Here is a 72,089-nt window from a genome sequence, read left to right on the forward strand (position 1 = left end):
AACCACTTTTTTTTTCCTTCTAGGCTTCTGGGCCTGTGATGGGAAGGGCTGCCATAAAGACCTCTGACATGTCCTGGAGACATTTTCCTCACTGTCTTGGTAATTAACATTGGGCTCCTTGATCCTTATGCAAATTTTTACAGCCGTCTTGAATTTCTCCCCAGAAAATGGGTTTTTCTTTCCTATTGCATTGTCAGGCTGCAAATTTTCTGAACTTTTATGCTCCGCTTCCCCTTATAAAACTGAATGCCTTCAACATTACCCAAGTCACCTCTTGAATGCTTTGCTGCTTAGAAATTTTTTCTGCCAGATACCCTAAATCATCTCTCTCAAGTTCAAAGTTTCACAAATCTCTCAGGCTGGCACAAAATGCCACCAGTCTCTTTGCTAAAACATAACAAAAGTCATCTTTGCTCCAGTTCCCAACAAGTTCCTCATTTCCATCTGAGACCACCTCAGCCTGGATTTTATTGTACATATTGCTATCAGCATTTTAGGCAAAGCCATTCAACAAGTCTCTAGGGAGTTCCAAACTATCCCACATTTTCCTCTCTTCTTCTGAGCCCTCCAAACTGTTCCAACCTCTGCCCGTTGCCCAGTTCCAAAGTAGCTTCCACATTTTTGGGTATCTTTTCAGCAGCACCCCACTCTACTGGTACCAATTTATTGTATTAGTCTGTATTCATGCTGCTGATAAAGACATGCCTGAGACTGGACAATTTACAAAAGAAAGAGGTTTAATGGACTCACAGTTCCATGTGGCTGGGTAGGCCTCACAATCATGGTGGAAGATGAGGAGGAACATGCCATGTCTTACATGGATGCAAGCAGGCAAAGAGAGAGTTTGTGCAGGGAAACGTCCATTTTTAAAACCATCAGATCTCGTGAGACTTATTCACTGTCACAAGAAAAGCATGGGAAAGGCCCATCTCCATTATTCAATTATTTCCTCCAGGTACCTGGTCACATGAGACTTGTTACCCAGCCCTCCTCCTGCCAAGACTTGCAGAAAATATGCTGGCTGGTGTCCCACTCCCCAGTGTAGGGAGAAATCAGGCCATATTTTTCTAAGGCCTGTTACAAAACTCTCTTCCTGGATTTCCTCAACTCTTAAAATTAGCTGTTTGATGATTATCTGCATGCTGTTTTTCATACAGCATTTTGCATTGCTCCAGTGGATATGTGGGTTGGTCAGCATGTGGGTAATTGTCTGATTTAAGGCTGATGGACATGGAGAGACCCAAAGATCAGTATGTGATACAGCCCAGATCCTACACACTCAGGGGCCAAATTTCACAAAGTGCTGACTCTTGTGAGAGCTTCCAGGAGAGCTGAAAAGGGAACCTCCCAGGAAAGCTGTCTGTGAGTTAATACTCTCTTAGCACATAATGTGAATTCTTTCAGAGACTGGAGAGATTGGGACTAGGATGAATTATACAGTAAGGAAGGGCATTTTTTCCTCTTTCTTATAGAAGCCATATTCAGAATGTCTATTCTCTAACCAGACTGAGGATATCAATGACCTGGCTTCCACAATGAATTTTTTAAAGCTGTACTCATATAAGAGTTAATACATGCCATACACTACAAAAATCATTTTACAAATATAAACTCATTCAATTCTGAGTACAATCCTATAAAACAGGTAGGATTATAAACTGCATTTTAAAGTTGCAGAATTTAAAGAACAAAAAGATTAAGGGACTTACCTAAAGTCATATAGCTTATAAGCGGTAGTGTAACGAATCTAGACAGCTGGAGACATCATACTTTTATACAGGGACCATAACCTTAATAAAGGTCTCATTTAAGGTTCTACTAGTCTGACTGGCCCCAAAAGGCCACCTACATGTCCTTGAAATGGGATCCTGGCACTAATAGTGAATATTCATAAGCACCTACCAAATTCAATGACTTGGAGATATTGTTTTACAATGACCATACAAGGCAAATCTGTTTTTATTCACATTTGACAGGTGAAGGGAACAATTCTCAGAAGGATTAATTTATTGTTCAATGTCACACCACCAGTAAGAAGCAGAGGTGACATTGGCACCTAAGTCCTCCGTCCTCAGAGCCCAAGATCTTAACTACTACCTATATTATTTTAGATGTAAATGTTGGAAAGAGACGGAGCTTGGGAGTTTCTAGGTGTTAGATAATTATAGCCCAGCCTCCTGCTCTATTTTGAAATAAGTGCTAAAACCAAGACCAAAATAAGACTAAGGGCAGCAACACTGAGGCCCCACCTTTGAGTCAGGTATCACCTTTCCCATTTATAGCTGTCAAGGTGGGTTGTGGGTAAGACAGACAGGCCTAGAAGCACTACTTCTCATTCTTGGCTCTCTCCAACATAGCATGAGGACCTAAAGAACATCATTAAAGCAATATTAGCCATTTATTTAAATTATGGCTTTGAGTTCTGGTTTTATTTACCTGTCTGCTTAAATATCATTTCTGGTAGATTATATTAGTGATTCTCAGAGATTGGCTGGAAGATAGCTGCTGTTTTCTTTCTTGGCATCATCCTAAATACAGCTTTGCAATGCACCTTAAATTTTCAAGAAAACCCTATGGTAAAAAAGTTATCTTCCTCTAAATAAGTTCAAAAATGTTAGACACTATGACATCAGTTTCTGGGTAAGAAATATGTCTTTAATTTTTATTTTTTAATAGTTGTGTATTATTTTTTCCTTTATTATACTTTAAGTTCTAGGGTACATGTGCGCAACGTGCAGGTTTCTTACATATGTATACATGTGCCATGTTGGTGTGCTGCAACCATTAATTCATCATTTACATTAGGTATTTCTCCTAATGCAATCCCTCCCCCACCGCCCACCCCACGACAGGCCCCAGTGTGTGATGTTCCCCACCCTGTGTCCAGTTGTTCTCATTGCTCAATTCCAACCTATGAGTGAGAATATGCGGTGTTTGGTTTTTGGTTCTTGCGATAGTTTACTGAGAATGATGGTTTCCAGCTTCATCCATGTCCCTACAAAGGACATGAGCTCATCATTTTTTACGGCTGCATAGTATTCCATGGTGTATATGTGCCAAGTTTTCTTAATCCAGTCTATCATTGATGGAGATTTGGGTTGGTTCCAAGTCTTTGGTATTGTGAATAGTGCCACAATAAACATACGTGTCCATGTGTCTCTATAGTAGCATGAGTTATAATCCTTTGGGTATATACCCAGTAATGGGATCACTGGGTCAAATGGTATTTCTAGTTCTAGATCCTTGAGGAATCACCACACTGTCTTGCACAATGGTTGAACTAGTATACACTCCCACCAACAGTGTAAAAGCATTCCTATTTCTCCACATCCTCTCCAGCACCTGTTGTTTCCTGACTTTTTAATGATTGCCATTCTAACTGGTGTGAGATGGTATCTCATTGTGGTTTTGATTTGTATTTCTCTGATGGCCAGTGATGATGAGCATTTTTTCACATGTCTGTTGGCTGCATAAATGTCTTCTTTTGAGAAGTGTCTGTTCATATCCTTTGCCCACTTTTTGATGGGGTTGTTTTTTCTTGTAAATTTGTTAGAGTTCATTGTAGATTCTGGATATTAGCCCTTTGTCAGATGAGTAGATTGCAAAAATTTTCTCCCATTCTATAGGCTGCCTGTTCACTCTGATGGTAGTTTCTTTTGCTGTGCAGAAGCTCTTTAGTTTAATTAGATCGCATTTGTCAATTTTGGCTTTTGTTGCCATTGCTTTTGGTGTTTTAATCATGAAGTCCTTGCCCACACCTATGGCCTGAATGGTATTGCTTAGGTTTAGGTTTTCTTCTAGGGTTTTTATGGTTTTAGGTCTAACGTTTAAGTCTTTAATCCATCTTGAGTTAATTTTTGTATAAGGTGTAAGGAAGGGATCCTGTTTCAGCTTTCTACATATGGCTAGCCAGTTATCCCAGCACCATTTATTAAATAGGGAATCCTTTCCCTATTTCTTATTTTTGTCAGGTTTGTCAAAGATCAGATGGTTGTAGATGTGTGGTGTTATTTCTCAGGCTTCTGTTCTGTTCCATTGGTCTACCTATCTGTTTTGGTACCAGCACCATGCTGTTTTGTTACTGTAGCCTTGTAGTATAGTTTGAAGTCAGGTAGTGTGATGCTGCCAGCTTTGTTCTTTTTGGTTATTATTGTCTTGGCAATGTGGGCTCTTTTTTGGTTCCATATGAACTTTAAAGTAGTTTTTTCAATTGTGTGAAGAAAGTGATTGGTAGCTTGATGGGGATGGCATTGAATCTATAAATTACCTTGGGCAGTATGACCATTTTCACGATATTGATTCTTCCTATCCATGAGCATGGAATGTTCTTCCATTTGTTTGTGTCCTCTTTTATTTTGTTGAGCAGTGGTTTGTAGTTCTCCTTGAAGAGGTCCTTCACATCCCTTGTAAGTTGGATTCCTAGGTATTTTATTCTCTTTGAAGCAATTGTGAATGGGAGTTCACTCATGATTTGGCTCTCTGTTTGTCTATTATTGGTGTATAGGAATGCTTATGATTTTTGCACATTGATTTTGTATCCTAAGACTTTGCTGAAGTTGCTTATCAGCTTAAGGAGATTTTGGGCTTAGACAATGGAGTTTTCTAAATATACAATCATGTCATCTGCAAACAGGGACAATTTGACTTCCTCTCTTCCTATATACCCTTTATTTATTTCTCTTGCCTGATTGCCCTGGCCAAAACTTCCAATACTATGTTGAATAGGATTGGTAGCTGGAAACCATCATTCTTAGCAAACTAACACAGGAACAGAAAACTCAAACACCGCATGTTCTCACTCATAAGTGGGAGTTGAACAACGAGAACACGTAGACACGGAGGGGAACATCACACATGGGGGCCTGTCAGGGATGCTAGGGGAAGGATAGTATTAGGAGAAATACCTAATGTAGATGATGGGTTGATGGGTGCAGCAAACCACCATGGCATGTGTATACCTATGTAACAAACCTGCACATTCCGCACATGTATCCCAGAACTTAAAGTATAATTAAAAAAAAGAAAGAAAATAACACCATAAAAAATTTTTAAGTGCACTGTAGAAGCATAAGGTGGTCTAACCTCATAATAATTCTCCCTTTTTGGAGATTCAGGATTCACCGTGGGTTCTGCCCACAGAACAGAGATCCAGTTAAAAGATAGGTGGTCCTTATCTAAACAAAACTGGTCTCCTTATACAATCCTGTGACAGATTTCTGTAATTTTATGTTTGATTTGGCATCCATCTTTAATCTCCCTCTAATACTGCCAGATTTTTTCCTCTCTGTACATTATGAGGTAAATTTTGCTATTTGATTTTCACCTGAGTTGTTTCCTTTACTATCCAAATTTATGGCTACTTAGCTGACAAGGGTCTAGGCTTGTAAAACAGGTTATCAAGAATCTTAAAGTCTAAGATAGGAAAAAAAGGTTTTTATGAATATCTAATAAGTACGTCTATTGGCATGCCTAATATGTCTATGTATGTGTTGTGTACACAATGTTTCACTACTGAAAATATATAAAAGAGCTCTAATTAATTAGCTTAAGAAAATAAAAGTGCTTGAATCAAATACTTTATCAGGAAAAAAGATAAGGCTAGTCAAATGCTTTTTCAAGTTTATGTAACTTAAGTAAAATCTTTAATAAATAAGCTAGCTTTAAAATTATTGGTAAAGTAATATTAGAAATATCTTAAGAATTGCCAGCCTGCATTTTTGTTTGCATTTATTAACCAAACAATTTCATGCTTATCCCTGCCAAATACCAGAATGTGTCAACATTTGGCATAAGGGTTACAAAACTATAAACCCAGCCCAAGACAGAATGATCTTTGCTTACATAATCCTTAATAGATAAGATATTGATATTCATTTAATAAAAATACCTACATCTTGAATTTAGTAAGATTACTGTAACTTCTAATCTTGTGGCTTTAGGCAGTCTAGTCCACATGCAGTAAGATTTGCTTTGGGGAAGGACTGCTATTGTCTTTGTTTCAAAGCTAAACTATAAACTAAGTTCCTCCCAAAGTTAGTTTGGCCTATGCCCAGGAATGAACAAGGACAGCTTAGAAGTTAGAAGCAAGATGGAGTCAGTTAGGTCAAATCTTTTTCACTGTCTAAGTTATAATTTTGTAATGATGGTTCCATAACTTTAAATAATGACAATTGCAGTTTTTATAAATAATCTAGGTAAGTGATTAAAATAAAATAATTAAGTAACTGTAATAGGATAAAATACTTGTAGGCAAACATAATTTAGAATCTAAAGTTAAATTAAATAATAGATATTTCATTAATTGGGTTTTCCAATAAAAGTATATTTGTAAGAAAACATTCTTTCTTTAAAAAAAGTATATTTTTTTTAAAAGGTGAACAATTTTTATCTAATTCAAAGCTTATTTAAAGGTCATTTATAACACAAGGTAAAAGGAACCAGGAAATAAGAGATGTAAAGAAAGTTATAAAAATAAAGAGGGTTTTTTTTTTTTTTTTAGTAAGAAAGCTTAAAGAAAAGGAATTTCATATCAGAAAGAATCTTGTATGGTAAATTTAGTCCTAGAATGAAATGACTGATTAAGAAAGAGGGATCTTCAGGACAAACTAGAAAGTCCAAGCATGTCATAAACAGTCTGTGTAAGTCACAATAAGAATATTTAAAAATTTTTATATGATCAAGTTGTCTATGATTAAAGGGAAATTATAATGGTCTTTCTAGAAATTGGGTTTGATGTAAAAAAAAAGGCACTTATACACCAAAGAATTGGTTAGAACAATAAAATTTTCTTAGGGGTTGATTAAATAAATTTTAAGAGATTTAATTTTTTTTATTTTATCCCAAGGTTCAACTTTTATTTCATCTTGCCAGTTTTGGTTTTCTCTCCCCTGTTCAAAGGCACAAAATAGCAACATGCCCCTTCAACACATTTTCAGCTCATATAAGTTTTTTTTCCTTCTTGGGTTCTGATTTTTGTGGCCTAATGCTAACAATGTTTTCTTAAAGGTCTAAAAAAATTTTTTCTTCTGACATATTCTGTGCACTGCAGAAGTCCTTTTAGTTTGCGTTTTGGTAACTGGCCTAAAAGATTTTATGTTTTATCAAAATAATTTATATGCCATTATTTTTAAGTTTGGTTTGCTTAGGAAAAACTGAGATTTAAAAAAATTAATGAAGGTTATTACATCCTTGTGTCTTCCTGTATGTGCTTTTAAAGTCTCTGTGACATTGAGTTACAGGGCTTTGACTCCTAGGTCTAAAAAAACAGCAAGTCTTGCTAAATCTTAAACATTGACAGCAATTAAAACCTCATCTTCAGGCATGGTAGATGATGCTAATGAAAACAAACTGCATTCCTGAGACATAGGACCAAAAACTAAAGCTATTCAGAAGAGGTGGGCATGTGAGATTGTAAGCACCAATTTTGAAAGATAAAATAAGTTTAGTTTCTCTATAAATTAATCATTAATATCAAAGGCACACTGATGCACAACTAGCATATGGGCCTCTGTGTCAGATTAACAAGGTTTTCTTGAAGAATTAACTGACTCCTTAATAAAGGTTATAAAGGCTTATCAAAGTTATATCTTGTGATCAGGATGAAAATTTTATAGATTGCTTATAAAATTTTGAAAAAAAATTTAATTTGCTTCACAATGTTTTTATTAGGGCTTATTGTTTGGAAAATTAAGTTTCCTCTCTCGAAGAATGAAGGTTTCCACCTTTTTTAAAAAATCCTTCAGTTATCACTATGGTTAAATGAATGACTTGTTTTACAATGACCTGTGATTCTGTTTCGTAATATCAAATGTTTTAAACCTTTGATATCTGACAAACTTTCCAAAATCAAATTATAAGTTGTCTCTCTCTGACCTAATTAATCCTTTAAGATATTATTAATAGGTTCCCTAAAGTCCAAAACTGATATATTTGGTATAAAAATTATACAGAAAGCATTGTCAAATATAAAACAGTGTTTGGTTTTCTTTGGGCTATATTTGTACAAATATGTTATTAGTATGTGTTCCAAAATTATGGGAAACTCCTATAATTGTGGTAAGACTTAATGTACATTATCAGTAATAATTATAATTTTTATGTCAAATTATTGTGTGCCACAGAGGTAACAAATTTCCTTGTCAATTGTGTCTTTGACTACAGCTGCCCTAAAACTTTTTGTCATCCATGAACAACTGTTGTCTTGTTTTAGTCCTCTTTAGAAGATGGTTTTATAATCAGCTATAAACTCTAACAGGTGCTCTTGAATGCAGGTTTCTGATAGCTTTGCAGCTTGTGACAGCAGAATAGAGGAAAAACTTTCAGGACTCATGGAGAGCTGAAATGTTCATGAATATCACACAGAACAGGAATTAACCACATGACTAAACTAACAAAAGTCTGAAGTAATTTTTTTTTAATTTTGCTTAAAACATTTGCTTTGTTCCAGAATCAGGAAAAGTTTTAAGCTACTTACAGCTTTTACCAATTGACTAAAGTATACTCCTATGAACAAAATTTGGAGCATATTTATTTATCTCTACCAGATTTTTACAGAATTTGGAAACTCTTTGTATGTATTCTTAACTTATGACAATACAGTTATTTGTATAAGTGCAATAAAAATCTGTTTTCAGCCAGGCGCAGTGGCTCACACCTGTAATCCCAGCACTTTGGGAGGGAAAGGCAGGTGGATCACAAGGTCAGGAGTTCAAGACCAGCCTGGCCAATATGGTGAAACCCCTTATCTACCAAAAAATACAAAAATTATCTTGGCATGCTAGCAGGCACCTGTAGTCCCAGCTACTTGGGAGGCTGAGGCAGGAGAATCACTTGAACCCAGGAGGCAGAGGTTGCACTGAGCCGAGATTGCACCACTGCAGTCCAGCCTGGGTGACAGAGTGAGACTCCATCTCAAAAAAAAAAAATCTGTTTTCATTTGTAACGAAACACAATTGGAGAAACGTTTTACCAAGGCTTTGACTGGAATGGTGTGCTTTCATTTAAGGAATCAAGCTTGATTTATGGAGACAATAAAAGCCCCTTGAAAAAAACTAGCCTCATACCTTTGTCTGCACAGTACCTGTACAGGGTTCCTGACCTATGGTAAGTAAAGAATGTCACTTTCTGACATGCTCAGGTGCCCCAGGTTTACTGTGGAACCTCAAGAGGAGAGAAATTTACCCAATGCAATTATTTTAGCTGCACTGTATGCAAATAATTAGGCCAAGTATAATAAAGCAAACCAGTTCTACCATGACTTGTCTTTAGTAAAAATGGGAAACTGGAGAGAGAAAAATAATGTTTCAAAAACTATAGTATACCTATTGTTAGATTCTAATCTTGCCTAATGTTTTTCAATTTTTATTGTTTTCTACAGTTTGAACTGAATTCTAATTTTTCTTGGCTGCAAGTCTTCAAAATAATGTTTTCAATTATTTTCCTTTTTTCCCATTTTTCCTAATTTGGAGTCACTGAAAACTAGGCTGTGCTTTCATAAATCCCTGCAAACTTAAGCTAGACAACTTAAACTTCAAAAGAAAATAACAGCAACTTATTTATATATATAAGCCACTTTCATATCTACCTACTGATGTATGGACTTCAGAGTAATGTGGCCTATATTGATTTTCCAGGATTGTTCTTTTGTTTGTTGTTGTTTTATTCCCTTCATCCCCCTATTTTCTCTTCATAGGACATGAGACTTTACGATCTTCTAAATATGAGCTTTCCTAATAACTTGGGACCTACCTGTCTAGGAATAAACCATCCTAGCCATGAGAGATCAAATGAGACCTGAGATGAGAGACTCATTTTTTTATAAAATGCTTTCTCCAAAATATTTTTAAAAAGAAAAGGGAGGAAATATGAAATGAAAATATCTTGGGGCCCCAAAATCACTAAGCTAAAGGAAAAAGCCAAGCTGGGAACTGCTGAAGGCAAACCTGCCTCCCATTCTATTCAAAGTCACCTCTCTGTTGACTGAGACAAATGCATATCTGATTGCCTCCTTTGGAAGGCCTAATCAGAACCTCAAAAGAATGCAACCATTTGTCTCTTATCTACCTATGACCTGGAAGGCCCCTCCCCACTTCAAGTTGTCCCGCCTTTCCGGACTGAACCAATGTACATCTTACACACATTGATGTTTCACGTTTCCCTAAAATGTATAAAATCCAGCTGTGCCCCTGCCACCTTGGCCACATGTTGTCAGGACCTCCTGAGGCTGTGTCACGGGCATCCATCCTCAACTTTGGCAAAATAAACTTTCTAAATTAACTGAGATTTGGCTGCTCACGGTGGCTCATGCCTGTAATCCCAGCACTTTGGGAGGCCAAGGCGGGTGGATCACATGAGGTCAGGAGTTTGAGACCAGCATGGCCAATATGGCAAAACCCCGTCTCTGCTAAAAATAAAAAAATTAGCCAGGCATGTTGGTGGATGCCTGTAATCCCAGCTACTCAGGAGTCTGAGGCAGGAGAATCCTTGAACCTGGAGATTGGAGGTTGTAGTGAACCAAGATTGTGCCTCTTCAATCCAGCCTGGGCAAAAGAGTGAAACTCTGCCTCAAAAAAAAAAAATAATTAACTGAGACCTATCTCAGATTTTCAGGGTTCACAGTATCCACAGGTCAAATTTTCCCTTAGATATCAGAATTTATGTGGTAAAGCCAGAGTTAGTTATACCATTAAAAAATAAGGAGTTTCAAAATTTAAATATCTAAAAGAGTTTGACCTTATTTTATCCTAAAGGATAATTAAAGGTACCTTTAACCAGGTTGAGGAATGGACTGACTTTTACTTGGTTTTAAAAGGAAGGTTGTAAAGCAAACATGACTGTAGAAATAAACAGAATAATGCCTGGCACATAGTAAGTACTTAATACTTAACAAAAATTGGTTGAATGACAAATGCAGTATATCAGCCTATTTCTGTGTTATATGTGGAACATTGTTAAGGTTCTTAAGTTCATTTGGCATAAGCAAATGTACATTATCTTATAATTTTATTTATAAACACATATAACAATGGAGTTTCTATAAACCATGCAGAAGAAAAATATTGCCATTATTCCCACAAGTTTGTTCCACTATAGCGTAAGTTTGTGCAAAAAAAAAAAAAATCACCAGAAAGTCCTTCAAGAAAAGCCATTATGGTCTATTCATTAAGGAAGACTTACATGGCAAGAAGTAATGAATTCCTCCTTTTAAATTGTTTTTTATAATACTTATAATACAAAATCACTGTAGAAAAGAATCCTCTCTCTAGCCCTATATTCCTGAACTGAGTGGACTATTTAAGTGGCCAAAAATGTCCACGTACACAATAATTTTAAGCTAAATTTAACAGTATACCATGTTTTTATTAACACTAATTTTTTTAAAAGAAAAAGGAAGGTTTTCAAAATCAGTCTTATTCTATGATGACTGCTTAGTTGTTTGCATAAAATAAAATCAGTTTTGTTTTGGAACATGAAGTACACAATATAAAATAAAGATTGGTTTTAAAGTAAGACAGCACTGCTGTCTAGCTGGGAAATAGAAGAAAATATTCAGCTCATTTTTGATAAATTATTAATCTTATTTTTAATTTGTTAATGTCTATGAAAGAGAAGGGAGAAATCAAAGCCTGACTTTCTCAGCCAGCAGCCTGATGAAAGAAGAAAATTGCCACATCTTGGAATACATTTTGTTGGCAATAGGTAGTTTATAATCCAAATATATAATTTTATCATTTTATGACTGTGTTTTTAATGAAATATGTGGAAAAGGTATCAAATAACTAAGATTCTTTTATTTAATTTCCAAATCACCAGAGTTCATGCTAGATGAGTCTGAATTCATTAATGAAGCTGCATTCAATTTCATTTGCCTCATATTTTACAACAGCTGTTTATTGAGAATCTATCAAACTTAAGACACAATATAGGCTTGGAATTCAACAGATGATAAGTAGAATACTTGTCCTCAAAAGCTCCTAACCTAACTGGAGAAAAGTGAAACATACCCCAAAAGAGAAATAATAGCTCCAGGCAAAGCAGAGGTGTGTCCTTCCACAGGAGCTTTAAGAGAAAAGCCCCTCCTAATTTTCATTATATCAGGGTAGGTGCTATGCCCCTTTCTCTTGTTATATATTTCATAATCCCTCTTAGAATTTTGTTTCAGCATCTTGCTTCTCTCTAAGTTTGAATATTTACTCCCAAGATCCAATTTTGCTACAGTACCTATAAGGGCACATTTAGCTCACAACCTACATGAAAATACTCATGTCCTCTGACTCCAGAATATGACAGAGCATGATAATAATTTTTTTTAAAAAGACAATGAACCAGGACAGTGTTTCTCAACCTTGACATTATTGACATTTAGGGCCTCTAGACAATTCTTTGCTGTGGGCAGGGAGTGGGAGTGTTGTCCAATGCATTCTAGGATGTTGAGCAGCCTCCCTGGCCTTCACCCATTCAATGCCAGTAGCACCCTATACCAATTTTGGCAAGCAAAAATGGATCCAGACACTGCCAAATGCCATATACTCCTATGAACAAAATTTGGAGCTTATTTATTTCTCTCTACCAGATATTTACAGAATTTGGAAACTCTTTGTATGTGTTCTTAACTTATGACAATACAGTTATTTGCATAAACACAATAAAAATCTGTTTTTATTTTTATTAAGGGGAAGGAGGAGGCAAAATTATTTCTGATCAAGAACCACTACCTTAGAATGATCAGTTATACCTCAGAAAATGAAAGTTACATATGTGTATACATATGCATATAGAAGATCCTAGCCAGTCTCAAGAATGAAGCAACAAACAGTGTTAACAGATTTCAGCCACACCAAACAAACTATCAGGATTCAAAACGCCAGCAATTACATATTTTATTAGAATGAATAATTTTTAAACTTTTATTTTAAGTTCAGGGATACAGGTATGGGTTTGTTACATAGGTAAAATTGTGTCATGGGGGTTTGTTGTACAGATTATTTCATCACCCAGGTATTAAGCCTGGTACCCATTAGTTATTTTCCTGATCCTCTCCCTCCTCCCAGCCTCCACCCTCTGAAAGGCCCCAGTATGTGTTGTTTCTAGGTGCCCAGGTGTTCTCATCGTTTAGCTTCTACTTATCTTTTTTTTTTTTTGAGACAGAGTCTCACTCTGTCACCCAGGCTGGAGCGCAGTGGCACAATCTCAGCTCGCTGCAAGCTCTGCCTCCCAGGTTCATGCCATTCTCCTGCCTCAGCCTCCCGAGTAGCTGGGACTACAGGCGCCCGCCACCACGCCCAGCTAATTTTTTGTATTTTAGTAGAGATGGGGTTTCACCGTGTTAGCCAGGATGGTCTCGATCTCCTGACCTCGTGATCCGCCCGCCTCGGCCTCCCAAAGTGCTGGGATTACAGGTGTGAGCCACCGCGCCCGGCCAGCTTCTACTTACAAGTGAGAACATGCGGTATTTGGTTTTCTGTTCCTGTGTTAGTTTGCCAAGGATAATGGCCTCCATCTCCATCCATGTCCCTGCAATAGTATATGCAAGCTTTTTTAGAGGCTCCTATAATGGAGTCTATCTCCATTCTTAATTAAATCCCACCCTGACCTACAGAGTGATCACTGAGTAAGAATCTCTACATGGAGCAAGATGACAGACTGGACGCTGAAACCTGACTCCCAAGCCCTCAAGGCTGCTCTTATTACTAAGAAATCTCCCTCATGCCACAACTGCCACCATGGAGAGTTCTCTGTCCCTTACCAACCTTAAGAACTGAGGTTTGAGTTCATTAGAAGAGATGTCAAGATTCTTGTACTTTACAGTTTCTTTTAGAGAGGGAATCAGTGCAGCACTGACAACCAATCTACAGAAAAATAAGGAGAAAACGGGAGGTAGAAATCATTCTAACATCATTTGTAGGAAATGGAAGGCTTCTCCTTAATCAAATCAGGTATCAACTCCTTTGAGAAAAATATATTGGAACATTTTTTGAAGAAAAGAAAAAAATCACCCCAGCCTCATATAGTAAGTTTTAAACATGAGGCTTAGATATCATTTTAGTTAGTAAATTTCCAGCTTCAAGTAACTGAAAATTGGCCGCCTTGGCTTAAGCAATTAGGGGGTCTTTTTTTGCATTAAAAGTAGCTTAGATATTGGCCCTCCAGGACTGGGGTAACTAAAATCTCAGTAATGTCATTAGGGACCCACAAGGGTGCCAAGCTACTCTTATCTTTTCATCTGCCACCCTTAGCTATTGCCCTTATTATTATTACCTCATGACCGACCACAGGTTGCCAATGTTCCAGACCTCACATCCGCATTCAAGCAGGAAAGAGATGAAAACAACACACTTCTACTTATGTATTATTGGCCAGAACTGGGCCACATGGCCTCCTTATTCTACAAGAGAGCCTTAAAGTTTGAGGTTTTACATTTTAGATTCTCTACAATAGGAGATGGAGATCAGATCATACAACCCACAGGATCTGCCAGAGAAAAGTTCCATACAACTTGGGAATTTCATTCCTTTATTATCTACTATTTTTCCTTCCAACCATGTCAGAGAAGACTTTACAAAGAAATTAAGATCCCCTGAAAATGACATTTAATGGCCAAAGCCTCGACTAACATTTACTAATGGCATCTCCAATGTAAAGGGAAATGAAAGAATATCTGTCACTGTCTCTTTTGCTCTGTATCTAGTTGACATTGATGCACAAAGATTGGCTCCGTCAATTTAGTAAAAAATAAATGCAATTAATCATTTGTTATGTTTATGGCCTTTGTTTCTCTGGCAAACTTTCGGCTATTGTTCTTCTCTCCAGCTTTCAGATAGACCTGAGTAGAGAAAGTTATTGTGGCGTAGCTGACCCAGTGGTCTAGAGCTCATCCTGAGACAGTCCCGTCTCAACACTGACCGTGTGGGATCAAGCTCTTCACTGTGGTGCCAGATCAGGTCTGAATTCAGATCTTGACTTAACTTGAGTTGCCTCCTTGCTCTCCTCGGTGCACTTTGGTTCCATTCCTAGATCCCGTCTCACTCTTGGTCTCCTCCTCCTCCAGCTTTTCCTTCCATGTGATAAGCTGGAGAAGGAGGCGAGCGATTAAGGGTAAACCCCTCCCACAGTCTCTCCTGTCTTGGATTTGAACATCATAAGCATCATTTGGAACTGAGAAAGCCCCAGCAGCAGCAGGGATTCTTTTACTGCCTTGGCCCTTTGGAGCAGTTAGACTTCTCTTGTGCACCAAATACAAATGTAAAATGCTTTCCACTATTTAAAAACTAAATGAAGAATCATAAAAAGTCTGTCAAGGGCCTTTGTGCATTTAAAAGGCTAAAAGCTTTTGGCAAGGGCAACTCTGATGAAGCAGGCTTTTCTTTTCAAGGAACCAAATCAGAGGTTAACAGCTGGAACAGGAGGCCATTAGCCATAGAGGTGTGTGCATATCATGACTGTGACGACAGAAGAGACAGATGAGCTAAACAAGGTGCAGGCAGGGGCTGTTCCTGTCACACCGACAGACTGGCCCAGCATCCCTCTTCCTGCCCCAGCCCCACCCCACTCTGTCCTCCTTCTCCAAGTCTTCATCTACAAAGAGATATGTATTAGAAGACTCTTTGGGTGGGTCTGTGCTACAGTCAACAATTTAACTTAAAGTCATAGGCATTTTGCTATGTATATCTCTGAAGAACTAGTAGTTTAATAAAGTAAGTATTATAAATAGCAAAGAAGAGGGTGGCCAAGCAAGAGGCAGCTGGAGCTGGTGGAAGTTTTGGCATCAGGGTGATCAGGGTTCAATCCTGACTCCACTATTGGTTGCTGTGATAGTTTGGACAATTATCCAACCTCTGTGAGCCTCTGTTTCCTCATCTCTAAAATGGGGAACATGATTCCTCAAGATAGTTAAATGAGATAAAACAATGTATACCAATGTGTGCCTAGTAAAATACGTGGTACACAGTACATGCCTAAGAAGCAAGATCCAACATTATTAAAAATAAATAATTCAATTTCACTAGCAGGAAGCTCAGGATTCAGATAATCCCAGTTATGTAAGTATTGGGACCAGAAGAACAGGTGTGATTTTAACTGTCTTTGTTTTATTGCCTTCCACTCATATTTCTCTACTGAGGGAAGAAGTACTTGATTACAACTGCATGCTAGAGAATAATCATCTTCATTTTCACAAACTCCTTGATTTGTGATACTTTTTGACTATTCTTCAACAACATTTCGATTGCTAATTTTTGATTCTTATTTTCTTCAGATCCCTTTATCCATAAGTTCCTTGAGGAAATTTATAGTCACTTTATAACTACTGTATTATACTTTTATATTGCATTGTACTATTTTATACTATTATAGTACATTAATTGACATTGCATCCAAACATTAACAATTTCATACAGCATAAAACTCGTTGTCATGAACACACACGGTCTGAATCTGACCTACAGTAGCCTTTCTTTCTTTACTATTTTTCTTATCATTCAAGCACTCTTAAAAGGATATTTTAATTACCAAGGTGTTTTTAAATCTCATTCTATTAGCAACACCCACAATATCTTCTGGAACCTTCTAAGATAGTCGCCCGTCCCTCTCCTACCAACAAACTAAACTTATAATTAATTTCCCAACCAAAGGAGGCCAGAGAAGACCTGGTGTCTGTAGAGACATAGTGCTTTGTTGAGACCTCCCCCAGGACTGGGCTGTTGCCTTAAAGGTCAATTTCTTTTCTGTTATTTCCCTCCTAAAGCTTTGCTATCTTAGTCTGATATCTTGAGTTGTAATTCCAATTCCAAGTCACAAGAAGGCCATATGTCACCTCCACCACCATTTCTGAAACTTAAATTTCCGCATCTTTATAATGAGGGAATTGGACTGGATTATGTAAAAGTTCCATATAGCTCTAACTTTTAAAATAAAATAAAAAATGAAATTAAACACAACTAGTCCTTAATCAGGTATGTGCTGAAACAGCCCATCATCAGCTTAGGGTAAATGTTAAATGTTCAGAGACAAAAGCCATACCAATTATTTGAACAGAGAAATCAAATAACTTCTAATTAGGCATAAAGCTGTAGGTAATTAAACAATCAGAAAAAAAGTCAAGTATCACAGAGTGGCAAATGTAGAAAGGGCTATACCCCTAGAAATGGAACTTAAAAGGGAAGGGGTTGGCATAAGCAATTCTCAGAAGCTGAAAATAGGGTCCCATGCAGTCAAAATTCAGACTTCTGAAGAGGAGCACTGGCTCAAAGGTGCTACTGCTCCAAAGAGGATGCCATGAAGCTGTTTCTAGGAATTGGAAAAACTGAAAACTGAATTCAGCTATGACTAGGGAAAGGAACAGCCATGGCTTAGGTTATGCTTATAAGGAAGAGGAGAAAACAGGAAGCCACAGAAAGCAGGAAGGAAAGAAAATGTCACTTCTTCCTCCTCCAGCCTTGTAGTGCTCCTCCGGCCTAACAGTGATCCAGCCAGCAGAGCAGAAATGTATTTTGTCTAGTGCTAGCCCTGGCATCACAGAGGAGAGCATAGAGGGCTATATCTGGAACTGACAAGAAGGGCTATATCTGGAAATGACATGCAAACTGTGTCCTAAAGCAGAAATAATAATCAGACTTCATCTGTATACCAACTCTAATAATGTCAGGATGTTGTACTGAGGAGGATCCTGAGGCTCTACCTATGCATCAGGAGAGAGTTCCACCATCATTTAGATTATCTGCCACAGGCAGGAGGAGGGCATAGTGGCATATAGTTGCCATCTCTGGCCTAGAATCACATAGCTGTCGCACGCACCCTTTAGACATGAGGTCCTGGAGACAGAGACTTGAACTCCTTTTCAGCAGCAGCAAGTACCCAACCTCACTCCATCTGGTGGAGAGAGTGCAATGGGGAGTTAAAGTAACTCAGAGTTCCTAATACATAGCCTCATTTACTTCCCAATACATGGCAGAGCTCACTTTTAGACAGCATCATAAAATCATTGAATTTTAAATCTGAACAAGAGGTAAGCTTTTTGGCTATGCTTGAGCAACTCTAGGGACAGAGAAAATCATTCCTATATTCAGACCATTTTGATCCCAAGAAATCTCTTCTTTATGAAGAACTGAAATCAACTTCAGTGTAAGTCTTATCCACTGGTCTCACATCTACCTCTTCCAGAAAGACAGGTCAAATTCTTTCTCTACATGTCATCTTTTCAAATGTTTGAATTCAGCCATCACATTGCACCAGATTTTTCTTCTTCAAGTATAGTAGCCTTAATGTCTCCAACTGTTCCTTACATGAATTATATAGAAATATCCCTGTCCCTGTTCTCTGGGTGCACTTTGATGTATCTCAGCCCCTTATCAGAGGTGACCCTGAAATCATTACTCCTGTTGTGATCAGAATAGCACCAAGGAATGAAGTAGAGAGTGTAGCTAATTCTTTTTTAAGATGTCATCAACATTTCTGATGACCACATCACACTGAAAACTCCTATGGATTTTTATCATCTTTCACCTGAAATGATCTTCAGCCATTTCACCCCCAAGATAAAGAATTCCACTTGCTTCAAAGTTTCCCAAGGAAAAATATGTTGCAGCCAGTACAAACTACCGAGACATTCCCTTGGAAAAAAAGGCAAACGGCTTTGTGAATGCTTAAATAAATTAGAAAATTAAGCTCTTACTTGCTGATGGTGGATGTCATAAATGTATGCCATAATCAAAGCAAGCTTCCATCAATTTTGGTGTTCTCACTGAGCCGCAAACTTTGTTATTGTTCCTCCTGCAAAATATAGATGCCATAAACCATGCCTAAGTGTGCAGAAGACATTTACTTCCACTGGGTTTTTGAGTCGGATGAGATTTTATAAGCAGCTATGTTCTACCTTTTAACTACATTTTAATTTAAATATATCTTTAATCATCGCTTTAAAAATTATCTTCAGTAAGTAACCAAAGTTTAAAGTAATGGCCTATTTTAAAAATACATGCAAAACTCTCTTAGTCAGGGTTTTTAAATATTTCACTTGCATTATTTCTTTTAGGTTCATTTAGTTACACTATAATTTTATGGAGTTTTAAAGTGGTGGGGCATATGATGTGATTACCAATTATTTTGGCCCTATTTCTGCGCACATGATTAGAAGAATCTGTGAAACATTAGTTTAACAAGCAATCTTTAAAAATGACAACTGATGAAAACTCTGTAGATACAAACTTCTAAAGGTAAAAAAAAACAGAGGTAAATACAATCAAATACAAAGAAGTCGGGAGTAAGATGTGAAAAACAGAAGGTATAATTCTGATTTACACACCGCACACTGAAGGATAGATGATCTGCTGAAATGAAATATCAGACTTCAAATTCTTATATTCAAGGCAAATTCTCACTTCCAATTACTTCATTTTGAAGGACAAGGGGGTGTGCCACTGGAGTGGGAGGGAATTATTTGGGGGCACAAAAGGTAAAATACATGCCATTTTATTTTACATATTATTATAGGGGGAAAAGGCATGTCCCCAAAGACTGTGTCTTAGTTTTGTATTGCTGCTGTAACAAATTATCACAAATTCAGCGGCTGAAACAACGTAAATATCTACCTAACAGTTCTGTAAGTCAAAATTCTGACATGGATCTCACCCATCTAAACCAAAGTGTTGGCAGGGCTACATTTCTTCTGGAGATCCTAAAAGAGGTTTCATTTCCTTACCTTTTCTGGCTTCTAAAGGCTGCCTGCATTCTTTGTCTCCTAGCCCGTTCCTCCACCTTCAAAATCAGCAAGGGTGTGTCTCTCAATCTGACTTCAGCTGGGAAAGATTCCTCACTTGTAAAGACTCCTGTGATTACATTGTGCCCACCTGGATATTCTATGATTCTCTCACCATCCCAAGTTTCTTAATCATACCTGCAAAATACCTTTTATCACATAAGGTACCGTATTCACAGGTTCTGGAGAGAAGGGGTTGGGCATTGGGCTTTTGGGCGGGGGGTGGAGGGGTGGGCATTTTTCCACCTACCACACTGTCTAAAGCAAAGATGAGACAACACTCCAGGAAACAAACTGATCTCCATGGCCTTCCTCTGATGAAAATTAGAGTCACGGCCTACCCACATCCACAGGTGCAGCTCTTCAGTCACTATCTGTTGTTGCATGCATAGTTTAATGAGAAAATTAATGATGAAATGGCTTCAGATCATGTAAAAACATTATCAGAAGACTGTGTCCTGTGCTGCTGTGTGTCAGCCACTGTGCCTGAGTTCACAAGTTCCCTCCAGCTAATGTACTTCAGGACAAAATTCATGATTCAGGTTTGTCTCCTCTTAAAAGACAAGGAGGTAGTTATCTGCAAGGAAGACAGATTAACTGATGGCAACTGACCTAGCATGATGGCTAAGTCCAGCTTAGGCCTAGAGAGGGCGTGCCAGGGACTTTTCTAAATACCTGCTACACGTGACCTCATTTAGCCATCACAATAGTCCTGTACAATAGGAATATTTTCATCCTGTTTTACACGTGAGAAACTGAGGCACAGACAAAACACAGCCCCTGCCCCAGAGTCTGAACTTTAAAGACAACAATATACAACCTATTTGTTGATCAATTAGGGAGCGGGGCTGCGAGTACTTTGTGACTAACAATGCTTTTTTAAATTTATGACTAACGATGTCAGTCATTTACATTTGAGTCAAGATTATCTTTATGACATCTCTCTTGCTGTTATATTCTGATGTGGATTTCTGGTTTTAAGATCATGTTGAAGAAAGAACAAATATTGAACTAACCAATTAATTTAAATCAGTGGTTCTCACACTTCACTGCACACAAGAATCACCTGGGGTACTTTGGGGTTTTGTTTTTGAGACAGTCTCACTCTGTCACTCAGTGTTGGAGTGCATTTTTCTAAAATGTAGATTACTGAGGCATAATCTCAGAGATTCAGTAAATGTTCCCTCACAGCTTGGAATTTATATATTTTTAAACATTTCAAAAGTTTCTGATACAGGTGCCCTGGTACATATTAAGCGCAATGTAAGGTTTTGGAAAAACTGCTTCTGAATGATCTCCCTGAGCCTCCCCAGCTCCCACCAAGTCAGGATAAGGCACACACAAAACTCCTCACTTATTCAGTCAAAGCACTTACTACACTGTATGGTGATTGCCTATTTACTTATGTGTGTTTCCTTCTAGACAGCGAGGTCTTTAACATCAAGGTTGTGCCTCCATCATTGCCTTACCACTCCCGCCGACCCACGTCCACAGGTGCAGCTCCTCAGTCGCTATCTGTTGTTGCATGCAGCTTAATGAGAACATTAATGATGAAATGGCTTCAGATCATGTAAAATCATTATCAGATGAATGTGTTTAAAATCCAGAGTGCCTTATTTAGTTGAATATCTGAGTTCGAGATCAGTCTGGCCAACACAGTGAAACCCTGTCTCTACTAAAAATACAAATATCTATCTGTTGTTGTATCCATAGTTTAATGAGAAAATTAATGATGAAATGACTTCAGATCATGTAAAAACATTATCAGATGAATGAGTTTAAAATCCAGAGTGCCTTATTTACTTGAATATCTGCAGGCAGTAGGAGAAAAAAAATTAGAAAAAAATTACAGCATAAGCTAAGTTCAGCATTGAAGGACACAGACAGAGCATTTCAGCAGAAGCTCTTACAGAGCAGAAAAAAATAGGCAGCAGTCTCAGCATTGGTAAGGGATGTCTCCTCCTACCAGCAAGAGACTGTCAGCAGCCCCGGGGGGCAGACTGTGTCCTGTGCTGCTGTGTGTCAGCCCCTGTGCCTGAGTTCACAAGGAGGTGATTGCTGATTGACCAGAAAATTGGCACATCTGAAATATGATAACTGAGTATATTGGTTTTCTATCAGTGAGTGTGTTTGAGGGTGGCAGAAATTTGTCATTGCTTGGAGTCTTTATACTAATAACCTATGATAAAAACTTCTTTGGGAGTTTTAAGTTTTTCAAGAAAATGTTGGGCCAGGCGCAGTGGCTCAAGCCTGTAATCCCAGCACTTTGGGAGGCCAAGGCAGGTGGATCACCTGAGGTCAGGAGTTCGAGATCAGCCTGGCCAACACAGTGAAACTCTGTCTCTACCAAAAATACAAAAAATTAGCCAGGTGTCGTGGCATGCTCTTGTAGTCCCAGCTACTCAGGATGCTGAGGCAGGAGAATAGCTTGAAGCCAGGAGGCGGAGGTTGCAGTGAGCCAAGATTGTGCCACTGCACCCCAGCCTGGGCCAGAGGAGCGAAACTCTGTCTCAAAAAAAAAAAAAAAAAGAAGAAGAAGAAAGAAAGGAAATGTTAAAATTAAATTGTTTATTGATTCAATTATGTCCATCTAATATTAGCTAAATGCCTATTGAAGTGTTTGTCCTTTCATTTAGGAACACAAAGCTCACTTCAGTTTTCATGGAAGTGAAAACAGATTACCCCGATTGTAGTAGTGCCTGAGCCAACCCCAGTTGCTTCATGAGTTCTACTTGCGAAGTTGCACCATCTTCCCTGAGACTGGCCTTGCCTCTGAGCCTCACTTCTGACCTTTTAGGGCAGGCTCCTTCCTTACTCCTGAGGTGTGGCCTTCCTTTTTTCTCAGCTGGACACCTACCCAGGTGTTAACGTGTTGTCTTCACTCTGGCCCAGCTGAAGGAACTCCATCTCCAGCACTCCTCAACCGCTAAGATCTGTGATCAGTGCTCAGGCCCCGTGTTCTGTGAAGATCACCATAGTCTTGTCCTGCATCTGTGTGGTCCATCAGCAAATGACTAGTTTAAAAAGCTCCCCAGACTTCAGATCCCCTGTGTCCTTCTCCCCAGACTACATTACCTTTGTGGCTCTATACTCAATGTCCGGCTTTCCTATCCACAGGCCTGCTCTGCTCTACTCCAGCCCCTGGGCTGTATCACAAAAGGTCCCCAGGAAGAGTCTGGGCTCACCTGCTGAGTTTCCATTCACCCTGAGATTGCAGTCTTGCTCTACCTGTTGTCCAGTGCCTGAAGGCAATTGCATCATGGTTTATTCCATTTATATTGACTTTTGGTGAGGTTATTGTATTTGCTTTTTTCAGACAAGGATTAGTCTGGTGCCAGTTCCTCCCTCCTGGCCACAAGCAGAAGTTGATGTATTTATTAATCTTTTTTTTTTTTTTTTTTTGAGATGGAGTCTTGCTCTGTCAACAGGCTGGAGTTCTGTGGTGCAATCTTGGCTCACTGCAACCTCCGCCTCCCAGGTTCAAGCGATTCTCCTGCCTCAGCCTACTGAGTAGCTGGGACTACAGGCATGCACCAGCACACCCAGTTAATTTTTATATTTACAGTAGAGACAGGGTTTCACCATATTGGCCAGGATGGTCTTGATCTCTTGACCTCGTGATCTGCCCACCTCAGCCTCCCAAAGTGCTGGGATTACAGGCGTGAGCCACCATGCCCAGCCAAATTAATCTTTTTTTAATTAGAAATACTATTTAATGCTGCTAAATTTCTTTTTGCTGGCATTTGAATTTTGATATTAACTAACCCTATACCTGTCTGTGTCCCTCACCCAAAACAAGGAATAGTGATTAAACTGTTCCTCAACCCATCCCTGAATCTCCGATCAAGGTGATTTTGAGCATTCAATGACTGTGAAGGCTCCAACTAGGTTAGTTATTCTGTAACACTAAAGACTAATATAGGTAGGAAAGGTCCCAAAGACTCACTTTGTTTCTTTTTGCTTTAAATTCAGTGGTTTTATTTTCTCTCAGTTTCAGTGTCATTTCTACCTCCACCTCTCAGATCTTCGTCCTAATGCCCATGGTCTTCCTACACCAAGACTCTTTTCACAATAACATATTGACTCCAAATTATTTTGCATTTTGGAGAAAGGGTGATATTCCATAAATAAAGCAATAAATAAGGAAAAATACTGTGACGTCTCAAAGTAACCTCAGCCAGCCAAAGTAAATTCTTCATAGGGTAATTGTGAACAACCCATGAGATAATTTGTATGAAGTGTCTAGCACAGCCCCAGGCATTTAGCAGGTGCTCAGTAAAGACTTGTTGAATAATTAAGTCTCAGGAAAATTTGATAAGCAAAGACTTGACTCTATTTTCACCATGACAAAGGAGACCCAAGCTCTTAATCACAGGGAAAGTCACAACAAGACTCTCCTTGGTCACTCTTTCATTAAATTTTAGATTTATTTTTTCTTCTGGAATAGCTTTCTTCCTGTAAGAAGCACATTTAGTGTTATTCCATTATGCCAAGAAATTTGAGCCAGCAATTTTCAGAGTAAACTGTGACTCAGGACTAACTGCAACTCGTGAATTTTGACCCCAGGTTCTTCCTGAGACTAGGACCCAACAGTATGGCCACCGACGATGTGATGCATTTCAATGATTCAAAATGCGTGCTTGCAAGTCATGATGTTGTGGAACTTGTTCCCGCCATTATAGTAATGCCAGGTAATGCCCTGGTGCACAGTAGCATTTATTAGCCATTCCCCATAAGAGAGTTAAGAGTAATCAAATGTTCTTGTGTCAGCACATAAAACAAATGCCTGCAGGAGCAGAGAGCAATCTTCTTTCCATGGTACAATTACTGTACAATTTTCTGGTTGTCTTTAATATTGGAGTTTTGAGGAACTGTTGATTCTAGGGACAGAAAGAACTGCATAACTGGATGAGGCAACTTTAACTCCAAATAATGCACACCTCAACAAAACTGGCAAGTCCACCTCCCCACTTGGCCACAGAATCTCTGCGTGCTAGTCTCCAAAGGACTAAAGATATATTTTCACGGTTCCCAACCTTTTTTTAAAAAATCGATAAAAGACTAAAAATTAATCTTGGATAGATTCTTTTTATATGCAAAATAGGCACAAGATAAGCACTCCATTGAAGCTCTGAACTTTCATTTTAGTTCCTCCAGCTACTAAATTTTGAAATATAAAATTAAGAGGGTGGAGCCAAGATATCCGAACAGGAAGAGCTCCAGTCTACAGCTCCCAGCGTGAGCCACGCAGAAGACGGGTGATTTCTGCATTTCCAACTGAGGTACCGGGTTCATCTCACTGGGGAGTGCCGGACAGTCAGTGGGTGCAGGACAGTAGGTGCAGCGCACCGTGCGTGAGCTGAAGGAGGGCAAGGCATCGCCTCACCCGGGAAATGCAAGGGGTCAGGGAATTCCCTTTTCTAGTCAAAGAAAGGGGTGACAGACGGCACCTGGAAAATCGGGTCACTGCCACCCTAATACTGCACTTTTTCAACGGGGTTAACAAATGGCACACCAGGAGATTATATCCTGCACATGGCTCGGAGGGTCGTACGCCCATGGAGCCTCGCTCATTGCTAGCACAGCAGTCTGAGATCAAACTGCAAGGCAGCAGCGAGGCTGGGGGAGGGGCGACTGCCATTGCCAAGGCTTGAGTAGGTAAACAAAGCAGCCAGGCAGCTCGAACCGGGTGGAGCCCACCACAGCTCAAGGAGGCCTGCCTGCCTCTGTAGGCTCCACCTCTGGGGGCAGGGCACAGACAAACAAAAGGCAGCAGTAACCTCCGCAGACTTAAATGTCCCTGTCTGACAGCTTTGAAGAGAGTAGTGGTTCTCCCAGCATGCAGCTTGAGATCTGAGAATGGGCAGACTCCCTCCTCAAGTGGGTCCCTGACCCCCAAGTAGCCTAACTGGGAGGCACCCCCCAGTAGGGGCGGACTGACAACTCACACAGCCGGGTACTCCTCTGAGACAAAACTTCCAGAGTAACGATCAGGCACAGCATTTGCGGTTCACCAATACCCGCTGTTCTTTAGCCACCGCTGCTGATACCCAGGCAAACAGGGTCTGGAGTGGACTTCCAGCAAACTCCAACAGACCTGCAGCTGAGAGTCCTGACTGTTAGAAGGAAAACTAACAAACAGAAAGGACATCCACACCAAAAAGCCATCTGTACGTCACCATCATCAAAGACCAAAGGTAGATAAAATCACAAAGATGGGGAAAAAACAGAGCAGAAAAACAGGAAACTCTAAAAATCAGAGCGCCTCTCCTCCTCCAAAGGAATGCAGCTCCTCACCAGCAACAGAACAAAGCTGGATGGAGAATGACTTTGATGAGTTGAGAGAAGAAGGCTTCAGAAGATCAAACTACTCTGAGCTAAAGGAGGAAGTTCGAACCAATGGCAAAGAAGTTAAAAACCTTGAAAAAAAATTAGACGAATGGCTAACTAGAATAACCAATGCAAAGAAGTCCTTAAAGAACTGGATGGAGCTGAAAACCAAGGCACAAGAACTACGTGATGAATGCAGAAGCCTCAGTAGCCAATGCGATCAACTAGAAGAAAGGGTATCAGCAATGGAAGACGAAATGAATGAAATGAAGCAAGAACAGAAGTTTAGAGAAAAAAGAATAAAAAGAAATGAACAAAGCCTTCAAGAAATATGGGACTATGTGAAAAGACCAAATCTATGTCACGTCTGATTGGTGTAACTGAAAGTGACAGGGAGAATGGAACCAAGTTGGAAAACACTCTGCAGGATATTATCCAGGAGAACTTCCCCAATCTAGCAAGGCAGGCCAACATTCAAATTCAGGAAATACAGAGAACACCACAAATATACTCCTCGAGAAGAGCAACTCCAAGACACATAATTGTCAGATTCACCAAAGTTGAAATGAAGGAAAAAATGTTAAGGGCAGCCAGAGAGAAAGGTCGGGTTACCCACAAAGGAAAGCCCATCAGACTAACAGCTGATCTCTCAGCAGAAACTCTACAAGCCAGAAGAGAGTGGGGGCCAATATTCAACATTCTTAAAGAAAAGAATTTTCAACCCAGAATTTCATATCCAGCCAAACTAAGCTTCATAAGTGAAGGAGTAATAAAATACTTTACAGACAAGCAAATGCTGAGAGATTTTGTCACCACCAGGCCTGCCCTAAAAGAGCTCCTGAAGGAAGCACTAAACATGGAAAGGAACAACCAGTGCCAGCCACTGCAAAAACATGCCAAATTGTAAAGACCATCAAGGTTAGGAAGAAACTGCATCAACTAATGAGCAAAATAACCAGCTAACATCATAATGACAGGATCAAATTCACACATAACAATACTAACCTTAAACGCAAATGGACTAAATGCTCTAATTAAAAGACACAGACTGGCAAATTGGATAAAGAGTCAAGACCCGTCAGTGTGCTGTATTCAGGAAACCCATCTCACATGCACAGACACACATAGGCTCAAAATAAAGGGACGGAGTAAGATCTACCAAGCAAATGGAAAACAAAAAAATGCAGGGGTTGCAATCCTAGTCTCTGATAAAACAGACTTTAAACCAACAAAGATCAAAAGAGACAAAGAAGGCCATTACATAATGGTAAACGGATCAATTCAACAAGAAGAGCTAACTATCCTAAATATATATGCACCCAATACAGGAGCATCCAGATTCATAAGCAAGTCCTTAGTGACCAACAAAGAGACTTAGATTCCCACACAATAATAATGGGAGACTTTAACAACCCACTGTCAACATTAGACAGATCAACGAGACAGAAAGTTAACAAGGATATCCAGGAATTGAACTCAGCTCTGCACCAAGCGGACCTAATAGACATCTACAGAACTCTCCACCCCAAATCAACAGAATATGCATTCTCTTCAGCACCACACCACACCTATTCCAAAATTGACCACATAGTTTGAAGTAAAGCACCCCTCAGCAAATGTAAAAGAAAAGAAATTATAACAAACTGTCTCTCAGACCACAGTGCAATAAACTAGAACTCAGGATTAAGAAACTCACTCAAAACCGCTCAACTACATGGAAGCTGAACAATCTGCTCCTGAATGACTACTGGGTACATAACGAAATGAAGGCAGAAATAAAGATGTTCTTTGAAACCAATGAGAACAAAGACACAACATACCAGAATCTATGGGACACATTCAAAGCAGTGCATAGAGGGAAATTTATAGCACTAAAAGCCCACAAGAGAAAGCAAGAAAGATCTAAAATTGACACCCTAACATCACAATTAAAAGAACTAGAGAAGCAAGAGCAAACACATTCAAAAGCTAGCAGAAGGCAAGAAATAACTAAGATCAGAGCAGAACTGAAGGAAATAGAGACACAAAAAACCCTTCAAAAAATCAATGAATCCAGGAGCTGATTTTTTGAAAAGATCAACAAAACTGATAGACCACTAGCAAGACCAATAAAGAAGAAAAGAGAGAAGAATCAAATAGACGCAATAAAAAATGACAAAGGGGATATCACCACGGATCCCAAGAAATACAAACTACCATCAGAGAATACTGCAAACACCTCTATGCAAATAAACTAGAAAATCTAGAAGAAATGGATAAATTCCTCGACACATACACCCTCCCAAGACTCAACCAGGAAGAAGTGGAATCTCTGAATAGACCAATAACAGGCTCTGAAATTGAGGCAATAATTAATAGCTTACCAACCAAAAAAAGTCCAGGACCAGATGGATTCACAGCCAAATTCTACCAGAGGTACAAGGAGGAGCTGGTACCATTCCTTCTGAAACGATTCCAATCAATAGAAAAAGAGGGAATCCTCCCTAACTCATTTTATGAGGTCAGTATTATCATGATACCACAGCCTGGCAGAGACACACACAAAAAAAAGAGAATTTTAGACCAATATCCTTGATGAACATTGATGCAAAAATCCTCAATAAAATACTGGCAAACCAAATCCAGCAGCACATCAAAAAGCTTATCCACCATGATCAAGTGGGCTTCATCCCTGGGATGCAAGGCTGGTTCAACATATGAAAATCAACAAATGTAATCCAGCATATAAACAGAACCAAAGACAAAAACCACATGATTATCTCAATAGATGCAGAAAAGGCCTTTGGCAAAATTCAACAACCCTTCATGCTAAAAACTCTCAATAAATTAGGTATTGATGGGATGTACCTCAAAATAATAAGAGCTATCTATGACAAATCCACAGCCAGTATCATACTGAATGGGAAAACTGGAAGCATTCCCTTTGAAAACTGCCACAAGACAGGGATGCCCTCTCTCACCACTCCTATTCAACATAGTGTTGGAAGTTCTGGCCAGGGCAATCAGGCAGGAGAAGGAAATAAAGGGCATTCAATTAGGAAAAGAGGAAGTCAAATTGTCCCTGTTTGCAGATGACATGATTGTATATCTAGAATACCCCATCGTCTCAGCCCAAAATCTCCTTAAGCTGATAAGCAACTTCAGCAAAGTCTCAGGATACAAAATCAATGTGCCAAAATCACAAGCATTCTTATACACCAATAACAGACAAACAGAGAGCCAAATCATGAGTGAACTCCCATTCACAATTGCTTCAAAGAGAATAAAATACCTAGGAATCCAACTTACAAGGGACGTGAAGGACCTCTTTAAGGAGAACTACAAACCACTGCTCAAGGAAATAAAAAAGGATACAAACAAATGGAAGAACATTCCATGCTCATAGGTAGGAAGAATCAATATCGTGAAAAGGGCCATACTGCCCAAGGTAATTTATAGATTCAATGCCATCCCCATCAAGCTACCAATGACTTTCTTCACAGAATTGGAGAAAACTACTTTAAAGTTCATATGGAACCAAAAAAGAGCCCGCATCACCAAGTCAATCCTAAGCCAAAAGAACAAAGCTGGAGGCATCATGCTACCTGACTTCAAACTGTACTACAAGGCTACAGTAACCAAAACAGCATGGTACTGGTACCAAAACAGAAATATAGATCAATGGAACAGAACAGAGACCTCAGAAATAATGCCGCATATGTACAACAATATGATCTTTGACAAACCTGACAGAAACAAGCAATGGGGAAAGGATTCCCTATTTAATAAATGGTGCTGGGAATACTGGCTAGCCATATGTAGAAAGCTGAAACTGGATCCCTTCCTTACACCTTATACAAAAATTAATTCAAGATGGATTAAAGACTTACATGTTAGACCTAAAACCATAAAAACCTTAGAAGAAAACCTAGGCAATGCCATTCAGGACATAGGCATAGGCAAGGACTTCATGTCTAAAACACCAAAAGCAATGGCAACAAAAGCCAAAACTGACAAATGGGATCTAAATAAACTAAGGAGCTTCTGCACAGCAAAAGAAACTACCATCAGAGTGAACAGAACAACCTACAGAATGGGAGAAAAATTTTGTAACCTACTCATCTGACAAAGGGCTAATATCCAGAATCTACAATGAACACAAACAAATTTACAAGAAAAAAACAAACAACCCCATCAACAAGTGGGTGAAGAATATGAACAGACACTTCTCAAAAGAAGACATTTATGCAGTCAAAAGAGACATGAAAAAAATGCTCCTCATCACTGGCCATCAGAGAAATGCAAGTCAAAACCACAATGAGATACCATCTCACACCAGTTAGAATGGCGATCATTAAAAAGTCAGGGAACAACAGGTGCTGGAGAGGATGTGAAGAAATAGGAACAGTTTTACACTGTTGGTGGTACTGTAAACTGGTTCAACCACTGTGGAAGACAGTGTGGCGATTCCTCAGGGATCTAGAACTAGAAACACCATTTGACCCAGCTATCCTATTACTGGCTATATACCCAAAGGATTATAAATCATGCTGCTATAAAGACACATGCACACTATTCACAATAGCAAAGACATGGAACCAACCCAAATGTCCAATGATGATAGACTGGATCAAGAAAATGTGGCACATATACACCATGGAATACTATGCAGCCACAAAAAATGATGAGTTCATGTCCTTTGTAGGGACATGGATGAAGCTGGAAACCATCATTCTCAGCAAACGATCACAAGGACAAAAAACCAAACACCACATGTTCTCACTCACAGGTGGGAATTGAACAATGAGAACACATGGTCACAGGAAGGGGAACATCACACACCGGGGACTGTTGTGGGGTGGGAGAGGCGGGAGGGATAGCATTAGGAGATATACCTAATGCTAAATGACGAGTTGATGGGTGCAGCACACCAATATGGCACATGTTGTGCAGATGTATTCTAAAACTTAAAGTATAATAATAATAAAAAATAAAATAAAAAAATAAAAGCATTTCCACTGGAAAAAAAATATATATATATATATAAAATTAAGAAGTCACTTACCTTCTCTAAGCCTCTGCCTCAGGGATGATTCTGTTTTGTTTTCTTAATCTTAGAATGAAAAATAATGCTTGACTTTAGGATCAAGAATGCTAACATTTGAGAATATTTTGTAAATAATAAAAATACCATACTCATCTAAGGTATTATTATTACATGAAAAGGTAAACACAATGTAAAGCATGATGAAACTATAAATGAATGGTTTAAGTTATAGTTATAAAGAAAGAAAATGATTTTAGGTAGTTTATACAAAGACCCTTTTCTGTCTATTCTTAAATTCCCAAAGGTTAGGATTTCTCATTTCTCATAGCTGGGGTGTTTAGAATAACACTAAATATGGTCATAGATCAAAGATGACACATTGATTTCCTCTGAAATACTGAGATGTTCTGCCTGAAAGGATGGGTTAATGAGAGTTTTGAGGTAACTCAGCACTCATCAGGGAAGGTATGATGGGAAATTAGTGATGTCTGCTATGAGTTGAAGATAAGAATAATGCATATTTTCCTTTCCTGTCAGATTAGTTTTACTTCTTTGTTTATATTGCCCCTTTTCTCTTTCCCAAGTTTTCTTTCCTAGGTCCTTAGCATTAGGATATAAGACATTTCACAGGATAGCTGGAGACCACCATTAGCAAAACTGTCAGATGGCACTGGGGATTTAAAGCTCAGGAGTTCTACTACAGTGTGTGCCTCAGTCTTCTGAGCCATGCTAGCTGTTTTTAGTCCCTGCTAGCTGGCCAGCCATCAGGGGCATTCCTCCATCATACACTGTCTCCTCTATACTGCATCAGGTTTAGAAAATCACCTCAGATGATGATGATCCATTATGGTTCACATCAACTGGGATCTGACAAATCCAATGCTATAACATTGTAAATGTTATCTTCCTTCTCTCTGATACATTTTCAACATGAATTCATGTGTGCTGATATGATTTGGCTGTGTCCCCACCCACATCTCAACTTGAATTTTTGTTTTGTTTTGTTTTGCTTTTTAAGATGGAGTCTCGTTCTGTCACCCAGGCTGGAGTGCACTGGTGTGATCTTGGCTCACTGCAACATCCACCTCCTGGGTTCAGGTGATTCTCCTACCTCAGCCTCCTGAGGAGCTGGGACTACATGAACATGCCACCAAGCCTGGCTAATTTTTGTATTTTTAGTAGAGACAGGGTTTCACCATGTTGGCCAGGATGGTCTCAATCTCTTGACCTTGTGATCCACCCACCTCGGCCTCCCAAAGTGCTGGGATTACAGGTGTAAGACACCGTGCCCGGCCCACCTCTTCTTTATATACCTGGTAGAATTAGACTGAGAATCTGTCTGGTCTTGGACTTTTTCTGGTTGGTATTATTGGTCCATTCAGGGTTCCAATTTCTTCCTGGTTCAATCTTGGAAGGTTGTATGTTTTCAGGAATTTATTCATTTTTGTAGGTTTTCTAGTTTGTGCGCATAGAGGTATTCATCATAGTCTCTGAGGGGTTTGTGTATTTCTGTGGGGTCGGTGGTAATGTCCCCTTTGTCCTCTCTGATTGTGTTTATTTGGATCTTCTCTCATTTTTCTTTATAGTCTGGCTAGTAGTCTATCTTATTTATTATTTCAAATACCAAACTCCTGAAATCATTGTTCTTTGGGTTTTTTTTTGTTTTTTGTTTTGTTTTGTTTTGTTTTGTTTTTTGCATCTCAGTCTCCTTCAGTTCAGCTCTGATTTTGGTTCTTCCTTGTCTTCTGCCACCTTTGGCATTGTTTTGCTCTTGTTTATCTAGTTCCTGTTAATGTGATGTTCAGCTGTTAATCAGATCTTTCTAACTTTTTCATGTGAGTATTTAGCACCATAAACTTTTTTCCTCTTAAGACTGCTTTAGTAGTTTCCCCCAAGATTTTGGAATGTTGTATCTTTGTTCTCATTAGTTGGAATGAATTTACTGATTTCCAGCTGAATTTCACTCTTTACCTGAAAGTTACTCGGGAGCAGGTTTTTATATTTCCATGTACTTTTATGGTTTTCAGCAGTCTTCTTGTATTGATTTCTATTTTTATTGTGCTGTAGTTCCAGTGTGGTTGGTATGATTTTGGTTTTTTGAATTTGCTGAGAATTGTTTTATGGCCAATCGTGTGGTTGATTTTAGAGTACGTGCCATGTGCAGATGAGAAGAATGTATATTCTGTTGCATTTGAGTGAAGAGTTCTGTAGTTGTCTGTTAGATCCGTTTGGTCAGATGTCATGTTTAGGTCCTGAATATCTTTGTTAGTCTTCTCCCTCTATGATCTGTCTAATAATGTCTGTGGGGTGTTGAAGTCTCCCACTACTATTGTGTAGGAATCTAAGTCTCTTTGTAGGTCTCTAAGAGCTTGTTTAATGAATCTGGGTGCTCCTGGGTTGGGTGCATATATATTTAGGATAGCTAGGTTTTCTTGTTGAATTGAACCCTTTACCATTATGAAATCCCCTTCTTTGTCTTTTATGATTATTATTATTTAAACTCTGTTTTGTCTCACATTAGACTAGCACCTCTGCTATTTGCTGTTTTCTGTTTGCTTGGTAGATTTTTCTCCATCCTTTTACTGTGAGCATACAGGTGTCGTTGCTTGTGAGATATGTCTCCTGAAGACAGCATACCACTGGGGCTTGCTTCTATTCAACTTGCTAGTCTATGCCTTTTAATTGGGGGCGTTTACACCATTTACATTATAGGTTAATATTGATATGTGCAGATTTGATCCTGTCATCATGTTGTTATCTGGTTATTATGTAGACTTGATTGTGTGGTTGCTTTATAATGTCAATGGTCTGTGTACTTAAGTGTGTTTTTGTAGTAGCTGGTAACGATCTTTCCTTTTTGTATTTACCACTCCCTCAAGGACCTCTTGAAAGATAGGTCTGGTGGTAATGAATTTCCTTAGCATTTGCTTGTCTGAAAAGGATCTTATTTCTCCTTTGCTTATGAAGCTTAGGTTGGTTGGATGTGAAATTCTTGGTTGGAATTTCTTTTCTTAAGAATGCTGACCAGGGCCTATAGGTGCGGCTGCAGCCACCCGGCCTCTCTGTCGCGCCCCCTCCCCAGGGCTGTCAAAGCCCCCCAGCCCCTCATTTCCACAAAGCTCTGTGGCAGATCTGCCCTCCTTGTCCCCGTGGCATGCTGTGGCCTGTGGCACAGCCCCACTCCCACCTAGCCACGTCAGCCTCCTTCCCCTCCCGGAGCAGCACGTAAGGACGGCTGAGGCCGCAGGAGTGATTGGGAGAACGATGCATGTAAGTCTGACATCATGGTGTCCATCTGGCAAAGAAGAGAAATAAGAGCCACAGAAGTTTCTGAAGACTTTCCAGCCCAAGAAGAAAATGTGAAGTTCGAAAATAGATTGCCATCTGGTTGTACCAGTAGAAGATTATGGAAGATTTTGTCATTGACAATTGGTGGAACCATTGCCCTTTGCATTGGATTTCTTACATCTGTCTACCTTGCCACATTACATGAAAATGATTTATGGTTTTCTAATATTAAGGTACAGGTTAAGTATCCCTCATCTGAAATGCTTGGGGCCAGAGTGTCTTGGATTTCAGATTTTGGATAATTTGCATATACATAATGAGAAATCTTGGGGATGAGATTCAGGTGTAAACATGAAATTCATTTATGTTTCATGTATACCTTATGCACATAGCCCGAAGATGATTTTATACAATATAGTTCATAAGTTTGTGCATGAAACAAAGTTTGTAGTCACTGAACCATCAGAAAACAAAAGTGTCACTATCTCAACTATCCTAGTGGACAATCTATGGTTATTTGGCATCACCATTGCTCCTGACTCTGAATTTACATGGTACCTTTATAAGTAATCATTTTGTTATACTTATTTGCACATAAGTACTTAACAATAAAAAATATTACATACCATCAATACAGTGAAAAAAATAACACTTTCAGGGTAACTTGTGGCATCACGTTGGCTCTCAGAAAGTATCCAATTTTAAAGTATTTCATTTGGATTTCAGCTTTTCAGGTTAGGGCTGCTCAATCTATAAATAAAGTGTATCATCTAACAGTAAAAAAAAAAACAAAAAAATGCTGACCATAGGACCTCAATCTCTTCTGGCTTGTAGGGTTTCAACTGTGTTCAGCCAGCCACCAAATCTAAAGCTGAATTAAATAATTAGAGATAGTCTGGGGAACATGCTTCCTGAGAAGGATCCCACTTGAATGGACTATCTTAAAACAGTGAGGTTCTATGGAGTTTTGTCCAACCATTGAGCATACGCAATTACAGAGAATAAGATTCAAAAGAATTGGTATAAGAGTAGCTGTATTGGACACACCTTTTAGCATGGTTCTTCTTCTTCTGGTCCCCATTCTCCTTCCAGTAACTGCTTGACTTTGATTAGTTCAGAAAAGGTGCAACCCGACAGAGCTTTGCCTTAGGCTTTGCTTCATTGCCTCTTCCTGCCCTTGTGATGGCAGCAGCACGCTGTCTGGAAGAGCCACTGCCATCTCGCTGTGTGCAGCAGGGAGGCATGGCCAGAGCTGCACGCTCCATGAAGCCAGCAGGAGCCATGGACAAGCAGAAGCCCCATCCCTTCTGAGTGCCACTTCAGCTGCCCAAGCCACAGCTGTGGACCTGGGCATCCCTATGCTCTCACAGCCCAGGAGCAGGTGGGAGTGCCACCCTCCCACGCACAGCTGCAGCTACCCAAGTTGCAGCTGCAGACCTAGGCCTCCTGCTCCACGGGGTAGGCAGGAGGACCACCTTCCTGGGTGCAGCTGCAGCCGCCCAAGTCACAGCTGCAGACCCAGGCCTCCCACTCCATGGAGCAGGCACGAGCCCTGTCCCCCCGGGTGCAGCTGAAGCTGCCCAAACTGTCACTGCAGACCCAGGCATCTCTGCACTCTTGCGGGCCCAGGAAGTACCCCCTACCCCCTACCCTTGCAGGCTTGGAACTGCCTGCTCCTGCTGCTTGGCTTCTCCTGCTGTCAGTGCTTGCTCTGAACTCGGAGCACAGTTGAGGCTAAGCCCAGGTGCTGCCACAGCCTGGATTGGCATGAACACACTCAGGGCAGTGCTGACACACCAGCCCCTTGCCACATCTGCTGTCTGGATTTTGGGCACCAATGATCATAGGAGGGAAGCCAAGGAGGGGCTGAGGGCAGCTCAGCACTGGCCTGCAGGCTCCCCTCGGCACCAGGCCAGGGAGGGCCTAAAGGCTTGGGGACAGGCTGCCAGTCCCGAACTGGAGTGGGAACTTGTGGTGCCTTTTCTCTGCCCACATATGGCCACCCACGGGCCAATTAGCATGGGCCAATGAGCATGCACTTTCTCCCCTCTGAGGCCCATAAAATCCCTGGACCCAGCCAAAGCTGAGCAGACGATGGGATGACCAGCTACAGAGAGGAGCAACCCACTCTAGGGCCTCCTCTCTGCTGAGACTTGCAGAGATGATGGAAAGATGTCAGGGAGATGATGGAGAGATGGTGGCTAGATGATAGGACAACCTGCCTGCAGAGAGAAGCCACCTACTCTAGGGCCTCCTCTCTGCTGAGAGCTGCGCAGATGTTAGGATGACCAACTGCAGGGAGGAGTTACCCTCTCTGCTGATAGCTGAACACTTGTCAGGATGACTTGCCTAGAAGAAAGGAGCTACCCTCTCTGCTAGGAGCTGAAAACTCATCAGGACACCCTGGCTACGGAAAGGGCTTCCCCCTGCAGGCTTCCTCTAAGCTGTTCTATCACTGAGTAAAGTTCTTCTTCATCTTGCTCACCCTCTACTTGTCTTTGTACCTTTTTCTTCCTGGTCACAGGACAAGGACTTGGGACCCACCAAATGGCAAGGCTGAAAGAGCTGTAACACAAACAAGACTGAGACATGCCCTTTGCTCTCCACATTGCAGGTGAAGAGAAGGAAAGAAGAGATGTGGCCCTTTGGAGAGCTCAGACCTGGGAGTTCCCTGAGCTAGTTCTGTTACTCTCTCTTTGGGGTCCTGTGGTTTCCGGCATCTCCAAAATTCTGAGCACGACTGTGTTCTCCGGTGCCAGCTTTGGAAGCTGTTTGCAGTGCACCTTTTCTGGCTGCAGCCTCACAGAGAGCTGGTGCCCATGCTGGCACCTGGAGCTGCCCACCCTGCTGCAGTAGCCAGCATGTCTGACCGTGCACAGAGGCTGGACCCCACACTTGCTCACACACCTCTCACCATACATGCCTGACTTGCCCTTGGCAGGCGTGGGACCCAGGGGGGTGGCATGAGCCAAGTGCAGCCTGCCAGGCCAAGTGGGTGAAATGAGCCTAGCAGGCCTGAGCAAAACTCAGGCAAAAGCACCACAAGCCACAGAGGTTCTGGCCAGAAAAAAATCCCATAACATTTTGGGGCTTCTGTGTAGCTGTGGCAGCTGATACCCCAGGACCCACTCAGCACTCATGCATATACAACCCGGAAATGCAGAAGACCTAACACCTGTGGAGCCACCTTTGACTGATGAGGGAGGAAACCTATGTACAAATTTTTTTTCCCTTTTGTTCCATAGGCAGATAATTGTAAAATATATTTTCCAAGGCTCCCCAAAGGTATGCTGAAATAAAGTACTAGTCAACAGTAGCAGTAGCCAGCTCAGTAGTGCATTCTTATATTGACTTTCCTTCACTCCCTGTTCACTCCCTTTGTCCTCACAGTCATTCCCCAGGATCACATTCCCAAGAACCTCCTCAATGCAGCCTTTATCTTGGCCTCCGTTTAAAGGAGAACCCAGGCTAAGAAAATTTCCCTTTTTACTGTTTTACAGACAGCATTTATAAGGCATATGTGCTGATGTTCTTCATTACCCATTAATCAGTTATGGAATTCCTCTACAGGCATGACCTCAAAATCCCTCTAAACACAAGATTCCTGGGAGGCATTGTCAGTTCACTGAAATTGGAATCACCACTCTCATTCTGGAATGGGTTGTTTTCCGTAAACCCTGAAAGATCTAAGCTTCCCATGTACACAGGGAAGTATGGTCATTTGTTGTGATATGGATGTTGAGCAATAGGCTAGCCTTACTCATGGGCTTAGTGACTCTTATACCAACATATGGCATTTGGGATTCAAATCCATGCCTCAATAAAGTTACAATCAGTTGGGAATAATTTAAACCTTACATGTTAATTCTGTAAATTACGTTATCTATCATATAAAAGTAATCATATAGGGCCGGGTGTGGTGGCTCATGCCTGTAATCCCAGCACTTCGGGAGGCCGAGGTGGGTGGATTACCTGAGATCAGGAGTTCGAGACAAGCCTGGCCAACATGGTGAAATCCTGTCTGTACTAAAAAATACAAAAATTATCCAGGCTTGGTGACAGATGCCTGTAATCCCAGCTCCTCAGGAGGCTGAGGCAGAAGAATCACTTGAACACAGAAGGCAGAGGTTCCAGTGAGCTGAGATTGCACCACTACACTCCAGCCTGGGTAACAGAGTGAGACTCCATCTCTAAAAATAAAAATAAAAAATACTCATATATATATCTATCACATAAAATTCTCCTACCCATATTTTGACCTTGGGGTCCAGAGCTATTGCTTTATTTCATCCCTGTTCCCTGAGTAATCACATTTATTTCATGGACCCAAAACTTGCTTGTCAAAACTAGAACTAGGTTTGTTGAAAGTCACTGTATAATATAAACAAGGAAAGTCTAGGACCCTAATATCAGGAAGACAAGCAGCTTGAGAATATTCAAGCATGAAGATGGCAAATAGATGTCTTACCCTGTGACAGTTCTTACAGGTAATGCCCACCTGAAATTTACTGTTCAAAGAATTCTGTTGACTCATATGGACTCAATGAGAGAGTTCTGTGAGTAACTAGTGCTGTCTACCATGGGCAATAATGTTTGGCCATCTCTGTAGCAACATATAGGAAGAAAAAGTCTAAGAAAACAAGCCAAATATGAAATTAAGGGAATCTGGTAGAAGATTTCTTCAACTGCCACCTTCTTTAACTTGCTGAGCCAAAGCTTATTCCATCTAAATGAGTCTAGGAAACCATAATACATAGTAATTTTTATGTACTTGGCTCTTCCACTAAACTGTGAGTTTCTGAGGACAAAAAGCCAAGCAGGGATTCCTAAATTCAGGCAGGCAGTAGTCATTGAGAAAAATCCTTCTGGCAAATTGACCCACACCTCAAACTCAAGAGATCATTAGAGAAATCTGAAGCATTTATGATGCACTGAGGATAACCATAGTAGCAACGAATTTTAAACTTTAAACCCAGCTCAACTCCCTGATTAAAAGACCTAGCAGAAGGAAAAGCACACTTCTCTCCAGGCATAAGAAATATTTACTTTATGTTTACTCTGATAGACTCCATGTAAAACTGTCAAGAAAAAACTTTCAAGGCATATTTTAAAAAGGAAGAAAAAACACAGTCAGAAGAGATATAAAAAAAAGCAGAAGCAGACTCAGATATGACAAAAATAATAGATTTATCAGGGAAGGGATTTTAAATAACTGTGATTAAAATGGTAAAGTCTCCAGTGGAAAAGATAGACACCATGCGAGATCACAGAACACCAAGAAGGATAAATCACGCACATGCACGCACGCACGCACGCGCACACACACACACATACAGACACATACACACACACCCCAGGCATACCATAGTCAAACTGCTGAAAAACAAAACCAAAGGGGAATTCTGAAGGTGGCCAGAGAAAAATGCACATCACTTACAGAGGAAAAGGCTAAAAATTCTAGCAGACTCCTTTAAGAAACCATACAAACAAGAAGACAGTGGAATGACATTTTTTAAGTTCTAAAAGGAAAAAAATCAACACAAAATTCTATAATAGCAAAAACATTTTTCAAAGATAAATGGGAAATAAAGACTTTTTCAGAAAAATTAAAAACTGAAAGAATTCATTTCCAGCCAAGCTAGTATATAAAAAATGTTAAAGGAAGTTCTTCAGGCAGAAGGAATACGACATAGGTCAAAAACTTAGATTTACAAAAAGAAATGAAAAGCACTGTAAATGGCATAAAGATAAAATTAAATCTTTTTCTTATTTTTCACTTCTGTAAAAGGTACTTGGCTGCTTAAATAAAAATTAGTAATATGGTGTTTACAGTATATATAAAAGTGAAATATGTGATTAAAACTCCAGAGACGAGTGGTCCCTTTAAAGTCATTACTCTATACATGGATAGGTATGTTATTTTAATGTGCACTCAGATTATATTTAAGTGTATATTGTAAAGCCTAGGGCAACCACTAAATTTTTTAAAGATGTGTAAATATTAAGTAATGGGGGGTATAAAATAGGATAATAAAATCTCTTCCATTAAACCACAAGAAAGCAGAAAAGGGGAGAAAATCAAAGAGCAAATGGAACAAACAAAAAAAAAGCTGGCATTATGATAGATTTTAACCCAACCATATCAAAAATCACCTTAAATAAAAATATTGAATAATGTATTGTGTCTAATCAGGAAGTCTTTATAATAAACAGAGGGTATTTTACTAGCAAATCCATGGCACTGAAAAGACAGCATGTTTCATGGAGAAGATACTGAGTTGAAAAAGAAAGGACAAGTTGTTGAATATGTCTAATATAGTAAGTTTCTTTTTAAATCTATGATGGAACATCAAGTCACAAAAATTAACCTGTTTTTCAGGAATTTATGCAGCCATTCTAGTTGGGTCAAAGGGAAATATATTGAGTGTCCATTTTGTAGCTCTCTAGCTGTACAGAGTTAATACACTCAGGTACTGTTGACAAGGCCAGACACTTGTCCCTGACTCATGTCATAAGAAGTGTGAAAATCTGACTCACAGCAGCTATCGAAGAGTAAATTGTCAATGGAGGATGCAATGATGAGTTGACAGTAATGGGTTTAGTTCTTCGGTTGCCTATTTAACTTCATTGCTTCCTGGCCTCAGAGTGCAGCTCACGCCCTCACCAGTCTTTTATTAGTTTGAGGTAACATTGTCACGAGGAGGGTGGAAGGAGAAAATATGTTTGCCCTACTGGGAATAGTCCTTAGAATGCGTGATTTACAAGTGCTAGGTTAAGACATCATTTTTAATACAAAACATGCAGCAAGTGGAACATGATTCATGCACAGGCAGGTGGTCAAGGTTGTCCAAGCATTGGAGAACGGGCCCAAATTCTCCATCCCATCATGTAGCTACTGCAAGAAAATAGATCCTAAAGGACTTTAAAATCTCCTCTTGGCTTTCTCCTAAAGGCTTCCTCACCTTAATAGGTGTCCCATTAAGAGAACTAGACCTTCTTTTTACAACTGCTCTAAACAATGTCTCTGTTTAAAAAAAATAACTTTTAATGGTGTGAATAATCTTTCAGTGTCAGCAATTTTTTGAATCTAATTCAGCTCTTTCAGCACTGGGAAGAGGCAGGCACAATCTCTGATGTAAAGCCAGGATGTGCCTTTCCCAGGAGAATTCACACCAGTTCCCATGACCATCACAAGGCTAAGAAGGGGTTGGTGTCACACTTGCACCACTAATATTCCCCCTGGCTTCAAAAGTCCATTAGACAGAAACTTCCTGCAGGCAGGGAATGTAGCAACCAGCACAATGGTGGACACAACACTGAAAACTTATGAACAAATGTTTAAAAAAAATCCCTGTCTTCATAATGTTTACATTCTACTACTGGAAGATGGTTAAAAAAACAAGTAAAATATATGGTATGAAGGACTGACAAACACTTAAGGGAAAAATCAAGTAAGAGTGAATTTTAGTTTAAAATAGGTGGTCAGGGAAGGCTGTATGAGCAAGGAGCTGAAGGAGGTGAAAAAGAGAGCTATGCCTCTCTGGAGGAAGAGCATTCTGGGAAGAGGATATTAGAAGTCCAGTGGCCCTGTGTCTGTTAGACTGGAGAAACAACAGAGGGGCTAGTGTGTCAGGAGTGAACTGAGCAAAGTGCCTAATCTTACTGAGGTCATCATTCCTTTCCTAGCCTAGATTTTTTTTTTCTTGGTGAAATAAAGGTACTGGATGCTCCTCTTAGTGCCTGTAGCTTGCAATATGTTTTCTGTCATCATTCCCTACATACAAAGGCTTGTTTTTCTGGGCCCTAGGAAGGTGAGCTAGACCTAGGAATATTGGATTTAGTTGTCCTTCTCTTTGTCTTTTTAATCTAGAATAGTCCCCTTAACTTTTTTCTGTCCTCCATAGCATTGGCATCACATCAAGAGTTACATAATGTCAATATATCTCATTATTGAAGATCCCATGTTTTGTCAATCATTTAAATTAACATCACTCAGAATTTGTAATAAACATTTCTCCCTTTGAAATAAATAAGTAATCTATGGGATGGTACATTGAGAGCACGTGAACATTCTCTTCCCTGATAAATTTTCACCTCCCTATAGTTTTGGTAGCAATTGGTGATTCTTACCTGAATAATTATATTGATGATTGCAAAATGGTGATTTTCTAATTTCATAATCTCTTCTATTTCTTAGCTAGAATTCCTTAGTAAAGAGGAGCTTTTCCTTTTTGATGTTCTGTTAGATTTGGCTTGCTGGTATTTTGTTAATCTTTGCAACTACGTTCATGAGAAATATTGGTCTGTAGTTTTCTTTTTTCGTTGTGTCCTTTCCTAGTTTTGGTAATGGGGTGATATTGACTTCTTAGAACGAGTAAAGAAGGATTCCCTCTTTCTCAGTCCTTTTAAATAGTTTCAGTAGCATCGTTTCCAATTCTTCGAATGTCTGGTAGACTTTAGCAGTGAATACATCTGGACCTGAGCTTTTTGTTGATGTTGGCAATTTTTTATATTACTGATTCAGTCTCACTTCTTGTTATTTGTCTGTTCAGGGTTTCTTTTTCTTCCTGATTTAATCTAAGAGGGTTGTATGTTTCCAGGAATTTATCCATTTTCTCTAGATTTTCTAGTTTGTGTGCATAAAGGTTTTCATAGTAGTCTTGAATTATCTTTTGTATTTTTGTGGTTTCAGTTGTAATGTCTACAGTTTCATTTCTAACTGAGCTTCTTTGAATCTTACATCTTCTTTTTTGGTTAATCTAGATAATGGTATATAAATTGTGTTTATCTTTTCAAATAATCAACTTTTTGTTTCATTGATCTTTTGTATTGTTTTTGTTGTTTCAAATTCATTTATTTCTGCTCTGATCTTTCTTCTGGTAACTTTGGGTTTAGTTTGTTCTTATTTCTCTAGTTCCTTGAGGTGTTACATTAGGTTATCAATTTGTGATCCTTCAGACTTTTTGATGTAGGAATTTAGCACTATAAACTTTCCTCTTGGCACTGTCTTTGCTGTCTCCCAGAGGTTTTGATAATTTGTATCACTATTATCATTCATTTCAAAGAATTTTTAAATTTCTATCTTGATTTCATTGTTAACCCAAAAATTCTTCAGGAGAAGATTGTTTAATTTCCATGTATTTGTATAGATTTGAGTGTTCCTTTTGGAGTTGATTTCTAGTTTCATTTCAATGTGGTCTGAGAAGAAACTTAATATGATTTCAATTTTTTTTCATTTATTGAGACTTGTTTTGTGGACTATCATATGGTGTATCTTGGAGAATGTTTCATGCAGGGATGGTTTAGCATATGCAAGTCAATAAATATGATACATCACATAAACAGAATTTTTTAAACTCCATATGATCATCTCAATAGAAGCAGAAACAGCACTTAGTAAAATTCAGCATTTATTTATGATAAAAGCCCTCAAAAAAACTAGGTGTAGAAGGGACTTATGTCAAAATAACAAAGCCATATATGACAAACCCACAGCTAACATCATACTGAATGAGAAAAAGTTGAAAGCATTCTCCCTGAGAACTGGAACAAGACAAGGATGCTCATTTTCACCACCTCTTTACAACATAGTACTGGAAGTCCTAGCCAGAGCAATCAGGCAAGAGAAGGAAATAAAGGACATCCAAATTGGAAAAGAGAAAGTCAAACTATTGCTGTTTGCCAGTGAGATCATTATATACCTAGAAAACCCTAAAGACTCCTCCAAAAGACTCCTAGACATGATAAATTCAGTAAAGTCTCAGGTTACAAAATCAATGTACACAAATCAGTAGCAATGCTATACACCAACAATATATAGCAGTGAGATCAAGGAGAGAGTGTAATCTATAACTCAATCCCTTTTTCAACAGCTGCAAAAAATAAATAAATAAAATACTTAGGAATATACTTAACAAAGGTTGTGAAAGATCTTTACAAGGAGAACTACAAAACACTGCTGAAAGAAATCATAAAGGACACAAACAAATGGAAATACATCCTATGCTCATGGATTAGAAGAATCAATGTCGTGAAAATGACCATACCGCCTAAAGAAATTGCAGATTCCATGAAACTCCTATCAAAATACCCACATCATTTTTCACATAATTTTTTAATCCTAAAATGCATATGGAACCACAAAAGTGCCCAAGTAACCAAAGCAACCCTAAGAAAAAGAACAAATCTAGAGGCATCACATTATAAGACTCCAAATGTACACTACAAGGGTACAATTACCAAAACAGCATGGTACTGGTATAAAAGTAGACACATAGACCAATGGAACAGAATGGAGAACCCAGAAATAAAGTCAATATGTACAACCAACTGATCTTCAACAAAGCATATAAAAATGTAAATTGGGGAAAGGACACCCTATTTAATAGATGGTGCTGGGAAAACTGTACAGCCACATGTTGAAGAATGAAACTGGATCCCCGTCTTTCACCTTATACAAAAATCAACTCAAGAAGCAGGAAAGATTTAAATCTGAGACCTCAAACCATAAAAATTCTAGAGGATAATGTAGGAAAAATTCTTCTGGACATTGGCCTAGGCAAAAAATTTATGACTAAGACCCCAAAAGCAAATGCAACTAAAATTAAAATAAATAAATGGGACCTAGTTAAACTAAGCAGCTTCTGTACAGCAAAAGAAATGATCATCAGAGTAAACAGACAACTCACAGAATGGGAGAAAATATTTGCAAATTATGCATCCAACAAGGGACTAGTATCCAGAATCTGCAAGGAACTCAAACAAATCAACAAGAAAAAAAAACAAATAATGAAATCAAAAATGGGCAAAGGACATAGACAATTCTCAAAAGAAGATATACAAATGTCCAACAAACATATGAAAAAAATGCTCAACATTACTAATCATGAAAGAAATTCAAATTAAAACTGCAATGAGATACCACCTTACTCCTGCAAGAATGGCCATTATTAAAAAGTCAAAAAAGAATGGCATGGATGTGGTGAAAAAGGAACCTTACACACCACTGGTGGAAATGTAAATTAGTACAACCTCCATGGAAAACCCATATGGAGATACCTTAAGGAACTAAAGTAGATCTACCATTTGATGCAGCAATATCCCAAAGAAGTCAATATATCAAAAAGACTCCTACACGAATATTTATTGTAGCACAATTCACAATTGCAAAAATGTAGAGCCAACATAAGTGCCCATAGACCAATAAGTGGATAAAGAAAATGTGGTATATATACAACATGCAATACTACTCAGCCATAGGAACGAATGAAATAATGTCTTTTGCAGAAACTTGCATGGAGTTGGAGGCCATTACTGTAAGTGAAGAAATTCAGGAATGGAAAACCAAATACTGTATGTTCTCACTTATAAGTGGGAACTAAGCTCTGGGTACACAAAGGCATGCAGAGTGATATAATGGACTTTGGAGACTCAGAATGGGGAGAGTGGGAGGAGGTGAGGGATAAAAACTACACATTGGGTACAATGAACACTACTCAGGTGATAGTTGCATTAAAATCTCAGACTTCACCACTATATAATTCATCCATGTAACCAAAAATCTCTTGTACCACAAAAGCTATTGAAATAAAAAATATACTAATAAAAAATAAAATAAAAATCCTGAAGAAGAAAGAAAAAGAGGAGCTTTTTTCATTGGAAGGTGGATTTTTTTAAATGGCATGTTCTGAAATTTTCTTACAACTTTTGATATATAAAGTATTTAAAACTCATAAAATATGTTTCATGGTTCAGAAACTACTGAGCTGAACTCTAAAATAAATCTGTGGGCTCTGTAGACTCACAGGGTGTATGCAACTGAGAACATCACACTCTTTACACAATAGAGAGCATGCCTGACAGCTTGTCACCTGCTCATGGGTAGTTGTTCTTCTCTCCTATCAGCTATTTCTGTCAGGACTGGCTCTTCATGTGTTCTCATAGGGATAACTCCGTTAAGTAGATCTCTCAGTGGGTTTATGGCAGAGTTTTGGAGGAAAATAAAGGTATTGAGTTATGCTGTTTGAGGAAAACTGAACTAAGTATATAGAGTTGTGGGAACTAATCTAGATTCTGCTGCTAACAAGCTCTGGGGCCCAGTTACTACGCCTGAAAAATGAAGTTCTGATGTGTTGTCATAGGATTCTGTGCCTATACACAGTTCCTAATGAATCATTGTTGTTGTTTTTATATCTTAGAGTTCTTTATAAAGTTCACTTTCAAGATTTTCAATAGTATCTATGTGGAGAAGAGTTTCTACAATAAAAAAAAAAAGTACTATTCCAAAAAATATTTCTGTAAGGCAGGGCCATACTGTAGGTACAATATCTGGAATTACCATAAGCAGAAGCATATTGAGTGCTATTGAGTGCTGACTCTATATCAGACATAGTGCAGAATGCTGATCTTCTACTCTTCCATTTACTACTCAGTAAGTCAATGTAAGAGTACTATTATTACTCTGACTTGTACAGATGGGAAAACTGAATCTTAGAAGGAGCTTATCCAAACTACAGGAGGGTACACTTAGGTGTCAAACTCAGGTCTATCTGATTCAAACCCAACCAATGGTCTTAATCATCGTGCCACAGTCACTTCCATATGAAGATCAGAAGAGCAATAAATGGTTTGGAGCTTTTCAGGGCCTTTTATGAGACCCAGATGTTCTGCAAAGATTTGAGTTTTATATTTTCAGTCACAAGCTTCTATTGAGTGCCTGTGGAATGCTATCCTCAGCATTACAAGAAAAAAGAAAAAAGAGACATGGACTCTGTGATCAGGAAATCCATCATCTAAATTATATATGACCATATTGACATATACATATATATATACACACAGACATACATATACACATACAAATACATGTGTCCATCATTTATAACATACTCACTATGCAATAAGTGCTTCAGATATATCACTTTGTTCTCCACATAAGACCTGTGTGGTTGATGTTACCATCTCTATTTTACAAATGTTAATAGACAATCGGTGCAAAATGTATATAATCCTGAATATCCAATCATAGTTCTGAGTACCCACTGTCCATACCAGATGACCACAGAATGAGCAGCATGAAAGGCCAGGGGCCTCCCCTATGGGACTTTCCATTCTGGTTGAGAAATTAAAACTAACACACATGAAATGTCAGAAAAGACCACAGGGATGGCCTATTATTAAGTGCCAGGTTGGGTTACATAGACTGTTGTCAGAGGGATCTTGGCAGAGAAAAATCCAACCAAGGGTCATGTAGTCAATGGTCAGAGACAGACAGATCTGATTATTTTGTTAGAATGTTTGGATTAAACATAACCTGAAGGCAATAGTTGGGCTTCCAAACTTTGTTTATTTGCTTATTTGTTAAGTTATATTTAGGTTTTTGTTACTTAGAACCAACACAGTCCTGATTAACACAGAATGAAAAAATGGATGAACAAGATGTGGGACAAGTGATTGGCAGGGGCCGTCTAACAGAAGGGCTGGAGAAATTACTGCATCATTTTTTGAGAGGCAACTCTCTTGAATTTAACTATCCAATCAATAAAACAAAGTTACACCTTTACCCCCATGAAGCAGAACTTGCAAAGTTCTAACTAAGCTGACTGAAGGAGCTTGAGTTCTCTGGACTGAAGGTAAAGCAGTAAAAGATACTACTTATTATCAAACATACAAAATTAAAATGTGGTAGAAGCTAAAAATAAATGCATTTTTCAATAACTAAACATCATTTATTTAACTTGCACTGTTTTATGATTTCTTTTTTAAGAGACATTTTGCATCCTACTGCTTTCAAGAGAGCTACTGCCTTCCTGGTCAACAAACCCCTTGTCTCTACTGTTTCTCCATCATTTATTTAGTCCATCTGTCAGCCAATCCGCCTTTCTCTTCTTTCTCTTTTCTTTTCCTTCATTTTCCACCTCAGAAAGAAACTTCTAACTAAACTCAGCAAATGGCTCCTAGATAATTATCTTCTAAAGGAAGTATAATGCATTTTTTATGTATCCACCAAATGACACATTCTCCATTCCTCATCCCACCCTCATACAGAGAGCAGTGACTTGCCTGCCTTCTCACATCTTAGAGAAGTAAACTTCAGTCTTTAGCTCTGGCTTCTAACGGCCATAACTTATAGTAGTAAAGGTTGATGTATTGGGTGCAAGAAAAGTAAATTTAAGTTAATAATGAGAGTGATTATCATTCGTGACAGTTCTTGATCTCTGTGTAGACAGTAAAGAAGAGCTTCAAAAACCGGCAAAAAAAATCAATAAGATTCCTAATAAAAGATCTTTATTATAGCTACACCAAGCTGAGCCCAGAATACCCTCGCAGACTTTGTCAAGGGGCTTTTTCAGAAATCACACAGGGAAAAATATTGGGCAAATAATGTTAGGATCCCTGCCAGTGGGCAGCTCTGCCCTCAAGTATGCATAGAAATATGGAGAGGACTTAGAGGGAGCAGCCACGCCCCTTAAAAGTTGACCAGAATGGACCTCTGAGAAAAGTCACAGACACCAGGACCATTTGGATCGGTTCAAGAGTCTGGAGGTGACTAACGTCGGTGAAGGTGACAAATGTGAATGGCTCTTGTAAAGGATAAATGATGACCAGCATTTCTTAATATCTACTGAGGTCTGAGCTGTGCCCTGTGAAGACGTTAGGCTTTCAGCAGGGCAGCCTTCTGGCTGGGTGAAACTTTAGAAAGGGTGATGAAAGTCTGCTCAGAAAAAGTCTCACTTGGGATGAAGCTTCCTCCAACGAGCTCACAAGGTTTCTTCTCTTCACAGATGTAGGATTTTGAGTTATGTGTTTTGGAAAAGGATGCAAAATTGAATGAATAATTTTCTTCTCTTGACCATAATGCATAAGGAAGGAGGTAATGAGAGGAATACTAGAAACAAATGCATGGACCAGGGGAGGCATGACAAGCAAGAAGGTGCTGGGAAGCAGGAGAGTTTAGAGCATGTGGATACATACAGGACAGGCATGTATCCAGTGGAAGCAACATAAAACATATATTTATAGACTTGAAGGGGAAAGGAAGAGGAAGAGGTGCCACTGAGTCATGAGGTCAGGAATGTGTGGAATCTGGGAAGGAGTGTTACTCCAGGGCAACCTGTAATAGTCCTTCTCAAAGTCAGGGGCATGTCTGGGGAGCTGGTAGTTACTTGCAGATCATATGAATTCCCAGGCCCTTTGGCATTTGGTAGTATCACCTTCTTCTTCTTCTCCTTTTCCTCTCATGAATCAATGCATCTGACCACCCATTCTCCAGAGCTTCCCAGAACTAAGCTCATCCATCCCAGTTTACCACACTCCATTGAAAGCTGAAAATGTAGGAGAGAGAATAGAGCTAGAGTCACTAGGACTGGGTTAATGGAGCACTTTCCCCAGTGGGTAAGAAGTAAACTTATCTTTAGTTTTACTGAGCATAAGGAAGCGGATGGTCCAAGGGTGGTTGGATTTTGGTGTCAGACCATCCTGAGCCAAAATTCCAACTCCCCCACTTCCCCACTATTTGACCCATTATATGATCTCTGAATTCCATTACATGATCTCTGAATTTTAATATTCCCCTCTATTAAACAGAAATAACAGGTATCTTGAGGCTGTTGCACTGCTAGTCATTATGCTCAGTCAGGAGAAATGAGGCATAAACTGGAAGTGGAATGGATAATAGAAGGTAGCCGGGGAAAAGCACTTAACAACTTCACACTTCTCTTGACTTTGGCAGGAAAAGAGTCAAGTGATGGCATGTAGGTCCAGAAGGAAAACAACTTCACACTCCTCTTGACTTTGGCAGAAAAGATTCAAGTGATGGCATGTAGGTCCAGGAGAAAAATATCATCTCAGCTGCTAGCTCCCAAATCAGATGCTATGTAACCTGCCTTGACTTTTTGAAGGAGGGCTGGGGAATATCTTTCACTGGGAAATGGGATGATTATCTGAAGGCTGGAGATGGTGAGGTGTTTTTTGTTAAGTATAAGGAGCCATGCTAAGACCCACCAACACAGCGGTCATAAAAAAAGTGAGATGGCTTGCAAAGAACTAGAAATACCATGGCTTTGCCTAGCTGTGTTTCCTCTGGCCAGCATCACTCTAACTCACCTTGATGACCCAGAGTGCAGCCAGTCCTCAGAAAGAGACTGGATCTGGCAAACAAAAATGTGAAGGAACCCAGAATACAGCATACCTTTGTTCCTCATCTCTATTTCTTTCTGCTTCTCTCTCTCTCTTTCTCCCTTCCTTCCCCCATCCCACATCTCTTCAATGCTGGGGTCCCATAGTGGCAGAAGACAGTGGCCAACTCCAATATGTTATTTTATGAGCACAAAACAGGTAAAGACTGGCTCTGTACAAATCTCTAAATTCCAATTCCAAATTTCTAAGAGACAGAAAGTGATGGACTCAACTTAAAACAAGTAGCAGCCAATCCATTGTGACCAGAAGGTCAAGGTCACAAACATAGTTATCAGCCCCTCCTCTGGATCAGTGAACCAATGTCCACGAGGAGATCTGACAAAAAAAGAAATTGAACAAGCACTACAAACTGGGTCATAAACTGAACAGGACTCATACACCTTTTGCAACATTCAAAGGATGGTAAGCACTCCTCACACATGGTGCCATATTTGTCCCCAGGTCAGGTGAAGGGCTAAACTGGAGGTAGTTAGAGGAAGGATGATATCCAGGACTGTGTTCCCCTAATCATTGGGTCAATGGAGAATCTTCCAGCACTTATTCCATGCCTTTATTTCACTTCTAAAAGCTTTCTATCTTCAATTTGGTTAGAAATGTTTCTAATCAAAGGTCATGCACAAGTGTCATGACCCAGATAACAATGATACCAAAGTAAATTATAAAAATCTTTCATCAAGAAATCTTTTCTTTCTATAATTTTTGCATTGAGAGTTTATCAGCCTTCCTATAACTGATATAATAAATACAAGAATACTTCTCCACCCATTAAAGCAAATTGCCAGATGACACTCTTTGCAGTATCCACCCCACTCAGGAGTACAGATAAATTCTGCTGTCATTTTTATAGCAGCTCTTATATAAATCTGGATATTTGATTATTTGAGATTTTTCATTGACAAATTTCCAAAATTAGCTCATTTTATATTATTGCAAATCATCACAGTAGGGTAATGAAGTGGGGTAATGGGTGTTTATGACAGGAAATGGCTTACAGATGCTGCAGAGTACATCAGTCATCTTTTTTGTTATCTTCCTTCCTGCTTTAGTCCCTTCCTCTATGCAATTTCTTTCCTGAACTATGTCAATATTATGAGACTGAGTTTCTAGAATAAAGATGGCCAATAGGCTACATCTCATGAGCTGACTCTAGTTAACAGTGCTGTCCTGACTTTGTATCAAGAAGAATTCTGAAAGCTTGTCTGAGCTTAGTGGGAGAAAGTACTGGGACCGATTGGTGATGACTGTCATTGGCATAGGAAAAAAGATGTATTAGCACATGTGCCAGATACTTCCTACCCTGGCATCTTTCAAAAGAGATCATGAGGAAAATAAAAGCTTATAACTCATAATATGGATCAAATATCATGGAACCCAGCATCTGAGAGAGGGTTGTTGCTGCTGTACTGACATTAAAATATGGGGAATATAGTTTAACCTTGACATTCTTGAGTAATATTATGAGAGAGTTTTGCAAACCCACAATCTTAAAAACAATCTTTAGCATCTATTAAACATTTAGTGTGAGCCAGGCACTATTCCAAGTATTTTTCTTTTTAATTTTCACAATAGTCCTGTGTACTAGGCATTATATTTACATTCCTTTTACAGAAGAGGAAATAGAGAAGTTAAATAACATGCCCATGGTTGCAGACCTAGGGAGTGGCTGAGCTGGGACTCTAGGCCAGGAGGTCTGAGTCCAGCATTCTAACCCCTTTGCTATATGGGCTCTAGAATGCAGGGAACTAACACCAACTGAGATGTGGACATAGGACAGTCAGGTAGGGATGCTTATTACCTGCTACTCCTTCACACCAGCCTCATGGCCAATATGATTCAGTCCTACCACTTTCCATTCACTGCCTCATATAAACTACAAAAAAATTCTATGGGGTCGCTGTGATTATTCCTAAACACACACCTTCAGGGTTGCAAGCAAGTGGTCAAAATTGTGAATACTGTAGATATAATAATCTCCAACAGGCTATTAGTGCTGCGTAACTCATCACCACATTTCAAAGATCAGGATATGGAGAACAACACAATAGGGACAAGTAGAAAAAAACTTGTGGAAGTCCCTGTTCATTCCCAATGATGGGACCTTTTAATAGAAATGCAAAAAAGTGGTGTGCCATGGGAAATCTGGATGTAGTAATGAGCTAAACTTTTTTTTTCTATCTTCAGATAGTGTCAAATCCTACTTCACTGCAGGTAAATATTTTCTGGAACTTGTTTGTATTTATAACTCATTATGTATCTCAGTTCTTTCTGTTTGGTTATCTCTGGTTTATTTTAAAGTATATCCCTTAGGAACCCTATTCTGAAAGAGCTGGTTAATCAGGACATTGAGCCATAATAAAATGATGGGACCCTCTTTCTAGCCTTGGGGAAAATCTCTAAGAAAACATACACTGGCTTTAGGTGAAAGTGATAAAGTGCTTTCACTGTGGAGGAGGGCTAACTGATTGGAAGCCCAGTGAAGACCCTTGGGAACAACATGCTAAATGGTATCCAGGGTGTAAATATCTGTTAGAACAGAAGGGACAAGAATATATAAACAATATTCATTTAACTCATTCACTTGAGGAGTGTCTGCTAAGAACTACTGAGAAAACACCATCACTAACTAGAAGAATTGATGATACCATCTTCCAAAATCCTATGGTACAAGAAGCTATATGAATGGGGTTCAGTTTCAAGGATGTTAAGAAAATAATGGAGGAAAAAATGCAGATATCTGGGAGCAACTATAAATAACTTGAGGTTCTGGTTGCAGATCTAGTGAATGCTCAGAAAGACAGTACACAAGATGAGTCAAGTCAGACTTCATTACAGAAAGAGATTAGTACTGAAGAGCAGCTAAGGCACCTGCAAGTGGAGAAGCTTTGCAAAATCTGTAGGGATAGAAATATTGCTATCGTTTTTGTTCCTTGTGGACATCTAGTCACTTGTAAACAATGTGCTGAAGCAGTTGACAAGCGTCCCATGTGCTACACAGTCATTACTTTGAAGCAAAAAATTTTTATGTCTTAATCTAACTCTATAGTAGGCATGTTATGTTGTTCTTATTACCCTGATTGAATGTGTGATGTGAACTGACTTTAAGTAATCAAGATTGAATTCCATTAGCATCTGCTACCAAGTAGGAAAAAAAATGTACATGGCAGTGTTTTAGTTGGCAATATAATCTTTGAATGTCTGGATTTTTCAGGGTATTAGCCATATTATCCATTTTTTTACTGTTAATTAATTGAAACCATAGACCAAGAAGCATCATATTATAACTGAACGCAACGTGTATTCATAGTATACTGATTTAATTTCTAAGTGTACATGAATTAGTCATCTGGATTTTTTATTCTTTTCAGATGGGCTTAACAAATGGAGCTTTCTGTATATAAACGTGGAGATTAGAGTTAATCTCCCCAATCACATAATTTGTTTTGTGTGAAAAACGAATAAATTGTTCCACGCTGGTGGAAAGATAGAGATTGCTCTTAGAGGTTGGTTATTGTGTTTAGGATTCTGTCCATTTTCTTCTTTTTTTCTTTTTTTTATGATTATTACACTTTAAGTTTTAGGGTATGTGTGCACAACGTGCAGGTTTGTTACATATGTATACGTGTGTCATGTTGTTGTGCTGCACCCATTAACTCGTCATTTGGCATTAGGTATATCTCCTAATGCTATCCCTCTCCCCTCCCCCCACCCCACAACAGTCCCCAGAGTGTGATGTTCCCCTTCCTGTGTCCATGTGTTCTCATTGTTCAATTCCCACCTGTGAGTGACAACATGCAGTGTTTGGTTTTTTGTCCTTGTGATAGTTTGCTGAGAATGATGGTTTCCAGCTTCATCCATGTCCCTACGAAGGACATGAACTCATCATTTTTTGTGGCTGCATAGTATTTCATGGTGTATATGTGCCACATTTTCTTGATCCAGTCCATCATTGTTGGACATTTGGGTTAGTTGCAAGTCTTTGCTATTGTGAATACTGCTGCAATAAATATACCTGTGCATGTGTCTTTACAGCAGCATGATTTATAAACCTTTTGGTTTATACCCAGTAATGGTATTGCTGGGTCAAATGGTATTTCTAGTTCTAGATCCCTGAGGAATCACCACACTGACTTCCACAATGGTTGAACTAGTTTACAGTCCCACCAACAGTGTAAAACTGTTCCTAATTCTCCACATCCTCTCCAGCACCTGTTGTTTCCTGACTTTTTAATGATTGCCATTCTAACTGGTGTGAGATGGTATCTCATTGTGGTTTTGATTTGCATTTCTCTGATGGTAAGTGATGATGAGCATTTTTTCATGTGTCTGTTGGCTGCATAAATGTCTTCTTTTGAGAAGTGTCTGTTCATATACTTTGCCCACTTTTTGATGGAGTTGTTTGTTTTTTTCTTGTAAATTTGTTTGAGTTCATTGTAGATTCTGGATATTAGCCCTTTGTCAGATGAGTAGGTTGCAAAACTTTTCTCCCATTCTGTAGGTTGCCTGTTCACTCTGACTGCAGTTTCTTTTGCTGTGCAGAGGCTCTTTAGTTTAATTAGATCCCATTTGTCAATTTTGGCTTTTGTTGCCATTGCTTTTGGTGTTTTAGACATGAAGTCCTTGCCCATGCCTATGTCCTGAATGGCAATGCCTAGGTTTTCTTCTAGGGTTTTTATGGTTTTAGGTCTAACACGTAAGTCTTTAATCCATCTTGAATTAATTTTTGTATAAGGTGTAAGGAAGGGATCCAGTTTCAGCTTTCTACATATGGCTAGCCAGTTTTCCCAGCACCATTTATTAAATAGGGAATCCTTTCCCCCATTGCTTGTTTCTGTCAGATTTGTCAAAGATCAGATAGTTGTAGACATGCAGCATTATTTCTGAGGGCTCTGTTTTGTTCCATTGATCTATATCTCTGTTTTGGTACCAGTACTATGCTGTTTTGGTTACTGTAGCCTTGTAGTATAGTTTGAAGTCAGGTAGCGTGATGCCTCCAGTTTTGTTCTTTTGGCTTAGGATTGACTTGGCGATGCGGGCTCTTTTTTGGTTCCATATGAACTTTAAAGTAGTTTTTTCCAATTCTGTGAAGAAAGTCATTGATAGCTTGATGGGGATGGCATTGAATCTATAAATTACCTTGGGCAGTATGGCCCTTTTCACGATATTGATTCTTCCTACCCATGAGCATGGAATGTTCTTCCATTTGTTTGTATCCTCTTTTATTTCCTTGAGCAGTGGTTTGTAGTTCTCCTTGAAGAGGTCCTTCACATCCCTTGTAAGTTGGATTCCTAGGTATTTTATTCTCTTTGAAGCAATTGTGAATGGGAGTTCACTGATGATTTGGCTCTCTGTTTGTCTGTTATTGGTGTATAAGAATGCTTGCGATTTGGGCACATTGATTTTGTATCCTGAGACTTTGCTGAAGTTGCTTATCAGCTTAAGAAGATTTTGGGCTGAGACAATGGGGTTTTCTAGATATACAATCATGTCATCTGCAAACAGGGACAATTTGACTTCCTCTTTTCCTAATTGAATGCCCTTTATTTCCTTCTCCTGCCTGATTGCCCTGGCCAGAACTTCCAACACTATGTTGAATAGGAGTGGTGAGAGAGGGCATCCCTGTCTTGTGCCACTTTTCAAAGGGAATGCTTCCAGTTTTTGCCCATTCAGTATGATATTGGCTGTGGGTTTGTCATAAATAGCTCTTATTATTTTGAGATATGTCCCATCAATACCTAATTTATTGAGAGTTTTTAGCATGAAGCGTTGTTGAATTTTGTGAAATGCCTTTTCTGCATCTATTGGGATAATCATGTGGTTTTTGTATTTGGCTCTGTTTATATGCTGGATTACATTTATTGATTTGCATATGTTGAACCAGCCTTGCATCCCAGGGATGAAGCCCACTTGATCATGGTGGATAAGCTTTTTATGTGTTGCTGGCTTCAGTTTGCCAGTATTTTATTGAGGATTTTTGCATCGATGTTCATCAAGGATATTGGTCTAAAATTCTCTTTTTTTGTTGTGTCTCTGCCAGGCTTCAGTATCAGGATGATGCTGGCCTCATAAAATGAGTTAGGGAGGATTCCCTCTTTTTCTATTGATTGGAATAGTTTCAGAAGGAATGGTCCTAGTTCCTCCTTGTACCTCTGGTAGAATTCGGCTGTGAATCCGTCTGGTCCTGGACTTTTTTTGGTTGGTAAGCTATTAATTATTGCCTCAATTTCAGAGCCTGTTATTGGTCTATTCAGAGATTCCACTTCTTCCTGGTTGAGTCTTGGGAGGGTGTATGTGTCAAGGAATTTATCCATTTCTTCTAGATTTTCTAGTTTATTTGCATAGAGGTGTTTATAGTATTCTCTGATGGTAGTTTGTATTTCTGTGGGATCGGTGGTGATATCCCCTTTGTCATTTTTTATTGCATCTATTTGATTCTTCTCACTTGTCTTCTTTATTAGTCTTGCTAGCGGTCTATCAATTCTGTTGATCTTTTCAAAAAATCACCTCCTGGATTCATTGATTTTTTGAAGGGTTTTTTGTGTCTCTATTTCCTTCAGTTCTGCTCTGAGCTTAGTTATTTCTTGCCTTCTGCTAGCTTTTCAATGTGTTTGCTCTTGCTTCTCTAGTTCTTTTAATTGTGATGTTAGGGTGTCAATTTTAGAACTTTCCTGCTTTCTCCTGTGGGCATTTAGTGCTATAAATTTGCCTCTACACACTGCTTTGAATGTGTCCCATAGATTCTGGTATGTTGTGTCTTTGTTCTCGTTGGTTTCAAAGAACATCTTTATTTCTGCCTTCATTTTGTTATGTACCCAGTAGTCATTCAGGAGCAGATTGTTCAGTTTCCATGTAGTTGAGTGGTTTTGAGTGAGTTTCTTAATCCTGAGTTCTAGTTTATTGCACTGTGGTCGGAGAGACAGTTTGTTATAATTTCTGTTCTTTTACATTTGCTGAGGAGTGCTTTACTTCCAAGTATGTGGACAATTTTGGAATAGGTGTGGTGTGGTGCTGAAAAGAATGTATATTCTGTTGATTTGGGGTGGAGAGTTCTGTAGATGTCTATTAGGTCTGCTTGGTGCAGAGCTGAGTTCAATTCCTGGATATCCTTGTTAACTTTCTGCCTCGCTGATCTGTCTAATGTTGACAGTGGGCTGTTAAAGTCTCCCATCATTATTGTGTGGGAGTCTAAGTCATTTTGTAGGTCACTAAGGACTTGCTTTATGCATCTGGGTGCTCCTGTATTGGGTGCATATATATTTAGGATAGTTAGTTCTTCTTGTTGAATTGATCCCTTTACCATTATATAATGGCCTTCTTTGTCTCTTTTGATCTTTGTTGGTTTAAAGTCTGATTTATCTGAGACTGCGATTTCAACCCCTGCCTTTTTTTGTTTTCCATTTGCTTGGTAGATCTTCCTCCATCCCTTTATTTTGAGCTTATGTGTGTCTCTGCACGTGAGATGGGTTTTCTGAATACAGCACACTAATGGGTCTTGACTCTTTATCCAGTTTGCCAATCTGTGTCTTTTAATTGGACCATTTACCCCATTTACATTTAAGGTTAGTATTGTTATGTGTGAATTTGATCCTGTCATTATGATGTTAGCTGGTTATTTTGCTCGTTAGTTGATGCAGTTTCTTCCTAGCCTTGATGGTCTTTACAATTTGGCATGTTTTTGCAGTGGCTGGCACTGGTTGTTCCTTTCCATGTTTAGTGCTTCCTTCAGGAGCTCTTTTAGGGCAGGCCTGGTGGTGACAAAATCTCTCAGCATTTACTTGTCTGTAAAGTATTTTATTACTCCTTCACTTATGAAGCTTAGTTTGGCTGGATATGAAATTCTGGGTTGAAAATTCTTTAAGAATGTTGAATATTGGCCCCCATTCTCTTCTGGCTTGTAGAGTTTCTGCCAAGAGATCAGCTGTTAGTCTAATGGGCTTCCCTTTGTGGGTAACTTGACGTTTCTCTCTGGCTGCCCTTAACATTTTTTCCTTCATTTCAACTTTGGTGAATCTGACAATTATGTGTCTTGGAGTTGCTCTTCTCGAGGAGTATCTTTGTGGCGTTCTCTGTATTTCCTGAATTTGAATGTTGGCCTGCCTTGCTAGATTAGGGAAGTTCTCCTGGATAATATCCTGCAGAGTGTTTTCCACCTTGGTCCCATTCTCCCCGTCACTTTCAGGTACACCAATCAGACGTGACATAGATTTGGTCTTTTCACATAGTCCCATATTTCTTGGAGGCTTTGTTCATTTCTTTTTGTTCTTTTTTCTCTAAACTTCTCTTCACACTTCATTTCATTCATTTCGTCTTCCATCGCTGATACCCTTTCTTCTAGTTGATTACATCGGTTAACTGAGGCTTGTGCATTCATCACATAGTTCTCGTGCCATGGTTTTCAGCTCCATCAGGTCCTTTAAGGCCTTTTCTGCATTGGTTATTCTAGTTATCCATTCGTCTAATTTTTTTTCAAAGTTTTTAACTTCTTTGCCATTGGTTCGAACTTCCTCCTTTAGCTCAGAGTAGTTTGATCTTCTGAAGCCTTCTTCTCTCAACTCATCAGAGTCATTCTCCATCCACCTTCGTTCCATTGCTGGTGAGGAGCTGCATTCCTTTGGAGGAGGAGAGGCGCTCTGATTTTTAGAGTTTCCGGTTTTTCTGCTCTGTTTTTTCCCCATCTTTGTGATTTTATCTACCTTTGGTCTTTGATGATGGTGACGTACAGATGGCTTTTTGGTGTGGATGTCCTTTCTGTTTGTTAGTTTTCCTTCTAACAGTCAGGACCCTCAGCTGCAGGTCTGTTGGAGTTTACTGGAGGTACACTCCAGACCCTGTTTTCCTGGGTATCAGCAGCGGTGGCTGCAGAACAACAGATATTGGTGAACCGCAAATGCTGCTGCCTGATTGTTCCTCTGGAAGTTTTGTCTCAGAGGAGTACCCAGCCGTGTGAGGTGTCAGTCCACCCCTACTGGGGGGTGCCTCCCAGTTAGGCTACTCGGGGGTCAGGGACCCACTTGAGGTGGCAGTCTGCCCATTCTCAGATCTCAAGCTGCATGCTGGGAGAACCATTACTCTCTTCAAAGCTGTCAGACAGGGACATTTAAGTCTGCAGAGGTTACTGCTGCCTTTTATTTGTCTGTGCCCTGCCCCCAGAGGTGGAGCCTACAGAGGCAGGCAGGCCTCCTTGAGCTGTGGTGGGCTCCACCCAGTTCGAGCTTCCCAGCTGCTTTGTTTACCTAGTCAAGTCTGAGCAATGGCAGGCGCCCCTCCCCCAGCCTTGCTGCCGCCTTGCAGTTTGATCTCAGACTGCTGTGCTAGCAAAGAGCAGGGCTCCATGGGCGTAGGACCCTCTGAGCCAAGTGCAGGATATAATCTCCTGGTGTGCCATTTCATAAGCCCGTTGGAAAAGCGCAGTATTAGGGTGGGAGTGACCTGATTTTCCAGGTGCCGTCTGTCACCCCTTTCTTTGACTAGGAAAGGGAATTCCCTGACCCCTTGCGCTTCCCGGGTGAGGTGATGCCTTGCCCTGCTTCGGCTCACGCACGGCGCACTGCACCCACTTTCCTGCACCCACTGTCCGGCACTCCCCAGTGAGATGAACCCAGTACCTCACTTGGAAATGCAGAAATCACCCGTCTTCTGCATGGCTCTCACTGGGAGCTGTAGACTGGAGCTGTTCCTATTCGGCCATCTTGGCTCCACCTCCATTTTCTTTTAAAATTATAAACATGTACTTGTGCAAATTATTTTTTTAAAGTGATTTGCCATTTTTGAAAGGGTATTTAATGATAGAATACTATCGAACCAACATGTACTGACATGGAAAGATATCAAAGATATGTTAAGTGTAAAATGCAAGTGGCAAAACACTATGTATAGTCTGAGCCAAATCAAAGTATGTATGTTTTTTATATGCATAGAAGGAAAGATTTGGAAAGATATACACCAAAAAAAAAAAAAAAGAAAGAAAACATACACTGGACCCTTTATGAGAAAGCAGTTAAGTCAATTTATTGAAAAACACTAACTACAGGGAAAAACTGTGTTCTTAGAAAGGGGTTTGCACTAAAAGAGATCAAGTCATTTAATGACAACATTTGAGTTTTTTTATTCAATCCAAAAAAAAGCATATGCCACAGACTCCCTTTTTCTATTCTTCCAAGTCCCTAACCAGTCATGAAATTATGTTTTTAAAACTATAATTCTTGAATACAGAAAAATAGAGACCTCAGTGGATGAAGTACCATTTGGCATGTTTAAATGATAGAAAACAAAAGGGAGTGATTGAAGTGGGAAACCACAGCTCTAGTGGACTGCAGCAGGAGGCAGGAGCTTCACCAAAATTTCTCCATCCCTGGAGTGAAGAATGCAGGAAGCATGAGGGACCCATGAGAATTGACCCCCACCAATCCTTTTCTTTTTATTGAGGTGAAATTCACATTGCATAAAATTCACCATTTAAGAGGGAACAATTCAGTAGCATTTAGAACATTCACAATATAGTGCAATCATTAGCTCTAACTAGTTCCATAACATTTCATCACCCCAAAAGAAATTCTGTACCCATTAAACCATCACTTCCTCATTCTTCTTCCCCTGCAATCCCTGGCAACCACCAATTTGCTTTCTGTCTCTATGAATTTACCTATTATGGTTATTTCATGTTAATGGAATCATTCAATATGTGTATGATTTTTTGTATGGCTTCTCTCACCAAGCATAATGTTTTCAATGTTCATCTACCTTGTAGTAGGTATCAGTAATTTATCCCTTTGTATAGTTGAGTAACATTCCATTGTAGGTATAAAACATACATATTTTTTACCCATTCATTTACTGATAGACATTTGGGTTGTTTCTAGCTTTTAGTTATTGTGTATAGTGCTGCTATGAATAATTGTATACAAGAATTTGTTTGAGTATCAATTTTCGATTCTTTTGACTATATAGCTAGTTATGGAATTTCTGGATCATATGCTAATTCTATGCTTAATTTGTTGTGTAAATACCAAACTGTTTTTTCCAGTGGCTGTACCATTTTATATTCCCACCACAAATGTTTCATGCTTCCACTTTCTCCACATTCTCACCAACACTTATTATTTTCCACTTTTTAATTATCATTATTATGACCATTCTAGTGAGTATAAAGTGGTATCTCATGGTTTTTATTTGCATATCCTTAATGACTAATGATGTTGAGTCTTTTTCCGTGTGCTTGGTGGCCATTTGGATATATTCTTTGGAGAAATATTTGTTCAAGTCCTTGGCCTATTTTTTAATTGGGCTAATCTTTGTGTTATTGATTTGTAAGTGTTCTTTATGTATTTGAGATACTAGACCCTTGCCAGATATATGACCTGCAAATATTTTCTCCCATTCTGTAGGTTGTTTATTCACTTTTTAAATAATATCCTTTGATAAGTAAATGTTCTTAATTTTGATTTGGTCCCATCGAAATTTAACTATTTTCATCTATTTTTCTTTTATTTATGTGTATCTTTCTTTCGTTGCTTGTGCTTTCAATGTCCCACCCACTATGCCTCTTGACGGCTGCTCATGTCTCAGTCCTCCTCCAGTTCTGTGTTTTTATGACCTGCAAGTCTCCTTGCCTTCTGCTCTCTCTTGATACACACTTCTGATAGTTTGATCTACCCCTCTCCATCCTGCCCCAGTGCCTGCCTATGGTTATTCTTCTATGGTTATTATCCTGGTCTTCCAAATGTCCCTTCAGTTTTCCTTTTTCATTCACACAATCCTCATATTTTCAAAATACTTTTCCTGATTCCTAGCCTATAAACAAGTCCAAACTACTTACACTGAGGAATCAAAACAAAGAAATTCCTCCCCAGATATCCTGCAATCTTCTCTAGAAAACTCCCTGCCTCTCTCCTCCTATCACCAAAACCACTTGGGTCACCCACATTGACATTCTCCACATTCTCACCAATTTGCAATCAAGCCTTGGCCACATCACTGAAACTGCTCTCAGAGAAGCCACCCATAACCTCCAGTTTGCCAAATTCCAAGGACAGTTTACAACTCTATTGTGTCTGTTTCCCTCTGATGCATAACACATGGCTTGTCAATTCTTTCTTGTTAAGTTTTTTTCCTCCTCTTTGGTTTCCATAACACGAACTTCAAAAGGCAACAATGTCTGGAAAATGGCTGCAGGTCTCTACTATTTATTGAGCACTCATCATAGCTGCATTTCACTAGAGGAAATAAAAGATGTTATTGTTGTGAGTGTTTATTTTATTCCCATTTTATAATCTGATTTATGGCTATGGCCTTGTGGTACACAAAAATAAAGCTCCTTTGACATGATTTGACATGAAAAATCAATCTGATACAAATACTACAATTCTGCAAGGAGTACTTAGGATTAAGGAAATAGGTGTTAAATGTTTCAATAAGTAAGTAGCATTCCACATTTCTTTCCAAAGGTGATTGATGGCTGGGAGACCAGGAGCACCACCAGCCAGAGCTCAGAGATGGTCTTAGGAGTCGTACCTGCTCAAGCAGATGAAAAACAGAATCTGCAAAGCTGTTACTTTAAAGTATGGCTAACAATTTACAAGAGGATGCTCTGATTTACAATGGTATTTAACTATGAAATTCTTTAAGTGGGCAGCTTTCCTCATGTCTGTAAGTGTTTTAATAGCACATTAGCTAGAAAAGAATTGAGGTAGCTTAAAAGGGCTTAGAACTAAAGTATAATTACATTGATCCACTAAGATTCAATATAAAACAAAGACATAGTATTTCTGAAGTAGTCGATGAATGTCAGAAGAAGCAAATGCTTTGACTTCAAATTCAGCACATGACCCAACCATAAATGGCTTAATCATAATAAGACTTTATTTTCTCACAGAAATAAAAAGTTTAAGGATAATATTTATCTCCCCACGTGGCTTGACCCAGGGGCCAGTGTCATTATCCTCACAGTCTGTCTCCTTTGTGTTGGTTCCTTTCTCATCTTGTTGTGATAGGTGACAGGAAGAAAGAACTGGAACTTTTATACTGGAGAAAGGAAATTGCCTGTCTCTTTCCTGGCCACATCAGTCAAGCCCTGATACTAGTTTTCATTGGTTCATGCTGGTTCTGTGAGTATCCCTCCACCCAACTTTTGAATATGCCAATTGGCTCAGGCCTAAAGGCACATGCCCACCTCTGCAGCAGGAATTGGAGTCGGCCGCAAGTGCGGCCTTCCACAGGGAAATTGAGGTGCTTTTTATTGAAAGAAGGGAAAATAATTTTGGGGTAGCTAAAAAAAGAACAAGGATTCACTATCCTCAGCATATAATGAACATCCTGGGTTACAGGAAGTCTCGCACCAAGCAGGAGTCTCACAGCAACACCTGGGACAGATGTATTTATGCCTTCCACTAGTAGTGGAATATCTGGCCTTGCTACAATACGGCCACCAGAAAACTCTTCCGTATAGTAAATGCTTCCAGTTACCATGGTTATCTTCCACTAAGAATCCCAAGCAAAATTTTTATAGGCTAAATCTGTGCGTCCACACATTCCTCCAAAGATTCTACCTTACCACATAGTGCCATCCCCAAGCAGTGCAAATGAACAATATTGGCCTAGTTAAGATATAGAAAGAGGAAGGGCAAAACTTTCATTTTTTCCAATGTTCCAAGAGTGGACAATAGAGGGGGATAAGCTAGTGTTATATGCGTTTTCCAAGTGATCTGGAATCTAGCATAAGAATAATGCATTTTAATAATTCATTGCAACCAGGAAAAAGAATGCAATTCTATGTTTTAGTCTTATTTAAAATCAATGAGGCCACCAGTTCCCATTTCAGCAACAGTATTTAAAAAACTAAACTTTGTAGGTCAATCCTGCCACACACATGGATTACTGCAGAGGTGTGGCTTGGGTTTCCAGAGGAGAAGAGTGGTCCCTTGAAGCCACATTAGAAAGACAAGCAGAGGCAGGTAAATCTCTGGCCTTTGCCTCACTTCTCTCCTTTTTATTTCTTCCTTTTCATACAGAGTTTTGGTTGTTCTCACAAATGCTGTGTTGAGTCTTAGCTCAGTTTATCATCTTCTTCTGCCTAAAGTAGAGCTGTCCCACACATTTCCAAGCTGAACTCTTTGACTGAGAGAAGATACTCTGGATGTCAAATGTCCCAGCAAACTACACCATTCTAGAATGACTTGGGTGCCCTCTAAGATGGATAAAGAAATGTTTTTCTAAGACTCTACAATGCAGCATTGAGAACCAGAATCTCAGGTCTTGCCTTGACTCCTCTTAGAAGCAGTAACACAAATATGTAAATTCTTTATCCTGATCCATCCATCCCATTTTCCTCACCTCTAAACATCATATTTGTTACCAGCTCATCACATTTACTTATATTGCTCCCAACCTGGAAAAGTCTTTTTTTTCTCCATCCTGTATTCTACATCCTAATAACATTACTTCCTTCTCAATTATATCATCCCCTTCCCAGATCATTCTTTTCTACACTGGTCACTTCATCCCTGATATTCCACAGCACTTATCACCAGGATTACCTATATTAATAGTTAGTCATGTAATTTCTTGTTTTGCCTCATGTTTCTTATGTTTTTACCTATTTGTGGTCTCAATTTCATACTCTCCTGAAGACTGGGCTCATCATTTAGTATCAACCATGATACCTGGTTCATAGTAATAACTATTGCGGGAGTAACCCCAATTCTTTTCTCAACTCTACAACAATTCTCAATTTCTCATATTTCTCTAACCAGTGATTTCTGGATTCATTTGATCAGTAATCCTCAAACTGCAGTATCATCAAGGGTACTCATTTAAATGCCTTTGTGTTTCAATAGGTTTTTGGTAGATTCAGCAATCTGACTTTGTAAACAATTGCCCCCAAGTGATTCTGAGGCAGGTGATCCAAGGACCAAATTTTGAGCAAAGATTTCAAAGAAGTTTTCCAATTATAACCACTAGACTCCTCAGGCATCAGGATGTACCATCTCAAAGAATGGAAGCCTCTCTGCCCCTCTAGTCTGAATTTTTCTGCTGCCACATTCAGCTACATAGCCCCCAAAGGTCTACCATAAGAAACAGATAAAAGTACCAGAGCTTGAAAAAGAAGAGACCTGCTGAGAAAATGAAGTTTTCAACACCTAGCCACTTATTCATCTGGTGATGATTGATTGGCCTACATTTCTGGCCCAGGTAAAACTTGCAGTTTGGTTTGGTTCAACAGAGGTAAACCCATGCATTTGGCTGGCCAATCAATTGTGCAAAGCACTCACTGTGTGCTGTAAAAAGGAAATCACTTGGAATCCCGTGGCCATTGATTTATCTAGTAAAGCATGAAATGTGATTACCTTCATCTGATCAGGTAGGACATTGAGACAGTTCAGTGGCTCTTCTAGTGCACCAGGCAGCCCATGAGACCCCCAAAAGATCAGTGAACCCTATAAGACCTCCAGTTTATGATGCTTCAAGAGCTGGGGACAAGGAAAGCTCATGAGCCACATTGGATGTAGCAATGTCATATATTAGGAGAGTGGGAGGAGCTTCACATTCAGTGTTAGAAGGCCTAAATCTTTTTCCTAGTCTGCAAGAAATACCAATAGCTAAATCTGTTAGGCATGCTGCCAAAAGTGTTCTTACATTTTCTCATTGAATTCTCTCAAAATGCTAAGAGATGGACACTGCCAACATCATCATCTTCATTTTAAAGATTAAAAAAATCAAGTGTTACACTTCTTACCTGATGATATACAAGTTTAAGTTACAAAATTGGGATTTGAAGCCAGAGGATATGACTGTAAAGATCCAGAAAGCACTGCACGACACTCCCCTGCCTAAGGCATGTTAGGGAACTTGGGTATCCCTTCTACACACATCTAGGGGGTATACATAGGATTACACCAGCTCCACCCACAGCACTGGATTGACCTAAAGGTTCAAGTAAAAGCATAGATGCGTAAGTACTTAAAAAGTACATAATACCAAGTGTGTCATGGCAAAAGTAAGTGTCTATAGAGGCCAGGTAGGTGATGTGGAGAGTGTGAGCCCTCCCTATCTAAAGGCAACAGGCTCCACCAAGCTTTAGCCCATTGTTGCTATGTAGCAATGCAGGCAAAGAATGGCAAAATTTCTAATGTTTCAAGAGAAGCCATAAATCCATAGCTTTATGTAAAGTATTTTGACTTTTAAAATATTTCTCTGTGTGTTTTTTTGTTGTTGTTGTTAAAAAAAAAAAAGAAGAAGAAGAAGAAGCCTTTGCAGATCAATAAAACAGGTCTGGAAGACCCTGACTTGAGACACTGCATATATAAGTAGAAAGCCTTATTGTTAAAAGAATGCCTTATACTATGAGCTAGGAGGCAGATACTATTTATATGTACTTTGATAATTCAAATAACCTCCTGCTGCCTCAATTTCCTAATCTGTAAAATGGATCTGACGAAAAGAAGTCAGGCTAGGCATTGTCTCAGTCCCCTTACCTCCATCTCTCTCTGAAACTAAATATCTTGTTTTCTCATATTAAAAGTTATGGTCAGGATTTTGAGCAGCTGCATTACATTTGAACAAACAGAAAGCATTTAGATGGAATATGTAAGATTCCATTTGATGCATCATACAAATGAGAGCATCTTTTATCCAAACTTTCCAAGAAAAAGAGTGGTTGGGAGAGGGGAATGAAATACTCTAAAGCTAGGTCAGCTCTCCAAGAACAGGCTAGGCACAGCAGTTGGGACTCCAGCTATAGGGATGCATTTGGCAACGGTTAGAAAATGAGGGGTAAAAATTTGGGGACTGGCACTTCAGTGCAGGATGTACAAACTTAGAAAAGAGAGTACTTTAGGAGGCATGGGAAGTGTTTCCAAATATCTGAAGAGCTGTCAAATGGGAAGAGAGGTTACATTTGTTCTATATGAACCCAGGAGTAGAATTTGAATTAGTAGGGGGAAAAAATACTAGAGACAGCTTTGGTTGCATAGTAGAAGTATTCTGAAACCTGCCAAATATGGACAAAGATGCTCCAAGTGGTAGTGAGAATACTGTCTCTGGAGATATTTAAACAGATGCTGAAAGTACTATACACTTGGTGAAGATGTTGCAGAAGGTATTTGGGTATTAGAAGTTGGAGGTGGGATGAATGACAGTCTCCTGCCTCACCCTTGGGCTCTGAAGTGGCTTTTGCAGTATATGAGTGCAATTAATTTAAAAGACAGGGGAAAGGGAAGAGGGAGGAGGTGAGAGAAAATCTGAAAAATACATTTTCAGTGGAATATTTATCCGATTAATGCCTTGGGCTTCCCACCCATGTTTAATGAAAGTCTGACCTCAGATCCCCACCAAGTTTTCTATAAGGAACTGGTAGAGCAGGAAGGTGATAAATATGTACAGAAAACCCAATAATACGTACACAATCAGGGTGACCTGTTTCAAAGGAAGGGTAGTGCTCATGGTGTTGTAAATTTCAATTTCCAATGCCTCCCAGCTGCAGAAAGTCAGAGCAGCCCTTTGTGATGATGAGGCAGCACTATTCTTTAGTTTGTTTTTCCCTCCAGGATAGGACAATGAAAATGAGAAAGTCAATTTTCTTTTTATCCCAAGCAGATTGAATTTTGCTAAACTAAAATGGGCTATGGCTAAGTAAAGGTCAGTCCAGCCACAGATTTTTTTCTTCATCAACAAAAAATCAACACCAGCATTGTTGCTTCTGGGTCTTTTACCAGGCAGAAATACTTAGAGATGCCATCAGTAGAGCCCAGCATTACTTTATGAAACTCATAAATAGCCAAGGCAAGAGCCAATTATTGCTATGTCAATACATGTATATTTTTCATGAAAAACATGGTTAATATATTTCATCTGGCTAAACATAATACTGTCAAGACTAGAGGAACGGATCTTCCTATTTAAAAAATAATGGGATCAATCTTGTTGTCCAATTCTGCTTACTCAACTGCTGTGTCCTTCAGATCTAGAAGTATTAACAAAGGAAGTCAGATGGCCTCTGAAATATGCTGTGCTACTTCTCTCTTTACCAAAGTCTTGAGCTATGTTGATACCCTTTAATGGCACAAAAACATGTGGGATCTCCAGAGATTGACTTAAAATTCTATCAATAGATACAATCAGGAGAGAGAAGTGAAATAAAAGTCAGGAAGACCAGGAAGAAGACTGCAATAAGGAAGCAATAGAACTGGGAAGACATAAATGAGAATATAACTTGCTTCAGAGGAAGGTTTTTCACCTAGTATCATGCAAGGACATAAATAAGCAAACTTTTTTTAGAAAAACTGTAAGGGAAGTTGGGGTTCCAGATAGGTGACAAGAGACATCAGACATGCTCCCTTTTCAGAAAGAAGAACCAAAATCATGAATAGGTAATCAAACTTCTAATAGAATATCTAGAAAAGAACACTAGACTCCAACAAAGAAGTCACAGGAAACACCCAAGGCACAGAAGGAGAAGGAAGCGTGCAGGGAGCTCAGCTGAAATTGGCTGTTATGGGGAAAGAGTGTGTGAGAGAACTTCAGTAGTCCACATCCCCAGTTCAGATTGTGGCAATAAGAACCACAGGAGAGCTCCTCTGTCTGCATGAACCCTGGCACTACAAAGACTCCACAAAGGCATTGATTGCACCAGACAGGGAACTCGCACTAAGTCACTTACACCTCTGAGACCTAAGCAGCTGTGGCAGGGCACCACTGTGACAGCACAGTCATCACAGGACTGCACCCTGCCCTGAGAACCACAACCTTTATATCTCCACATCCCCAGACTTCCCACTAACATTCCCCAGTGTTCACCTAGAGAGTGACAGCAGCACAGCACTGCCTGGACCCAAAGGTGCTGCAGGATCCCCAGTACTCTATCCCATAGGGAATACTATTCCCCCAGGAAAGGAATATGGTATATTTTGCCATATACCAAAAATGCAGCCCCTGGGACAAAGGGAACCAAAACACATGCTTTCCAGAGCCTGAGATCCCCCTCTCTGGGGCTGTGAGAAGTGACACTGCCCACAACAGCAGTATAAACTGTGTGCTCAGGCCTGCAAGCCGAAAATAAGATCTCCTTTCTGTCTCCACACACTGCACACAGCCACAGCAGTTGCTGCCAGTGAGAACCCAGGCAGGTGAGCCTGGGAGCTCACTGTCTAGGGCTGAGGGCAGTGACCCCAACCTACTGGTGGAGCAAACTCTGTGCTCAGACTCATGCATAGAGAGTGGGACTCCCCTACCCCTCTGTACACTACTGCAGCCACAGCTACTGCTGCTACTCCCAGGGGCTGCGGCAGAAAAGACAGAAGACTGACTGTCTGGGGCTGTGAGTGGTAACCATGCCCCCACTGACAGCATGGCCTACATGCTTGAGATTGCAAGTAAAGAGCAAGGTTCCTCTCAATCTCTGTGCAGCCCTATGGCACTGCTGCCATCAAGAGTGGGCAAGCCTGAAAGCTGCATGTCTGGGACTGTGTGTGGCAACCCCACATTGCAGCCACCACCAACAGCAATGTGTACTTCCCAGCCACCACCAACAACAGTGTGTACGTCACTACTACTGTCATCATCCACATCACACCAGCTGCCCAGGAATCCAAGAACCTGCCCACCTGCTGGGCCCAGCATTGCCACTACCAGCATTCAAGCGAGCCACCTGGAGACCCAAGAATCAGCCCACCTGGTCCTGCTAATACTGGTGTCAGTGTGCACTGGCCTAGGGCCCAAGAACAGACACGCTTTGTTCTATTCTGTGGCAATATGAACCACAGGAGAGCTCCTCTATCCACATGAAAAAAATAGATTTTGAGAGCTAAACCACAAACTGGTAATACAAAATCAACGTTTCATGCAAGTTCTTGTTACACCAGGAATGGCAAAGGGAGCTTTGTTTCAGCTCTGATATCTTGAGATATCTACCTCTATATTTCCTACTTCACAAAAAGGGAGAGCTCCCAGAGGCCGGATTCCCTTGGCTTTGCAGCCCCTGCCCATTTCCAGCATCTGTCTTCACAGTCCCATGGGTCTCCAAAATGATTCACAAATGTGAACTGATGGTCGCTGCTTTCATGGAGCTTACAGCCCAGTAGAGCAGACAGAAATAATCAAGTAATCACAGCACTGAATATATACTCACAATCGTTATATGTAATATGATAGGAAGAAGTTCAAGGTATTATGGAAGCTTGTAAAAGGAGGAATTTCATCCAAGCTAGGGAGTCAGGAAAGCCCACAATCAATCCCAGATGCAGGAGCAGCTTCACATGAGCCAGCTGTATGAGCACCTGCTGCCCAAAGTGAACAAACAAGAAAGCTTCCACCACAAGGCAGCTGATGACATGGTGCACGTGGTCGGGAAAGAAGGGGGATTACCAGGATGCATCTACAACTGACACTCAAGCACCAGCTCCTCTCTCTCGTAGTATGCAGTTGCTGTGTGCCGCAAGGAAATTACTGTAACTTTGTGGCAAATAACTTACTGACCTATATATGACTTTTAGCAGGATAGGCAGTATTTCCTGCTTTGTTCAACCTACACTGACAAATGTAGAACATAATATCTTAACATGTTCTTTAAAATAAAGGCAAGGGAAGACTCAGCAATTGGAAGAGTTGAATGTAGGAAGGTAACAGAGCAGGCTTTGTGCAATTATTGAGACTACTAGGGATTTTTTTATAATGTGCCCCTCATTCCTCTCACAGTGAGCTGCAGAAAATGTGGCTCATTTTAGTAAGTTTTTGTATGCCAACAACATTTTATATTTTTTAAAAAGAGAAAGAAACTACAGTTCTTTTCTATTTTGAAATATAGCCTGTAAATCTATTTAGATTTTAGGCATAGCACAACAATTCAGAAATGATCATTCTGCTGAAAGCTTTATTTTTCTTTTCTTGTGTTTACTCTTCTCCTACTACAAACAAATATTATAAAAGATAAACTCTCTGTCACAGGAGAAATGACCCCACTTTACATGGCTTGTTCATAACTCTCCACTGCCATCTCCAATGTGTGTCCTGGCATGTGGTATATTTCTGATGACATGGTTACAACGGTGCTTTGTTCATCTGCAAGCCAGTGACACATCAGGCACTAACTGGCTTCATTTATCCTCCATTTTCCCTGGGGAGGTAGGAGATCAGAGGGACTTGTTTTCCAAGCTCCAGTCACAAGACCCTGCCGATCAAAACAGGATCTGATCAAAACAAGATGCAGCAAAGAAACAGGCCAAAACCAGCTAAAACCAAGAAGACAACAAAAGTGACCTCCAGTTGTCCTCATTGCTCATTATATTGAAATAATTTAATAATGCATTAAAATGCAAAAAGAAACTCTCACCAGTGCCACGACAGTTTACAAGTGCCATGGCAACTCCAAGAAGTTACTTTATATGCTTTTAAAAGGGGAGGAACCCTCAGTTCTGGGAACTACACACTCTTTTCCAGAAAACTCACAAATAACCCATCCCTTATTTAACATACAATAAAGGAATCGCCATAAACACAGCTAGCCAGCAATCC

At 39.5% G+C, this 72,089-nt stretch overlaps 1 pseudogene, besides 3 other annotated features; it reads left to right on the forward strand.

Annotated features, from left to right (window-relative positions):
- Window positions 25,306-25,805: an enhancer, noted in NCBI's record as "H3K4me1 hESC enhancer chr10:111412487-111412986 (GRCh37/hg19 assembly coordinates)". NCBI's record gives its function as "activates a minimal SCP1, AML or CMV promoter by ChIP-STARR-seq in naive H9 embryonic stem cells {active_cell/tissue: H9 hESC(naive)}" and the evidence as "EXISTENCE:reporter gene assay evidence [ECO:0000049][PMID:30033119]".
- On the forward strand, window positions 34,391-53,750 carry XIAPP1 (X-linked inhibitor of apoptosis pseudogene 1; annotated as a pseudogene).
- Window positions 35,499-35,999: an enhancer, noted in NCBI's record as "H3K4me1 hESC enhancer chr10:111422680-111423180 (GRCh37/hg19 assembly coordinates)". NCBI's record gives its function as "activates a minimal SCP1, AML or CMV promoter by ChIP-STARR-seq in primed H9 embryonic stem cells {active_cell/tissue: H9 hESC(primed)}" and the evidence as "EXISTENCE:reporter gene assay evidence [ECO:0000049][PMID:30033119]".
- Window positions 48,639-49,838: an enhancer, noted in NCBI's record as "MED14-independent group 3 enhancer chr10:111435820-111437019 (GRCh37/hg19 assembly coordinates)". NCBI's record gives its function as "activates an origin of replication core promoter dependent on BRD2, BRD4, P300/CBP and CDK7 cofactors, and independent of MED14, by STARR-seq in HCT116 cells {active_cell/tissue: HCT116}" and the evidence as "EXISTENCE:reporter gene assay evidence [ECO:0000049][PMID:35650434]".
- Window positions 53,751-72,089: the final 18,339 nt, after the last annotated feature.

This window comes from Homo sapiens, chromosome 10 (assembly GCF_000001405.40).
Source record: "Homo sapiens chromosome 10, GRCh38.p14 Primary Assembly".
Lineage (NCBI taxonomy): Eukaryota > Metazoa > Chordata > Mammalia > Primates > Hominidae > Homo > Homo sapiens.